A 72,089-nucleotide genomic window follows, 5' to 3' on the forward strand; every position below is an offset into this window, starting at 1 on the left:
ATTTGTGGGGTCCATATCGACATGTTTTGTCGTGCGGAGCTCGATCGTTATTTTTTGACAATTGTTGATGACTATTCTAGAGTAGTGTGGATTTATTTGTTGAATGATAAAACAGAGGTTTTTCGTACGTTCTTGATGTTTGTTGGTATGGTAGAAAGACAATTTTCTCAAACCATTAAAGTTGTGCAAATTAAAGTGACAACAGTACATAGTTTAATTGTTTGCTTGATTTCTTTTGCTACCACTGGGATTATTTTTCTAACCTCTTGTGTGGGTACTCCGGAATAAAACGAAGGGTTGAGAGGAAACATAAACACATTTTGTTAGTTGGGAGAGCCTTGAGGTTTCAAGCCAAATTACCAATTTATTTTTGAGGTGAGTGCGTTCTTACCGTAGCTCACCTAATTAATCTAATTCCCACTCCATTGCTTCAAAATAAAACTCCATTTGAAATTTTGTTTAATAAACCCCCTTTGTTTGATGCCATTCGTACTTTTGGGTGTTTATGTTTTTCCCATAGCAAGAAACAAATAGAGATAAATTTGCTAGTTAGAGTCGGAAGTGTGATTTGTGGGTTCGTTATCCGTTTGGAAAGAAAGGGTGGAGATTATATGATCTTTGTGTCTCGGGATGTTAAATTTGTTGAAGATGTGTTTTCGTGTGGTTATTCGAAAGATGTTAATATCTAGTCACAAGTGTATGCATCGTATTATGATATTCATGATGATTTTATTAAATATGAGGATTTGCATAATGTGGTTGAACAAGATGATAGTGGGGTGCATCACGGTGATGATGGTGCTGTGATTGATGAGAGTAGCTTGGGTGCTCAAGACCTTGCGGGCGCAGGCATAGAAGACCAGCAGCACAGCCATGCTACTGCCTAGCCGTAGGAGGAGGTCGCGGGCGCAGGGGCAGCAGCACAGCAGGCTAGCCAGGCTTTTGCTTCCCCCGCTGGTCAGCCTGCGGGCGCACACATTGAGGCTGCCTTTGTTCGGCAGGACTAGCTCGAAGTAGAGGCAGCTTAGCAGCCCATGGGGCGTGGTATGAGGGATAAATATCCCTCGGTTTTTCTTCAAGATTATGTGACTCACTCTGTCTTTGCTAAAAATTCATCTCCCTCCACTCTGTCTTCCAATACTCCTTCAGGTACGCCTTACCCTTTAGCACATTATATAAATTGTGACAAGTTCTCTGTGGATTATCATAAGTTTCTCGCAGCTATTGTCAGTGGCCATGATCCAAAATCATTTAAAGAAGCCATGAAGCATGAAGGTTGGCGACAATCTATGAAGGAAGAAGTAAAAGCATAGGAGGACAATGGGAATTAGACCTTAGAGCATCTTCCACCAGGTAAACGTGCTCTAGGGAGCCAATGGGTGTACAAGACAAAATATTTGTCTAATGGTGATATTGAACGTCTCAAGTCTCGTTTGGTTGTCTTTGGTAATCATCAGCAGGAAGGCATATATTATGGTGAAACGCTTGCTCTAGTTGCAAAAATGACTACAGTTCGTGCTTTTCTTGCATTTGCAGCCTCCAAAAACTGGGAGCTTCATCAAATGGATGTGCATAATGCCTTTTTGCGTGGTGATCTTGATGAAGAAGTGTACATGAAACCTCCTCCGGATTTGAAAGTTCGGATCCGTCATTGGTATGTCGTTTGAGAAAGTTGTTATATGGGTTGAAACAAGCACCAAGATGTTGGTTTACAAATCTAGTTACGGCTTTGAAAGGGTACGACTTCCTACAATCTTACTCTGATTATTCTCTTTTCACATATACTAAAGGCACTGTTCAAATTAATGTCTTAGTGTATGTTGATGATCTTATTATTTATGGGAATCATTCCACTACACTTGGTGGTTTCAAAGCTAATCTCTGTGATTATTTCAAACTGAAGGACCTTGGTCCTTTGAAGTATTATTTCTTGGGCATAAAAGTTGCTCATAGTTCTTCAGGTCTATTTTTGTGCCAACGAAAGTATACTTAGGATATTATTTCCGAAGCAGGTTTGTTGGGGGCAAAATCGAGCGGTTTTCCCATTGCTACAGGTGAGCTTCTTGCGGATTCGGAGAGGTATCATAGGCTAGTTGGCCGTTTGATCTACCTTGCGGTCACTAGACCTGATTTGGCGTACTCAGTTCATATCTTGTCTCAGTTTATGCAAGAGCCTCGCAGTAAACATTGGGAAGCGGCTCTGCGCGTAGTTCGTTATCTGAAAGGTACCCCAGGTCAGAGTATTTTGTTGAGTGCTGACAGTGATCTAACCTTACAAGTTTGGTGTGATTCAGATTGGGAGGCTTGTCCTCTTACTCGTCGTTCTTTGACAGGTTGGTTGGTGTTTCTTGGAAGACTAAGAAGCAACACACTGTTTCGAAGTCTTTTGCTGAGGCCGAATATCGGTCTATAGTTGCCATCACTTGTGAGTTAAAGTGGCTTAAGGCCTTGTTGTTGAGCTTGGGTGTGTAACACCCAAAGCCTTGTTGTTTTGTGATAGCGAGTCTACTTTGCACATCGCAAAGAATCCGTTTTTCATGAAAGAACTAAACACATTGAGGTTGATTGTCATTTTGTTCGAGATGCGATTAATGAAGGCTTAATTCCTCCATCGTACGTTTCTACTTCTTCCCAATTGGCCGGCATCTTCACGAAGGCTCTTAGGAAGTCTCAGTTTGATTATATTCTCTCCAAGTTGGACATTTTTGACACCCATGCTCCAACTTGAGGGGGAGTATTGAGGATATATTTTTTGAAAGATTTTGTGGGAATATTTGGTAGTAATTTGGGGTTATCATTTATATTGTTTCCTAATCTTTAGTTACCAATGTTATGGTAATTCTAGGGTTAGCATTGTGTATATATTGTTTCCAATTCATTAATGAGAATTAAGCCGTAAGTTCATAGAAATTCTACCGTATGCTCAAAGGGTAAGCTGTGTACGTAGAACGAGTGTAACTTTGTTCGGAGGTAATTATTGTAGGTGTGTAGGTATTATCACTACAAAAATTAGGCCTTTTACTTACGGAAATATAGCGACAATATTGATTCCGTTTCTAATGTAGAGACAAAATAAAAAATCCGTCACTACATAAAGTCAGAGGCGGAAAAATTTTATATGTCGAAAATCTCAGCGACGGATTAAAATATTCATTCTCTAAGCAGCGACAGAATAATTTAATTCGTCGCTTAATTTAATTTTTTTTAAAAAAAATTTGGAAAATTAATAATTTTGGGTATCTTAAAAAAAGTCAGCAACTTTTATTTCCTACTATATTCGCGCTCAAAATTTTACTAACTCACCTAAAATTTTTTGCCTACCCCTCCCTTTTCTCTGTAAACCCCAAAAGGAAGCCCAATTGTTGTCGAAAATTAACAATTTTTGTTTGTCACATGACATTTTTGTAAATAAATCAAGAATTCATCCAATCATCGTCACTGTGAGCCCATTTTCAAGCTAAAAGTTATTGATTTATTTAAGAAAATGTCACGTGATAGATAAAAATTGTTAATCTCTTTGATCAACTTATATTTACCCCTAAAAATTGAGCAATTTCTCACTCCTCTTTCCTCTTGACGGTGACAACGACGGTGAAGGTGACAACGGCGGTGAAGGTAACAACAGTGAAGACGGCGGTGAGAACTTGGTGAAAACTGAGCAAGTTCTGTCTCCTCTTTTCTCGACGGTGACAACGACGGTGAAGGTGACAACGGCGGTGAAGGTAATAATAACGGTGAAGACGGCGGTGAAAACTTCCTTCCTCAACTACAACTCTTAAGGACCTGTTGAAGGTAGATCTATTAATTGATTTTAGGGTTTTAATTAATTTGTAAATTGTGTTTCGGTTTTAACATGTTTGTAATTGGGAATTTGGCATTTTCAATTAAAATTCTTGTCATTGATAAGGTTTATTTGAGTTCTTAGAGATGAAACTTTTCATGGCCTGTGCTTTATTTGAGTTCTTAGAACTTGGGTTTCACTGATTATAGATAGATATGAAGATCTACTACTTAAGCGAGTATATTTATCTAGTTAATTACATTTTAGTTGAATTTCGACTTAAGGAAGTATATTTATCTACTTTAGCTTAAGGAAGTATTATTTATCCACATTTTGGTTGAATTTCGACAACTCTTAAGGACCTGTTGAAGTATATCTATCTACTTAAGGAAGTATATTTATCTACTTAGCTTATCCCCCTTTTTTCAATTTTTTTTTTCCGGAATTTCGAGCTCGTGGTGTTGTTCAGGGGTACTACATTTTGTTTGTAAATATTGGCAGCAGGATAGGTGTTTATTGAGTAACAAATAGCTACCAAAAATCTTGATGCTGCATATTGATAAGAACAACACACTCACCGACTCACCATAGAGTTTCTATGTTTAAGTAGAGTTTGTAATAGCTACTAAGCTGCTTCCTGACTTTTACTACCCTGACTTTTACAAGTAACATGGCCCCTGCAGCAGTGTAAGGATGTATTAGCCTTTTATTCTAAGGATTCTGATTTACATGGTGTAGTATGTCTTTCTTTTTTCATTTAAGTTAAATATAATTATATTTCTGTAGTGAATCAGTGCTATAAATTTATCTTAAGTACTTAATTCAACTAGCTATAGGATTAAAGCTGACATGAGTTGTAAGTCTAGCTAAAATCAAATTTGTTACATGTAAAAATATTCTAATCTTTTTTCCCTTTTTTAATTAAAATATAATAAAATGAAGATGTGTATTATGTGTACTTCGTATGTGGAGTAAGTGATGTTTATCAAGTGTTCACACCATCTTTCTGTTTGTTTTTTTGTTTTTTTTTTTTTATTAGAATTTATTATTATTATTATTGATATTACTATTTAGAATTTGGGTAGTGTTTATTGATGCTAAAATTATATTTAAGGTTCCGAATACAACAATTCTAGTGAGCATATAGGAATGATGCAGAGGGCATTGGTAGATCGTGAATGGATGTATGAAAGGGTTAATGGAAAATTTTTTAGTTCAATTTATGCAAAAAAAGTCGACTAGTTTATTGAATTTGCTTGTAAGCAAGACAATGTCATGATTGATGGACTATTAAAATGTCCATGTGCAAAATGTCGTAATGTTCCATGTATGAATCCTGATGATGTAAAGTTCCATCTTATCAAAATGGGTTCCGACCTAATTACCACAAATGGACTTTACATGGAGATGATGACTGACAATAAAAGTCAAGAAAGTGGTTACACTTCGATCGGAGATACATCAAACCCATATAAGAGCATGGTTTTAGATGCATTCGGGTCTAATTACCATTTGGAATATGCATTAGAAGGATCATCTGATGTGGAAGAACCAAATCCCGAGTTCAAGTTCTTTGACATGCTCAAAGCTGATGAGAAGCCTTTATATGATGGCTGTAAGCTGTCTATGTTATCCGTTGCTGCGAGGATAACTAACTTGAAATGCGAGTACAACATGCCACATAAAGCCATTGATTGTGTTGCTTCATTGATCAAGGGTATTTGTCTAGAAATTAATAACATGACAGATTCCTTTTATAGGACCCAAAAATTACTTGATGGGCTAGACCTACCTCACCATGAGATAGATGTATGTCTTAATGGGTGTATGTTGTTTTGGAAGGAAAATAGTGATATTGAAGTCGTGTTTGTAAAGCAAATCACTACAAGACATCAAGATTAAAAGCAAAACAAAGTCCTAGAAAAGTGCTATAATACCTGCCCATTGCTCCGAGGTTACAAGGTTATATGCAACAAAGTCTACAGCGGAGCATATGAGATGGCATGCGGAAAATCCTTGTGTGGAAGGTGTCATGTCCCATCCTTGTGATGGTGAAGCATGGAAACACTTTGATAATACTTTTCCAACTTTTGCTTCAGAGCCACGAAATGTTCGACTTGGGTTTTGCACTGATAGGTTTTCGCCATTTGGGAAGTCAGGGCGACAACATTCATGTTGGCCGGTTATGTTAACTCCTTATAACTTGCCACCATGGTTATGCATAAAAAATCGAAGCAATGTTCAAAAAACCAAGCGGATGATTCAGATTAGATATCAAGAGGAATTCCAAGAAAAATCGAAGCAATGTTCAAAAATCAAGCAGGCAACGGAAACCAAAAAATTCACCATCAACAAGGGTCTATATCTACTGAAAAAGTGCGACTGAAATTGGTAATGACTTCTTTAAACACCTGAAATTCAATATATTGTTAAAATGTGATTTTAATATAGAACATGGTTAGCTAGCTGGTAATGATATATGATTTCATGGTTTTTTTTTTTTTTTTTTTTTTTTTTTTTTTTTTTGAATGGATATGATTTTATAGGTGTTTAGTATAGTTGATAGTGAGCAATCTGAGTATAGTACTATATAGTAATGGTTTTCATTAGGGGTGAGCAAAAATTCCAGATATCCGGAATTGGAACTGGAACTGGAACCGGTTAGGAACCTGCGGGTCCGAAACCGGAATTGGACCCGGTGGTTCCAATTCCGGGTAATAAAATAAGGAACCGGTTGCAAACGGTTCCAATTCCAATTCTCAATTTTTTGGACCCGGAACCGGTCGGTTATCCAATAGATATTAAATTATATATATTTATAAACAAAAATATGATGAATGAATCTAGTTAGTGAAATAAAAATATATATTTTTAGTATCTACCATATATAAAATAGGTTCATGCATATATAAATATAAGTTTTAAACACTAGAAATGAAAATGGATTAAAATAAGTAGTATAATTTGTATTAAATTTTAACAATTATGTGCATAAGTAGGTACCTGGAACCGGAACCTGAACCTGGCAGTTCCAATACCAATTCCTAAATTTTAGGACCCGGTTGAAGTGGTTCCAATTCCAATTCCGAATTTTAAGACTCTATTCCAACCAATTCCGGGTTCGGTTCCTAAAATTTTGACCGGATACCCAGTTTGCTCACCCCTAGTTTTCATAGTGAACATAATTCTGTAAAAATTCATGTAATATACCTGAGGTTGCTATATTCCTAAAAGTTTACATATTCTGACAATGACCCACTAATATTTTCTCTTACTTTTCTTGTTTTGTAGTTACTTTTTTTTTTTTTTTTTTTGGTATTTATCTTCTTTTAAAGCTTCTTAATGGTATTTATCTTCTTTTACAGCTCCGTCCTTTCGTTTCTTCCTTGCAAGGTGAATTTCATAGGTGTCTTAGTGGATTGATTATAAATTACAGAACATAGTTCTTTCATATGATGTTAAACTTAAGTCTTTCCCCATTATTTGACCAAACCACACAGAATTAACCTTTAGTGTTGATTTATATGTTGATTTATATATATCACTGATTATATGTCTCCGTAGTTGTATATGCAGTTCCAATGTTAGTGTATTTTATGAATGGGAAAAGAAATTGGGACGTAAACCAACAGCTGCTGAACTTTACTACAAGTGCCATGCAGATAGCGGTGGTCGATTTGTTAATTCTAAGGCAGAAATGGTGTGGGTGAGTATTCTTATTTGATATGTTTTAGCTACTGAGAACTAAGCTTTATTTGTTGTTTTGTTTATTTGAGAACCAAGCTTTGCTTGATGGGATGTGTATCCGAGAACCAAGTATGGTGGATATTGTCTTATCCATACATTATCGTTTATACTTTGTATATAATTTACAATAGCTATTGGTTAATGATTGGTCTTTGAATTGCTTGGAATGATGGACATTGAAACTGGTCAAAATTAAAATTTAAAATATATAAATTGTTGTATTACAGGATGTACAAAGAGACATAATTACCTAAATTAAATTTTTTAGGTGGTCCTTAAGTAGGGGAAATGCTGTCAAAATTTTCATTGAATATTTAACTTTATGATCTTATTTTCACCTCACATTTACTGTGTTAGAAGCTAGTGTTGTATATTTGATTTCCTAACCACCTCTTTTATGTACTAATCTAAAACTACATGTGTGACAATCCTATTTACCATGCATTTTACTAGTCTCACGCTGTAAAAACTAAAAAAATGGTAGTTACTAGTTCTGATCATGTTAGACTATTAGTGTGCCTTTTCATTGCTTGTTTACTATTTTTCATTGCTACTTCTTCTAACCACCTTTTTTGGACTTTGTGAATGGTTTCGTACCTCATTCACTTGTAGCGAATTGAAATTTAAAATATGCGCATATTTGCAATCATGTTTAGTCCTTGCTTGTACATAACTGAAATTGAAAATAAAAATATGCTCATGTTTGCAATCATGTCAAGTACTTGTAAGGTTTTTTTTTTTTTTTTTTTCCAAGAATGACTATGTTAGTAAAAAAGCTGCAAATCTTGAATGTGAGACTGAGAATCAAAAAACCAAAGATGAGTTTTTCCTTGAGCCTGTTGGTGGGTGGAATGACAAGGGAAGATTATTTGGTTTGGGTGCTGCTGCTGACTCATATTATGACAGACCAAGAATTGAAGAAAATAGGACAAAGAAATCAAGAAGAGAGTATGCAATGGAGTTGGAGAACAAGTTTATTGATCTCGTTACGGAGAATATGGAACAAAAGAAAGAGCTTGATGCAACAAAAGAGAGCCTCGTCGAAACCCAAAAAAGTCTTGCCGAAACTCAAAACACTTTGAAGGCCCTTGAACAACAAGTGCAAATGCTTCTCCAATCCAACAAAATCTCAATCTCTCCTACAACTACATCCACCCCTACTGATGCATGATCATCATTAAGTGCAAATGACATGACTCCTTTTTGTATATTGCATTATTGCATGTGAAGTCTCTAATTATTACATATGACATGCTGCTTTTGGACCAAGTATTCAGGCATTAGGACTTAGGTATTAATTAACTCTAAAAGGCTGCTTTTGTATATTGTTACTAACTCTTACTAGTTGTTCCCTTGTAAGTTACACTATAAACTTGGCCTTTTTCATGTGAAGTACATGTTTATGACTTTGGTCTTAATTTGTCTTTTTTTTCAATATAAAAATAATAAAAATAAAAAATAAAAAAAAAAACTGATATTTAATAGAAAATACAAACAATATTGGGTATTCGATTTTAAAGTACATACAATATTTGTTGCTAATTATAGAGACGGATAAGTTATATCCGTTCCTAATACCAGCAATAGATTTATTAAATCCGTTGCTAAGATCAGCGACGGATTTATTATATCCGTTACGGATTGAGTTATTTCCGTTTCTAAGTCTTTGCAACGGATACTGCGACAGAAAATAATATGTCGCTACAGCAGCTACGGGTTACTTGTTTTCCGTTTCTAAGTCCATTTAGTGACAACGTTTTTACCAAGAGTGATTCTGTTGCTAAATCCGTTGCTAGCTAAATCTAGCGACGGATTTTTTAAACCTAGCGACGGATTCTACGTGTCGCTAAAAGGCCTAATTTTTGTAGTGTATTGTCCCATAGCTAGGGTTTAATTGTGTGGTTGGAGGCTTCGTTTGAAGTAGGAGGAGAGGTTTGACATGCTCGTCCTTAAATATGGTTGTTCCTTCAATTATTTGTTATCCATCCAAAACCCCTACCTTTCTATCTACAAATATGGTTGTTCCAACTCAACTTTACATAACTAAGAATATATAAGCAGTATATACACAACAAATTAACAAAATGAGTCAAGTGACAAACTGTCTTACTAAGGTGGTGTTCGTAGCCATGGCCATGCTTCTCATGGCCTTTGTCGCGGTCTTACCCACCCGTCCTTTAGTGGCTGACGAATCACCAACACCCGACATTCATAGAAAACTTGATTTATTTTTTTTGCACCTTCATAGAAAACTTGTTGAAACTTTTGGTTATGCCTATGTTAATGGTTATGATTGGGACCCTGCAGAGGGTAATGGTAATTGACTTAAGCCATTCGCAACAGATCTGTTGGAGCCTCTCCTATCATCCTTGTGTTTGATGATATTATGAGACTTAGTGATAGCTTCCTTTCTTTCTTGCAATCATGTTAAACGAGCCGGTAATGTTGTTACCCACCTTGTCGCTAGATGGGATACTAATCTCAATATGGAGCGAATTTCTATGAACCATTTTCCCCAAAGTCTCCAAACTTTGGTGGATATTGATTATTAATTTATGGGTGCTCGTTTATCACAAAAAAAAAAAAAAAAAAAAAAAAAAAAAATGGACACCAATTTCATAAAATTCTTATTATTCTGATGTCGTTAATCAAGGATCATTTGATGTAGCTCTACAACCTTGATAGTATTAATTGCTACCTTAATTTTTTGGTGTTTAGAGAGCCACAAGGGCGGGGGTAAGAATCGATTTCAGGATTTCCTAGAATCGGGAGGAAGCCTAACCACTCGAGCTATTTCTCACTCTCTAATTGCTGCCTTAATTGATTCTCTTTATTTTATGTACCATTACTTGAATCTGGGTCTCAACCATCAGCTTAAACTTTTGATAGGTTGAGTTGTCCTTTTAACAATAAGCATATATTAGTGACGTGGAAAACCCAATAAGGTAAAAATCGCGGGTACATAGGATGAGCATATGCCACTTGAATTGAAAAGAACAAGGATACATATTTTAATTGCAAGTGCAGGCTCAAGGAGTAAGCTGTGCACGTAGAATGTGTGTAACTTTATTTTGAGGTAGTCTTAGGATGAGCATATACCACTTGAATTGAAAAGAACAAGTATACATATTATCCCTTAGCTAGGGTTTAATTGTGTCGTTGGAGGCTTCCCCGGAAGTAGGAGGCGAGGTCTGATATTCTCGGCCTTACTTGGGAACGGTTGGTAGGTGGACTTGGTCTTAGGCATATATGTGTATATATCTTAAAAAATTGCACATAACAAATTTCAGGTCTTAAGTAACACCCCTTAAGCTAAAACTTTAACTAACTGAATTAGTTGATAATCCATAACACCTTAATAACCTCCTAGGTAACTAGTAATATATAGGGTTAGTCTAGGGGTTTCAAAAACATACCCGACCTGAAAGATTTACCTGAAATCGAACTGTTTTCGAACTGGTTGAACCCAAGGATTTCTTATTTGAATCCGATCTGGAATCAACCCGAAGTTAACTCGAAAATGATTTTACCCGGTTGTTTACAATCCAAACCCAACTTGGTATCGACTTGTTGTTTATCCAACAACAATAAAACCCGATAATTCAAGATCTGAATTCAATCTAACCCGAAACGAAATCTACCCGAAACCATTTATACTCAAAAAATACCTCATTTTACCCGACCTTTATTTATATGACCCTAAACTACCCACAACCCGATTAAATTGGAAACTTTTATGGTAAATGGAACATACATAATTGTGATCAATTATCTTAGAGGGTCGTAAAAATAAAATGTAACAATTTTTACGAAATAGTGGGTAAAACTACACCGATAATCTCAATATATAAACAAAACGATTTGAACCAAGATTGAGCTAATAATTAAAATAACCAGACCCAAATTTTCGCCGAACTAAATTGATTTGAATTGGGATTTAACCAAATCCGAAATGACCCGATTAGAAGTATATTAAATCTAATTTGACCCAAATAAACCCGACTAAATCCGAATCCGAGCTCATTGGAACTCGATATGGCTCAACCCGAATTTGACTGACCCAAATTCGTTTTGTACCCGACCATACTCGAACCCGACTTTGACCCGAATCTAATTAAGCGTAACTCGACTTGATTTGGTATGTTAGGATTACTCGACCCAAACATCCCGACCCAATGAGGGTCAACCCAAACTCCATTTGGGTACCCGATTTGACACCTCTAGGTTAGTCAAGGTTGAACTACCAGGGAATGATGAGTTGCTAGGGTTAACACGGTTTCTAAGAGAAAATCAACAATAGGAGAAGTCGATAGGGAGTTAGCTAGGGAGCCACTCCCACTAGCTTAGTAATGTTGTTGCCAATTCATTTTTAGTTTAACTGTGTATAGTTGAGAATTAGATGTTGAAGATAACCCGTGTATATATATATATAACCTTTTGATAATAATAATTATGGAAATAGTTGCTCATTGCCAATGTTACGGAATAAGAATTGTTTGAGTTTAGTTGAAAATAATTTTTTTTTTCCATTGAGAATTCTTGAATGGAGAAATAGACAGTAGGAGTACCATTTTCCATGAAATTGAATTGATATAATAATGATTATACTAATTTGAATTGATGGAAGAATAAAGAAAGTTGTAGAAATTAATAAGGTAGCTTGAATTAAGGGAGGAAAAATAGCGTGGGAATTGGTAAATGTTAATTAATATGCTGGGCGTAGGGCGTTAACAACAAGACTTCTGCTGATTTTTTTAAATAAATTAAAATAGAAAAAAAAAAAAGGGCCCTTTTAAAATTGGGGCCCTGTGCAAGAGGGCTCTTTGCACTCCCTCTTTTACGACCCTGGTGATCAAGTAGCTCGAGCGATGCCACAGATTGCTACTTTGTAATTGTTTAATTTGATAATCTTGCTCTACTTTTTTTTTTTTCAAAGTGATTTGATATTTTTTTTGAAAGTTTCTTATTAAAAAAACTTTAAGTTGATTTATTTGGTGTCTTTTTGAATATTTTTGTTCTATATTATTTTGGGGTGTTTGTATTAGAAGTACTAGGTTCAATATTTTGTATGTTATGATCCAAAGATGTCTAAACAACTATTGAATATTTGAAAGATCGATAAATAAATTTATTTTATTTCATTAAATAAAAAAAGTAAATTAAAAAAATTTCAAACTTTAAAGGAAAACTTTAACAGTAAAGTTGCTATATTGCCTGATGATCATTATGTTGGATATTTATTTTGTAAATATATTTTATATTAATGAAAAATTATGTATCTAATACAGAGTAGTGTCGTATAATAATTTGTATGACTATTTGGATTGTATATTTGGATAATTGTAACTTGTCATTAGTAATTGTTAATGTTAATAGTTGTGTTATTTCATTAACTCTTCATTAGTTATAATAGATTGTTGTGTCATTTCATTACTTGCACCTTTTCATCCATGTTTCTTTTTCTATAAATAGTTGTTGGTTATTCTGATTTATGGGTACTGAATATTAGTTTGAACTACTCTCTCTAAATATATATGCATATAGTTGCGGTTACTTTAATCTAGTTTGTTCGCTGGTTTCTTATAATTACAATACCATTTTCTAAGAAACGAAATCGGTTCTATCCTGGGAGACAATTGCTTAATAACCTTGGGTATCACAAAGGGAGCAAAATTGTCTTAAGGACACAAAGTAATTTGTTGGGCTCGGGTTATACTTATTTCTATCTTGAATTAATTATAAAGGTATGTGTTATATTTTATTTATTTTATATTAATTTTGGTTTTTAAATTTTAGTTTTCGTATAACTAAGATACACATTATATAATTGGAGAAAATAGTATAATATAAATAGGCTGTTTGGTTGAACTTCTTGGAATGGGTTGGAATGGATTTAGAATCCATTCCTTGGTGTTATTTGTTTGGTTGGGCTATTTAAGTATGGAATGTCATATCTGGGGGATTCTAACTCCACCCCATTTCATTAGAATCTCATACCCACCCCCCCCCCTAAGAATTCATAATCCATACTACCATTCAAGTATGAGAATCCATTCCATGATTAAACCAAACAACTTTAAATTGGTATGGGATATAGAATCCATACCTCCTAAGTATGAGAATCCATACCAATCCATTCCATTTTAGTGAACCAAACGACCCCTTATTCAAGTCAACTATATGTTTGTTATGTAGGAAAACACGTTAAATAATTGATCATCATAGCTAAGCTAATAATCTAAATATTGTTGACCTCAAGTTTAAGCCTTAGTATGAGCATTCTTTGTTCTTGTTTGTCATACTTAAAACATGCCACGAAGCAAGCTTTGGAGAATTGAAGACGTGACTTGTTTATATTGTTTAAAAGGGTAATTTGGTACATATTCTGTATTAGAAACGCTTTAATATTTAAAGTGTATATATATATATATATATTTTTGGTGCAAAAGGCTTATTAAGTGTTTAGCTGGGAGACAACAATCCAAGAGGCACAACTATTAATTGGTCCAAAGCCCAACAACCAAGATATTTATTAATGTTACAATTAACTTACAAAATATTATTTATTATTAGGGTGCTCATAAATTTCTGAAAAGGTAAAGATTGAAGGATAAAATCATAAAAACATATTCGGTGGAACGTATTACAGATTCAGAAAAATACATCAAAACACGTACTGATGTACAAATGTATTATTGCACATAGGTTCAAAACTCATCATTATTGAAAAAACAAAAAATAAAGACCATTAGATTAGTCAAGGTTAATGCCCCACTTCAAAAATAAAAAAATGCAGCCCAAACCAACTAATTATGATTTTCGGCCCTTCAAGCTTAGTATTTTAACATTAAAGTGTTGCAAGTATTAAAAACTAGAGAAAGTAGTAATTATATATCTATAAGTTATATTATTTCATTGTGTTTAATTAATTGTAGTAATTGGTTGTAATACGAAGGGTAATGATGAACTAGTTTATTAAGACTCGTTCTCCCAAAGTATAACTATTTTGACGGATTTTGATTTGCAATAGTAAGTCCCGTTTTGTTTGTTTCCAAAAAATCATCAATGATAGATATGCTTTAATTTGTTAAACATAATATTTAGTTATGCTCTTATAAATTTCAGCTACTACCTCCGTTTTTTATTATCTGCAACAACCGTACCGGTTGCGGAGGCCAAGGTAAAAGTTCCTAAGCATGATTATTGAAATACAAGGGCATGTACTTAAGCACTAATCCAATTAAAAAAAAAAAAAAACAAAAATTTATCAAACCACTAAAACCCAGAATCACCACCACCACCGAACCCACCGTAAACCACCACCACCGAGCCCACCGTAAACCACCACCCAGCCACCACCACCACCACGAACCCAGTCACCACCACCACCACGAACCCAGACCCACGCCACCCCACAAACCCAACCCACGCCACCCCTACAAAACAACCCGCGCCATCCAGCCACCACCACGAACCAGACCCACGCTACCCCACGACACCAAACCCACACAGCCACCACCACGAACCAGACCCACGCCACCCCACGAAACCAAACCCACAAACCAAACGAACCCACCCCATGAATCCCGCCCCTAAAAAAACTAACCCAAAGATACAAATGAAAAACCATTACCTTCTCTATCATCAATTAAAGCTTTATTTGGTCAAATTTAACCATTAAAATTCTAGATCTAGAATTTTCATGGTTAAATTTGACCATAAAACCTTCAAATTTGAGCTTTAGTGACAAGAGTGAAACAAAAGGAGAAGGAAGAGAGAGAAAGCGGAGACGGCGACGACGACAAGCATGACACTTATAGGGCGACTTCTGGCGAAGGTGGTGGTTGAATTTGAGGGGAGATGAACAAAGAGAGGGGGAATTTATGGGTAGATGTAGATAGAGTGGAGATCGCTACGGTGGTAGTAGTGGTGGTGGTGGTGGACTAGTGGTGGTGTTTGCCATTGAAGGTGATGGTTGAAGGAGATGGTTGAAGGAGATGGTGAGAAATAAGTGAGAATGAAAATACAAGGGTTGATTGGGGTTTTGGGGTTATTAATCATAGTTAGATTGTAGGTTAGAATATAATCAGTTTTTTTAAGGGTAATATGGTAATTTTACCATTACTAAACTTACTAAAAAAGGAAAAAAAAAACTTGTTGCAAATAATATGAAACACCTATTTTTAGTAATTGTTGCACATAATAAAAAACGGAGGAAGTATAAAAGGAAGAGGTGCTTATTGTTCTTTTAATAAGTTAATAGATTAATTTTATCATATTATATAGCCCAAAAAAATAAAAAAAGCTAATATGATACTCCGTAATAGAATTGTATATATAAACTACATCATCCAATAATTCATGCATAACACAATGATTGAAAATTTCAATTATTGCAATGGTTGAGAAAATTATTGAGACAATCAATTGATTACATGATAATTGTATATACAAATGTTACTACCCCTTCTAAACCCACAAGGCCAAAACAATATGAGTCAAGTGACACACTGTACAGTGGCAGTGTAAGTGTTCATAGCCGTGGCTATGCTTCACCAGCCACCCGTCCTTTGGTGGCTGGTGAATCATCAAAACCCGACATTATTCAAAGAAAACTTTATGTTGTTGCAACATTTTTGATAGTGAGACCAAGAAAAACAACCTAAAAAAGTAATAGTAATTTTTATTCTCTTTTAATTTTATATTGTACATAATGTTAAACTAATGCACTATTCTTTTCCTTCCTTTTTTTGTTTAGGATTAGCAAAAATTGTCAAGAATAATAAGACCTTTCATCGGTATTCTAAAAATAAAAAGACCTTTTAATTATCAATCAACCGGCCACGTTCTACTTTGAGCAAATCGTGCATGTCAAAGGTCGTTTTATTTTGGAATAATAAAAAGATCATTTTATTTTTGAAAGATCAGTTAAAGGTAGTATTATTTTTTATAATTTTTCCTTTTGTTTATACTATTTGCCTTTCATAGAATTACCAATCTACTGATAAGCTTACCAAGTCTTAGACCATTTGAATATTATAAGGTCACTAATTCACTATCAAAGTGAATTATTTTGATCGTCAATTAGAATTTCATCTTAATGCCATTGTCCTTAGCTCCATTGGATCTATGGCATAATCACCAATAATAATCTCCTTCACGACATCTTAGCCGATTGACTGCTACAATATGCTAATTGGGGTGATTGGTGGTGAATTTATTTAAAGAGCTTATTCTACCAAATAAGCTTATTTTTAATAGGTTTCTAGAAGGAGCTTTTTCATTAACTTATTCATGTATTTTGAAGTGAAATGACAATCATACCCTCAATAAATCAAAAATTCTTCACAATAAAATATAACAATGTCCTTGTTAGTCATTTTGCATATTCAAACAACTAACTTTAAAAATCCAATTTTTGTTTCCCAAACACCTCTATACAATTAACTAATACAATCAGATAGTCACATAAATTAATATAATCATTTAACCAGTTGGAGAAAATCAGCTAACTCAGTTTCAACTTTCAATTTTTTACTAAACATGGCCAATACTTTTTGTCTATTTCTTTGATGTAACCATTGGATTTTGCAGTCTCTTATTTCAATTTATTAATCAAATAACCAGCGACATGGATAATGTTTAGAACCGGAATAAAATATACTATTCGTTAGGTGAGCAACAGCATGTGACTATATTTATTGCATCATTAATGCATTATTTTGGGGATTCGCTTACCAATAATTGATTTTTTGTTTGTTTCGTTCATAAGAATCATAAGAGCATGAATTGTATGTAATCCCTCCATTCCTCATAATTCGATTTTACATTTGTGCGGTTTTCAATAAATATATTTGATCATGAATATCTTTAGCTATGTATAAGTGAAAATTATAAAAAGTTAATGTTTGAAAATTTATAATAAGGGAAATCTAATAAGATCTCTCATACTAATTTATTTCTATTGTATAATTCATAATATGTGGTCAAAGTTATTTTATTTTGACCAGATGAATAGTAAGCGAGTCGAACTTTCAGGAACGGAGGTAGTATGTTACTCCTTACTACTCCCTCCGTTTCATAATACAATGTCTCTTTTCCTTTTTGGGGGTAAACCAAAATACTATGATCCTTTCTATTTAAAGGTTGTACTTTTTGACATTATTACCCTCTTTTTGATGAGTTGTCATCTTTTTTTCCTTTTCTTTTTTGTACTTTTGACATCAATTTTCAACACTTTATCTCCCTATCTCTTCAATTATTCCCGACTACTTTTTCTTTCTCTCTATCTCTCTTTAACCCCACATGCACATATATACTTCTAATAATTAGTTTTAAAGACTTAACAACTTTCTTAATTTCCGTGTAAAAATTTAAAGAGACATTGTATTATGAGACGGAGGGGGTATATATACGTATATCATTAATGCTTTAAATATTATGGGATCTACTTACCAATAATTGACTTAAATTTGTTTTAATCATTATTCAATACATTATATAAGCAATAAGTAGTAAGGCCTTGTTGCCATCTAACATAATCACTAGCCAATGGAGCCCTTAGAAACAACCACAAAAAACCCTAAAATGGAGGAATTAGAAGATTATGTACAACATCTTGAAATTTCACTCCCAAAGGAATTATGGATGGGTGCTTTTCCCATAAGTCTATACGAGGGTTTTTGGTGCTCCCCTAAAATTTTTAAATCCACCATCTTATTTCAAACCCAATTTGAGGCACATGACACGGATATCCTTCTAGCTAGCCTTCCAAAAACCGGCTCCACTTGGTTGCGATCCCTGCTTTTCGCTATTGTAAATCGGAATATATTTTCGGATTTTACTAAACACCCACTTCATACTCAAAATTCTCATGAACTCGTTGTTCATATGGAGTTCCCACCTTCCAATAACACTAATGGAACCCAACCTGATTTGACCAAATTATCCTCTCCTCGACTCTTAGCCACCCATATACCTTATTTATCACTACCAAAATCAATTAAAACTTCAAAAACTCGAATCGTTTATGTATGTCGAAATCCTTTTGACACCTTTATTTCATCATGGCATTTTTACCATAAGCTCAGCCTTAACACAAGTTCTGAGCTAGATCATAATACGATAGAGGAATATTTTGGTCAGTTTTGTGAGGGAAAATTTCCATATGGTCCTTATGAAGATCATTTACTTGGGTATTGGAAGGAAAGCATACAAAACCCAAACAAGGTGTTGTTCATGGAATATGAAGGGCTAAAGCAGGATCCGAAAGCCTATGTGAAAAAACTGGCGGAGTTTGTAGGTTACCCGTTTTCGCAACTGGAGCAAGAAAAAGGTATCATAGATGATATAATCAAACTCTGCAGCTTTGAAAATTTGAAGAAAATGAAAGTGAATAATAGTGGTGATGCTTATGGAATCTTTGAGAACAAAGCTTTGTTTAGGAAAGGGGAAGTTGGAGACTGGACTAATTATTTGACTCCTTCAATGACAAAAATGTTTGATCAAAACTTCCATGAAAAATTTAAGGGCACTGGTTTTAATTCTAAATACTATCAACCCTCTTTTTAAGCTCCGAGGTAAGATTGGTCTTATTCGCTTATGTTTTCTGCATTATGATGTTAACTAGTGTCCGACCCAGCCAATACATACCTTTTGTTGGAAGGGAAGTTTAACTAATTATTTTTACGTTTATTATTGTATGTAGTTTGGCTTATAAGCTTGGGTCGAATCATCAGTTTGAAATAATATTATTCTTGTTCTTGTTTGAGTTATTTGTATTTTGATAATTACACAAAACTATGTATGTTACTCCCTATGATATGAAGAATTTCCACAAAATAACTATTGATATACAATATGAATATTTTTTAAAAAATAATTTTCTATAAGTAATTGTTAAAAGACTTACTGATTTTGGGTGGGAAAGATTACATTACATTGATTTTTTTTTGTTTTATCTCTCTCTAAACATAAATACGACGCGGAAGAGAGAAAAAAAAAATAATTGTGTAAAACTGGTTCACTATAATATTAATGTGGACCTGAGGTCCATACACGCGCAACTAACGTCTCACATAATTATGTATTATCAAACCGATATTTGTAAACAATGTCAAAAATTAAAACGTAAAATATCATTATAATAAAACAGAGAAAATAAATACGAAGCATCGAAAGGAGAATCCCTTGTGTCCAAAAAAAAAAAAAAGGAAAGAGAGAGAGAGAGGGGAGTATCCCTAATAGTTTAAGGAAACTGATGTCTAACCTAACAGGCCACTTATTTGATTTAAATCCACAAATACCTCAACTAACTAGACAACAAAACAAATACAATTGTACAAATATACAATCATAACTATATTCGCACGCCTAGCCAAATAAAACAAGATGATTTGCAGAAGTCTTCTTTCCATTCACCGCACTTTGCATGCAATAACGGTACTTCCTTACATATGATGCATTTTTAAAAATATAATTAAAGATTTTGTTGGTGAAATTAGTGTATGGACTTATGTATTAAGTCAAAATGATACAAATGTTATGAAACATCGAATGTATAAATCTCATGAATTAAATTGTGCTGCGAACTCGATAGAATCAGGTCAAATTACTAGTCATACATCTTTTTCAACCTTAAACTTCTTTCGTTTTTTAGATGCATCACTAGAAAATTTGAAACTCAAGACTAGTAAAATAATATACGTGCAATGTAAAATTCGTCGTAATTGAATATTATTGTCAAGTATCAAAACTTGAGATGACACCGATAGAGAGAAAAAGAAAGATTGACGAAAACAAAGTTAATTATTGCTTTAAAAAAGGGAACCAAACTTGCTTGATAATTATGTGTCTACGTGACACATATTTTTCATTGCCACTCTCAGCCTCTCAGTTGATGATCACCCTAGAATAATTTAGCTTCAATTCAACCAATTTTAAAACGGGTGTAATTATTAGCAAAATGATTACTTTGGTACGTAGCATGAGTTAATTATTACAACGAGTGAAACAATGGGAGGCCTGAATCTCAAGGCCAGCATCTTCAATCGTGGAAGCATTGCATACCATTTATTTTCGATTTTTTGCACTTACTATTGTAAGAAGCCAACTACCACAATTAATTAATTTAATTTCATTTTAAAATTTAATGTTTTGAGTCATGAACGAGTAAAATGTACTACCTATATGTCGTAATTAGGACCATTGATGAAAAAGCTGAGTCTGATCTAATTCGAAAACAACTCGTTTTACTTTTATATTGTATATTTGATCTTTAACATCAAAAATAACACAAAATCAGGAAAAAAAAATATAAACTAGAATTTATATCAATAACATTTACATCTCTCTATGATTAAATACATGGGAACGATAAAATCGACTTCGATCACGATTTCTAGAATGTCAAAAATTTTCTCTACAATAATTTTTACAAACCTTAAAATTGCATTCACTATAAGGGAAACCCTCAAAAATAAACGTTACTACTCTCTCCATTTCATAATAATCGCAATAGTTTTATCTTTGCATTATTTATACGTTTAGTTTGATTGTACGTTTTACGGCCAACAATTGACAAGAGTGGTAAATAAAAAAAAGACCCCTTATGACAATTTTGTACAAAATTTACTCCAAGCAATGATAATTTGATAAAAAAAAGTTACTGCAACGATAGTGGTAATAAATTGCTTTCGTGTAGGAGCAAACCCCACAATTCATGGCGAACCAATCATAAAGTTCTCCCCTATGCCCACGAATAACTCCCCCTGCTCCAGCTAGTCCCGGATTACCTTTCGAAGCCCCATCCATGTTGAGACGTACCCCATTTTCATGAGGGAATGCCCATCGAATAGGAATCTCAGATTTCAGATCACTACTAGAAATAGGTCAATTTCCGACGGACAGTTTCCGACGGATGTGTATTTCCGTCGGAAAAATCAGAAATTCCGACGGAATTTTTACTCCTTAGGAAAGTTCCGACGGAATATATTTCCATAGGAAAATATAGACTTTCCGACGGAATATTCCGCCGGAACTTTAAATTTCCAACGGAAATAAAATCCGTCAGAAGTTTTCGACGGATAATTCCGTCAGAAGGTTTCGACGGATAATTCCGTCGGAACATCAAACTTCCTAAGGAAATAAAGTCCGTAGGAATTATCCTACGGAATATAATTAAATTAAAAAAAAAAACCCTAAGACCCTCACCACTTACCAGCCGCCCTTTCTTTCACATTCACATTTTCATTTTTCTCTTTCCTCCTCCTTCTTCCTGACTTCCTCATTTCACCTTTCTCATCCTCCTCTAACGCTCTCCTTCTCCTTCTTCTCTTCCTCTCCTTCTCCATCCTTCTTCTCTTCCTCTACGCTCCCCATTTCGTTCTCCCTCTTGTTCTCCTTCTCGTTCTCCTTCTCCCTCCTCTTCTCCTCTCTCGTTCTTCTTCACTAACCACCAACGCCGAGGTAAACAACACCACCAACGCCACCAACAACGCTATTTCGAGGTTTTCAAGTCAAACTCCGTCATTTTCGCCATTAACATCAAAAACATCAAGAACACAAGGTTTTCAAGTCAAATTATGGTATGGTCGAATTAAGGTATGTATATTCGAGGCTTTGTGTGGTCGAATAAAGGTATGTATATATTTTTTTTAATTAATTTGTTGTTCTTTTCGGTTTTTTTTTTTTTAAAAAAATATGGTGGTGGTAGAGGATGTTGGAGTTCGGATGTTGGAGGTTGCGTGGTGGGTAGATTTGGGTTTTTGTGGGAATTTTTTGATGTTTTTTGGGTGGTACGGTGGTGGTTTGGGTGGCTTGGGTGGTTACGGGGTTGGTGGGTGCATGTGGTGGGTGGTGACTGGGCGGCAAGGGGTATGGGTGCGTAGGGGGGGCAGGGGATGGGTAGGGGGGCAGGGGGTATGGGTGCATAGGGGGGGGGGCAGGGGATAGGTAAGGCTGGTGTGGTGGTGCTTGGGTGGTGGGTGTGGTGGAAACCACATTTTTTTTTTTGTTTTTTATAAAGCACTTTCCGACGGAATTTTCCGTAGGAAGGTGGACCATTTCCAACAGAATAACCTATCCTTTACCGACGGAAAATGGTCCGTCGGAATCTTGCGACGGAATATCCATTTAAGTCAAACTAGACTCCGAGAGAAGCTATTCCGTTGGAATGGACCTTTTCGACGGAATTTCCCTCGGAATATCGCGAAATTCCTACGACATGTAATGCGAGGGTGCCTTTCGACGGAATTCCGTCGGAAATGGGCATTTTCGACAAAATTTCAGGGTTTTCGACGGATTTTTTCCGTCGTTGATAGGCTGTTTTCTAGTAGTGGATCTCTGTTTCCAGAACAGGGCAGACTTCCCATATCATTCAATTCAAATCCCTTTCGAAAAACATTTATATTTTCTACAATTCCGCACCACACATTTGAAGCATCTCCTTTTTGAGAGAACATCTCAACATCGCACTGCCGTTACTGTGTCCCTAGTGGGTTCCACTAACGGATTCCATCCAAAAATCCGTTAGTGGGTGGTGAAATCCAATTTTTGGATTTTTTTGTGGTGTTATAATAAAAGTTTGAGATTTTATGGTGTTATAATCCATTTTTTGTGAAATTTGTGGTGTTATTTTTTAATTTTTCCTAATGGTAAAGTAGGAAGAAAAATATATTATTAGATATTTTTATACATAGGTAGAAAAATATATATACATATATATATATAATGGTAAAGTAGGAAGAAAAATATAGTGGATTAAATATTGGATACTTTTATAAATAACCATCACTGAAAAACCCTTATGTAGAAGTAATCACTTTTTTTTATCAAATATTTTAAATTACCAGCCCTTAAAATAAAATTAAAATTAGATGTCACCACCCGTTGTTTGAGTCCGGCCTCTTTTCCGACCTTAGGGACACATAACGACTAGTTTACATGAAATTTTTTATTATTTAATTATTATTCTTTTAACCTTAATCGTGATGAATTGTTAAAGCTTTAATTTGACATCAAAAAGCATACCATCAAATTATTATAGATTTACATTTTTTAAAAAATTTATTAATGTTGGCTTACGTATCATGCATGGATAATTAAAAGGCTACTGTAGTCTTTAACAAACCATTTCCTCACTATCTATTTTCTAATTCTCAACAAAACCTACCTACACAATATTTTAGTACATTAAACTCACTTCCCAAATTTATATTAGACCATCCGTTTCATAATAATTGTAATACTAGCATTATAAGGAGAATTTTAAAATACTCGTATAAAGTATAATTAGTGGTGATATATTTAATTGTTATGGAGAAAATACAAGTTGATATCCTATATTAACAAAACTTGTTAATATCAAGGCTAATTTTGTAAATTTTAGCAGCCATACTAAGGGTAATTTTGTAAATTTAGCAACCACACCCCCTTTCTCTCCCCTCTATCACCACCGTGCAACCTCTAGTACCACCTGCCGCACCACCTTTAGCTTCACCAATCGACCCCAGCTGACCATCACACAATCCCTAACATCACAGCCGACTGAGCACCACCATTTGACCGCCGCAACACCACCAGTACGAGCGAACCCCTTTCCCTAAGAGGTTTGTATGGGCCAATTTTCATAAATTGCTATTAGGGTGTCCTTTGTTTGGCCAGCCGGCCGGCCAACCGCTTTAGATACGCGAAGGTGGTCGATCTTGGGCATGGCCATGGGAATGGATGAGAGAGAATGAAGTAGTGGCCATGGAATGGAGGAGAGAGATGGAAATATTGGCCATGTTAGGAGAGAGAAAAATTGGTGATATTAACTTGGTTTTCCTCATTGTTATGAGGAGGGAGAAATTATAAAAAGTACTATAAGTGGGGTAAGTAGGAAAGAGAAATAATAAAATATTTGTACAAGTAGGGTTAGTGGGAGAGAGATATATTAAAATAGTAGTGGGTCTAAGTCTTTATCAAAATAGGAAGTGTTGCAATTACTATGAAACGGATGTAAAAGAAGAGTGTTGCGATTATTACGAGTAGGTGCTAGTCAAACCGATGCAATTATTAAAACAAAAAAAAAAATATATATATAAAGTATCAAAAACCCTGTTCTCTAGCAAATTTAATTCCACACGTTTTGAACTGTGAAGTGTTTTGTTTTGTTTTTGAATTTATGGTTCACATAATTACCCGCATGGTCCCTTTTCTTAAGCAAATGGATGAAAGGCTAGTTTTTAACAAACCATTTCCTCACTATCTCTTTTCTAACTCTCAACAAATCCTACCTACACATGCAATATTTAACTCCATCAAACTCACTTCCCAAATATTAGGTCCTAGTGAAACCATTGCAATTAAAAAAAAAAAAAAAGGGAGAAACTATTAAAAACCCTTTCTCTAAGCTAATTCCATACGTTTGAACTGTGATGTTTTTTTTTTTTTTTCCTTTCTTTTTTCTTAAAAAATTATGATAAATCCTTTGTCATCTGAGAGTGGCAATGAAAAATATGGTTCACATAATTACCCCCCTGTCCTGTTTTGTAGAGCACTTTTGATACTGATTACACTTAAAAAAAAACCAGAGAAAGTCTAAAAGACCCTTTCTCATTCCACACGTTTTGAAGTTGTGAACATTTTTATTTTTTATTTTTATTTTTTCTTGTGTAGAAAGCCACATGGATGGGTGATGAGAATCGATCTCAAAATGCTCTAAACTCAGGAAGAAAGCTCATAACAAGGTTCATATGAGGATCACAAACTAGGGTACGTATTAGATTGAAACAAGTGTGATGTTTACCTATTATATTGGTTACAAACAAGTAAAAGATCATTTTTAAAAAATTTCCCTAAATAGTAGGAACATTATAAAAGTTCATAACATTTTGAGTAGAAGAGGTGGGATTGTTCTTGTGAAATTTTCTTTCCATAGGATGTAAATAATTAGGTTATTAATTATATTAAAAAAGTAATTATTAGAAAAGATAGTGGAGGTAATTATTTATTGAAAAGTAAGGGATGTGAGAGAAGATATTAAAAAAATAAAATAACGGAGTACATATTAAAAAAAATGGTAATAGTGGTTATATGTGTAGACCATGAGTGAAAAGAAATATAATATTAAAATGTAGCTGTTTTTAAACAAAAATGAAGCGTAATAGTTTAAAATTACCGTCGCATTAATAAGTGTAACACTTAAAATAAAAAAAGGGAGAGAATACTCGATTCTTAAAATATGTACACAAGTGAATCACATACATTCAATCGTGGCCCATTGTTAAAATTAAACTAGTATTTAGCCCGTGCGATGCACGGGTTAATCTAGTTGGCTAAATAGTAAGTATATGTTTTTCAATTAAAGAATTTTACTATTGTGTGTTTAAATTGCTCTTAGATTTTTTTAAAGTCAAAACATATGCAAATATAAATTATATTGTATTTTGTTAGCAACATAAAATTCTGCGTAAATGTTATGCGATATATTCTAATCCAAAAAAAAACCTACATCATATCATATGTAAGAAATACAAATTGCATCAAACAAAAAAACCATCTACTAATACATATAGGTTTAACCCAAACCAACGTACATGTGATGGAAAACATTAGCTAGCCTACCTACATATGGATGCATTAAATGATAAATTAATGAATACAAAATAATTTATAATAAAATCATTAAACATTAATCAAACACTAATACTTCTGATTAAGATTTTTATTATTTATGTTATTTTTGTTAATATCAAGAAACACTATAATTTCAAAATAGAAACAGTATGAGAGTACAATGAAAATAAAATTATTTGTACAAAACTAATCATATGAAATTATTATTAAATGCTTCCAATTGTCTCTTCACAAAATTGATATATTGTAGTTTCCATCCAAATATATTGTTCCTTTGTTGAATATTGAGTTTTTCACCTAAAAACACATAAAATTACCAAATATATCAAATCAACATTACTTAAAAGAAATATAAACTGAAAATACAAAAGAAAACAAAATCGATTATTAAAGAGAAAATATATAGTGGAGTAGAATGTAAAATTTAGAAAAAGATTTTACAAAAAATAAAAACCTCAATATACAGTCTAGCTTATATGCAACCGAACGTTTTGAACATTAAAAATAGGTACTCGTAATTTTATTATATAATGAAAGTACAATGTAGCATCAAGGAAAGAATACAAATAACTACTCTACCACATAAATAACATCATGTTAGAAATAAGTGGAAATAACAATTTAAAAACGTAATTAATATTAGATCAAATAAAAAAAAATTATTTTGCAAATCTAGTTCAAATTTACAAAAACAGTACTAAAAACACAATAAACAAAAATCATAGACAACAATGAAGTAATAAATAAATAAATTTAAATTGAGATCTTAAAAAATGAAAAGGAAATATATAGCAAAATAAAAAATATTGAAAATAAAATTATAAAAACTCGATCTTTAAACATTGTAAAAGAAAATAAATAATTCAAATCTTTAAAAAATCCAAACAAAATATTGATACACAATTCTTCTTAAAAAACGATTAAACACCAATCACCCAAAAACATAAAAACAAATTTCAGAAAAACAAAATTGAAAAATATTAAAATCCTACATAAACTTAATAAAAATCGAGATCTGAAAAAAAAAGTGACCCATGATAAAATTTTAAAATATTAAAATTCGTAGAAAAAATTATCTTTGAACATTGAAAAAGGAAAAATAATACAAAGTTTTATAAAAACCTATACAAAATTTTAAAGCGCAATTTGTTAAAAAATGATTAAATATCGAAGCAACAAAAAAGTGAAAAGTAATTTGCAAAAAAAAAAAAAAAAAACGAATTATAAATAAATTGAGAAAACATGCGCTTGATTGCTCCCTTAATTTTAATACCGCTATTATTTTTTGAAATTTGTATACATCTTGACAAATTTTTTTTTTAATTACTTTATATAAATTACAGATTTAGGATGAAAGAGAGAAATGGTAGAGTTAGGGTAAATAGAGAAAGTGTATAAAGTTAGAGAGGGAAAAGATAAACTATTATTAATAGTGTGATTGAAAATTTATATATATAATGCAATTCAGTGAAACACAAGAGACACAAATGAAAATTGATATCTTTTTTTGAGGGGATTGAATCGTTTAGGAGTTTTTTTTTTTTTTTAATTATTATTATTTTTTTTTTTTTTTACACTTTAGTTGAAACAAAAGAGGAAAAAAAAATCATAAACGCAGGAAGAGGACAAGTGTCCTTTAAATTTTTTGTTTTAAAATAATAGTATAGATTAGTAAATTCGGTTGGAAGAGGTGTTTTATTAAATTTCTGTTTTAATAAAATACATACATATATATATATATATATATATATATATATATATATATATATATATATATATATATATATATATATATATATATATATATATATATATATATATATATATATATTTTGATCCAATAAATTATTTTTTTGAATAGGCATGATTAGGGGATTAGGATGAAAGAGATATAGATGAGATATTTGATTAAATTTCTATTTTAATATTTTTTTATTTGTAATTGAAAAAATAACTTAAAACAAGAAATATAGGAGGAGGACAAGTGTCCCTCCAGCATCTTGTTTTAAAATAATAGTATTGATATGAAAAATATGACTCCTTATCATTTTTAAACATCCTTCTCAGTTGTTTTACAAAAGGGTTTTAAGTCTTTTGACATATACTGTACTATATATGGTGATACATTGCTAAATTCGATCTTTCCCATCAATGAACAATGAACAAGTGAAAGTATTTTAATCCAATTGCTTTTACTTTTGATATATATATATATATATATATATATATATATATATATATATATATATATATATATATATATATATATATATATATATATATATATATATATATATATATATATATATATATATATATATATATATATATATATATATATATATATATATATATATATATACATACACACACACACACTTACATACACTTAGGATTTGTTTTTTTAAAAATCATTAGAGCCTCATGTAGGATTAGTATTTTAAGAGCGTTACATGTAGCATTATGCCACGTAGGATTATTATTTAAAAACGCCACGTACAGAGCCGTTCCTAGGTTTTTGGTGGCCTATGGGCGAAATGAAAAATTGGGCCCTTATTTCGAGTAAAGTAAAAAAGTGAAAAATAAATTCTGTATTTTTTTTTTTTTTTTGTTGTTTTTTTATATACTTTGAAATGATCTAGTTAAAAAAAAGACCAACTTATAGTAAAGAAAAAAAAATAACAATAAACTTAAAATCAAGTATCCAAATCATCATACAAAATATTGTCTACGAGCATTTCTAGATGCAAAATGACCAATAATAGTGTTGACATCAATATGCTCTAACATATTTTTCTCAACACATAAAATGGCTAGACCGTTTAGTCTTTCTTGTGACATTGACGACCTCAAAAATGTTTTCAACAATTTTAACTTCGAAAAACTTCTTTCGGCAGATGCCACGGCCGCGCCATTGGCATCATCAAAAGGATTCGATAAGCAACAATTGAAATATTTGGATAATAATCTGCAAATTTGACAAACCCGAAAGCTTCAAATGCTGACATGAACACCTTTGGCAAAGTCATTTATAGAAGTAAAATTTATAGGTGAATAATGTGAACCAAATCCCATTGAAAATCAAAGAAGATGAAGAAGACCGTTTGAATAATTGAATTAGAGCTGTTTTAGGAGAATAATGAGGTTGAAAATTGCAAAATTAAATTAACGGGAAGAAGATATCAATTACTTCGGATTGAAAAGAGGTTATTTTGAAAGGGAAGTTGAATAGCCATAAACCATGACAATTAAGATATTTTTTGGGAATTAATTAGGAGAGAATAAAGGAATTGGAAGTTGAAATTTGGGAATATGAACATGACATGAAAAAGGAGGTAGCATATGTATCATTAATTAGGAATTTTTTTTAAAAAAAAAAATAATCTTAAGCTCTATAAAAAACTTGGGCCTCCATCATTTGGGCCTCGGGCGATAGCACCTGATGCCATGCCTTAGGGACGGGTCTGCCCACATACGATTAAAATTAAGGTTTAAATTTATTATAAAAATAAATTATTTTCTATTTAAAATTGAAAATTTTGTCTAAGAGAAAAGAAACAATTTATTTTATTTCATATTAATATAAAAAATTATTATTTAAGTTAAAAATGAAATTCATATTCAATTGATATTTAAAAAAAAAATTGAATTAGATAAAAAAAAATAATGAAATATGAGAAGTGGTTATAATAAAAAAATTTATAAAAAAATACTAACAAAAAAAATGAAATCACGTTCAAATTGAAAAAAATAATAGTTTTGGATTAGATAAAAAAAATAAGAAAAAATGATTGAAACTAAAAATATATCCTTTTTCATTTTCCAGCAAAAAAATGTTCATCCTTTATCATTTATTCGACTAAAAGATTAAGTTCTACGTTAATAAAATTTATCATATCCATAAACTTTATCACAACTTTAAATCTAGTATTTTTTCAATCCTATACAAACGCATCTAATGTTCCACACAAATAAACGTAAAACTTTTGCAGGCAAAGAAGCATATTTTAGAATTTGAACACCATAAAATTTGAATGCGATGAACAGTAGTGATCATAATTAAAAAGTCAGTCATAAGTGTTAATTTTGCAAGGATGTTATTTTGCAATTCAAGGGGGCGGGTTTATTTACGCAACTTATCAACTTGCACGGTACGATTGATTTACAAAGGATGATGGAAGCCAGGAAGATCATATTTTCACCGTGTTCACAATTTGAAAAAAAAAATTTGGTTAAACAAATACATATAGATTCACATATTTTATTTTCTTTCTAAGCTATTTTTCTTCAAGAATTTGTTTGTATTGTTATTTAAACAAAAAAGTTTATAATAAATACTGAGTTTATATATGTGTGAACCTTAATTGTATGTTAAAAAAATAGTAATATTATGTATTAATATTTTATTATTACGATTAAATATTAAATGTTAAGTTTAACTATTAATAAAAACTCGTGCATTGCACGGGCTTAAACCTAGTACATGCCTATAACTGTAAAAAAATAAATAATAATAGATAAATAAATGCTTCTACAAATATAGTGATTATAATCCAACAAAAAGAAGTTGCATAAAATAAAAAATAATTTAATTTAGGAAAAATTTATGGGTATAATCCCACCTTTGGGCCGTTCGTTTTTAATGATCCCACCTTTGGATTATTTTTAAATAATCCCACCTTTGGGCCCTGTTCTTTTTCAGTGGTCCGAACCGGTCATGTAACCTGTTATAACAGGTTGCATGACACGTGGCGGCCTGTGATTGGTAAAAAAAAAAGTTAAAAAAAAAATTAATAAACTTAAAAAAATAAAAACAAAAACCACCTCCATCTCCACCCAACCCGACAGCCCAACCCCCTCCACCCTCACTCAGGCAGCCTCCTCAACCCCAACCTCCACCGGCGCCTCCCCCATCCCTACCGTCGCCCCTCCTTGTCCTCCGTAACCACCATCCCCAGCCCACTTCCGAAACCGTTGCCCCTCCTTGTCTTCTATAACCACCATCCCAACCACCCACCCCGAAATCAACCCCCTCCTCTTCCTTATCCCTGAAACCCCCTTCCCTAGCCTAGAAAACCTATCTCGTCCCCTTCCCAAGCCTCGAAACCCAATCCCGTCCCCTCCCCTTCTCTAGCTTCAACACCAATAACACCAACTCTTTTGGGGTTTTCGGGGCTTGGGAAATGGAGGGGGTAGGGTTTCGGTGCTTGGGAAGATGAGAGGGGCGGTTTTCAGGCCATTCCGGTGGTGGGTTAGGTGGGTAGGGTAGCCAAATTGTAGCAACCAGATCGAAGCTGCGTCGTCGTCGTTTTCGGAAGAGTAGAAGGAGGCAGAGGGGGTGTTCAGAAAAGGGAGGAGTAAGGGAACGAAGTGCGGGGAAGGGTGGTCGGAATGAGGAAAGGGTGCGGTGAAGGGAGCTGGGGATTGGGTGGCCGGAATCGGGCCAGGGGAAGGGGGGGAGGCTGGTGGGGTGGTTTTAGGTTTCGGGTCTGGTGGGGATGGTGGTTCTAGGGTTTGGGTTTGGGTGGTGGTGGGGATGGTGGCTGAATTGGGTTTGGATTTTTTAATTATTTTTTTTTACCAATTATGTAATGAAACGTGTAAATTAATCTTTTCTTAATAAAAATTACCTACTTAACCGGTTTCTGGTAAAATGAGACCATTAAAAAAGATCGGGGGTAAAGGTGGGATTATTAAAAACAAACGGCCCAAAAGTGGGATTATTCCCATGAATTTTTCCTTTAATTTATTTCTTACTAGAAGTACAATTTAATGAGAAACATACAAAACTATCAAAAATAATGTTGTTGATAGTATTTGAAAGACAATCCCGACCTCTTGAGTTTCTCTTGTAAGTCATGAAGAAGTTCCTTAACCATTGAAGGATTTAGATAATTAATCCAATCCCAAACCTCACCTTTCCTAAATAAAGCATTATTATCCACAAAATCATAAAATTTACCACTTTTATTCACCTCCTTTTCCTTTAAGCTATCAAGACTACAAAGCTTGATTATCTCTTGTACAATGTTTGCTTTTAATTCCTCTTCCGAAAACGGGCGACCTATAAACTCCGCTAGCCTCTTTACTTGATCATTTGGATCCGCCTTCAACCCTTCATATTCCAAGAACAACACCTTGTTCGGGTTTCGTGTATGCTCGTTCCAATACCCTAATATGTTATCCTCATATGAACCAAATGGAAAATCCCCCTTACAAAAATTTTCAAAATATTCCTCTATCATATCCGGTGTAATGACTTCGTCCCTCTCGCATTTTAGATTAAAATGCCATAATGATATGAACGTGTCCAAAGGGTTTCGACAAACATAAACAATCTTACATTTAGAGGTCTTGATAGATTCCGGTAGAGACGGATATGGTACGTGGCTAGCCAAGAGTCGAGGCGAGGGTAGTTTGGTTAGATCAGGTTGACATCCCTTGATTTTTGAGTAAAGTTTGTACTCGAATTGGAGAACGAGTTCATGAGGATTTTGAGTATGAAGTGGGTGTTTAGAAAAATTGGGAAACTTTTTCCGATTAATGATGTAAGAGATTTTAGCCAAGTGGTGCCACTTTTGGGAAGGCTGGCTAGGATAATATCCGAATCAAAGGCTTGAAAGTGTGTTTGAAATGAAATTGTGGGTTCAAGAACAGGGCACCAAAATCCTTGGTATAGATAAGTAGGATATGAACCAAGCCATAATTTTTTAGGAAGGGTGAGTTGTAGTTGTTTTAGTTTGTATTCTTCTATTTCCTCTAAAGAGTTTGGTTTAGTGCTAGTTGACATGGGTATAGTTAAGCTAGCTTATAGTGGTATAGGCCTCAGATTTAGAGGTAAAAAAAAAGTAAGATTACAACTCTTGCAAGGAGCTAGTCTTTTATATAGGGAATATATATAAATATAGAGATTTCTCTTTCTAATTTATATACTACCTCCGTTCCTGAAAGTTCGACTCACTTACTATTCAAGTGGTTAAAAAATAATAACTTTGACCATATTTTATGATTTATACAATCAAAATAAATTAAAAGTTTGATCTTATTAGATTCCCCTTATGATAAATATTTCAAATATCAACTTTTTAAAAATTTTACTTATACATAGCCGTAGTTATTAATGGTCAAAATGTTCATTGGAGACCATGCAAATGCAAAGTGAGTCGAACTTTAAGAAACGGAGGGAGTATTTAATATGATAAAAAGAAAGCCCGTACCCTAATGAACTAACATCTTATAGGCAGTCAAGTTCAACTATACAAGTCAATGCTTGAATGTATGGATGAAAGGTAAGAAAATACCACCTCTCCATTATTGTTTGTTTATATTGACATTATTGGATGAGAGTTAAAATAAGGAAATGTGGAGAAAAAATAGATTTAAATGTACCATAATTAACTTCTAAATTAATCCTTTGTCACAAAACTTCTATAGCCTACTAGTCATTTTGGAGTAATTTTTAAATTAATCCGTTGTCACAAATTTTTTTTATATATATGACCCAGATTAATATTCAAGTAAATATGTTCTATTATCGTGAATGTTTTAAAGTACACATGTAAGTCGAAAGAAGAATTTTATATTCAAAATTTTAGTGTTCACTATATTTTTATCGTTTCTTTTAAATTGGTGTTATTTTTTTTATATATCATTACAATTGTCATTGCACAAATTTCACAGTTAATATCTTCAATTATCAATAAGTAAAATTATAAAAAATTGTATTATGAAAACATATACTTGTTTTATTAAGATGATTCAAGTCTCACATAAATATATATTATCAAACCGGTATTTGTAAACAATGTCAAAAATTAAAACGTAAAATATCATTATAATAAAACAGAGAAAATAAATACGAAGCATCGAAAGAAGAATCCTTGTTGTTCAAAAAAAAAAAAAAAAAAAAAAAAAAAAAAAAACAAAGAGAGAGAGAGAGGGGAGTATCCCTAATAGGTTTATGTCTTATGGTATACATACATTTGTTAGATTTTTTTATACAAAATACATACAAAAAAGTCAAGTACCATAAAACGCTGTCTCAAGCAGCGTTTTATGTTTTGGATTTTTTTAAAAAAAACTCCGGGTATAAAACGCTGTCCGAGACAACGTTTTACCCCATAACCCTAGTTTGGGAAATACTTTTGCCACGAGTCTACTTTGCAAATTATTTTGCCAAGTTGGCTTACTTTGATAAAAAAATCCTGTCTAACCTAACAGGCCACTTATTTGATTTAAATCCACAAATACCTCAACTAACTAGACAACAAAACAAATACAATAGTCCAAATATTACAATCATAACTATATTCGAACGCCTAGCCAAACAAAACAATATAATTTGCAGAAGTCTTCTTTCCATTCACCGCCTATGCACGCAATAACGGTACTTACTTACATATGATGCATTTATAAAAACATAATTAAAGATTTTGTTGGTCAAATTAGTGTATGGACTTATGTATTAAGTCAAAATGATACAAATGTTATGAAACATGGGAAGTATAAATCTCATGAATTAAGTTAAATTGTGCTGCCAACTCGATAGGATCAGGTCAAATTACTAGCCGTACATCTTTTTCAACCTTAAACTTCCTTTGTTTTTTAGATGCATCACTAGAAAGTTTGAAACTCAAGACTAGTAAAATAATATACGTGCAGTGTAAAATTCGTCGTAATTGAATATTATTGTCTAAGTATCAAAACTTGAGAAGACACCGACAGAGAGAAAAAGAAAGATTGACGAAAACAAAGTTAATTATTGCTTTAAAAAAGGGAACCAAACTTGCTTGATAATTATGTGTCTATGTGACACATATTTTTCATTGCCACTCTCAGCCACTCAGTTGAAGATCACTCTAGAATAATTTAGCTACAATTCAACCAATTTTAAAACGGGTGGAATTATTAGTAAAATGATTACTTTGGTACGTAGCAAGAGTTAATTATTACAACGATTGAAACAATGGGAGGCCTGAATCTCAAGGCCAGCATCTTGAATTGTGGAAGCATTGCATACCATTTATTTTCGATTTTTTGCACTTACTATTGTAAGAAGCCAACTACCACAATTAATTAATTTAATTTCATTTTAAATTTAATGTTTTGAGTCATGAAAGAGTAAAATGTGCTACCTATATGTCATAATTAGGACCATTGAATTGATGAAAAAGCTGAGTCTAATCTGATTCGAAAACAGCTCGTTTTACTTTTATATTGTATATCTGATCTTTAACATAAAAAATAACACAAAACCAGGAAAAAAAACATATAAACTAGAATTTATATCAATAACATTTACATCTCTCTATGATTAAACACATGGGAACGATAAAATCGACTTGGATCACGATTTCTAGAATGTCAAAAATTTTCTCTACAATAATTTTTGCAAACCTTAAAATTGCATTTTCTATAAGTGAAACCCGCAAAAATAAACGCTACTACTCTCTCCATTTCATAATAATCGCAACAGTTTTACCTTTGTATTATTTATACATTTAGTTTTATTGTACGCTTTACGGCCAACAATTGACAAGAGTGGTAAATAAAAAAGACCCCTTGTGACAATTTAGTACAAAATTTACTCCAATGATAATTTGGTAAAAAAAAGTTACTCCAACTATAGTGGTAATAAGTTGCTTTAGCAGTACATAGCAATACGTGTCATCCACTATAGATTTTTCGCTTAACACACACTGACACAAATAATAATAATAATAATAATAATAATAATAATAATAATAATATAAAACAATTTCATATAGAAATCAGAATTTCTGGTTGATATGAAGCTTATAAATCAAAAATAAATTTGTGATACAGTGATTGAGCATCCATGTTACTAAAAAGGTCGTGACTTGCAAGATATATTCAATCACACTTTATAGTATGATATCGTAGTATTATGTACTCCCTCTGTCCCTATTTTTTTATCCTATTTGACTGTGTGTGGTCTCTAACATGCATTTTAAAACGTCTTTATCTTTATTTCCATACACGTAAAAATTATACAAATATGATATTAATAAAAAATACAATGAGACGAATCTAACGAGACCACTCATGACTATATTATCTTTTATAGATTAACGGTAAATTATGATCAAAGTTTTCAAAGTTTGACCCAAAAAATGACAATGGGGCAAAAATAAAGGGACGGAGGGAGTAACATCTAAAGATTTATTTATACAGTACAACAAAATGAGTTCTACACAATCAAGTTATCTATACAACGTACCAAGCAAAACTTAGTCTAGTGAGAATATCTGTGGGGGTAGGGATTTCCTTACCTTACCCTTCCCCCCATTCACAAAGAGTTTAGTCAGCTAACTCAAATTAAGAGGACCCGTGTGAGGTTCCAGCCTGGTAGGGCCCTTCTTCTTACCAACCAACCAAACGTTATCTACAATTCTATAAGACGTAACCTCGGACTCTAGAAGTGCATACTACTGGAACACCTTCTTCTTACCAATCACCCAAACGTTATCTATACTTCTATAAAACATAAGCTAGGACTCCAGAAGTGTGTACTACTACTAGAACATTTTCTCTATAGCTAGCTAGCTCTTACATACTTCTTTTTTTCTCCATAGTTTATAATAACTCCATAGGTCTATTACAAGTACATTTTAATGGCAGCCTCAAAACCCACAAATACAAAATCTCAAGTGACATTGGAAGATGAGTTGATCAAACAAGATGAAATTACCCTTCAAAAAGATCAATTGTGGTTTGGTTATCCATTACACTTTTATCAAGGTTTTTGGTGCTTAAATATGATTTCAGAGATCGCAATCTCTTTTCAAAACAACTTTCAAGCTCAAGATACTGATGTCATTTTAGCTAGTCTACCCAAAACAGGTACAACATGGTTAAAATCTCTCCTTTTTAGCGTTGTTAATCGAAAAAAATATTGTGATGTTTCTCAACATCCTTTGCATTCTATAACTCCTCATGAGCTTATCGACCATCTTGAGTTTGAAGTTTACAAAAATTGCCATGGAAATGATCTACCAGACTTAACTAAAATTCCCTTACCTCGACTCTTTGGTACCCACATGCCGTATTCAACATTGCCTGAATCAATTAAAACATCAAAATGTCGAATTATTTATGTTTCTCGAAACCCTTTAGACAATTTTGTTTCTTTATGTCATTTTTGGTCTAAATTTGATCTAAATAAAGGCATGAAATTAGATGTGAATATAATGGAGGAACATTTAGATAAGTATTGCAAGGGGATATTCCCATTTGGGCCTTATGAAGATCACTTGTTAGGGTATTGGAAGGAGAGCATGCAAAACTCAAACAAGGTGTTGTTCTTGGAATACGAAGGGTTAAAGAAAGAACCAAAAGATCATTTGAAAAGGTTGGCTGAGTTCGTGGGTTGTCCGTTTTCGAGGGAGGAGGAGAAAGGAAATGTCATAGACGAGATAATAGAGTTATGTAGTATTAAAAGTTTGAAAGAGATGGAGGTTAACAAAAGTGGCAAGTATTATCCTTGGTTTGAGAACAAGGCTTTATTTAGGAAAGGCGAGGTTGGAGACTGGACCAATTACTTGACTCCTTTGATGGCTAAGCGAATTAACGAAATGCAAGAGAGGCTTAAGGAGGCTGGTTTTTGTTTTACATACTATCATAATTTGAGAGCGATGGATAGCTCAGTTGCCTGACAGTTGGTCAAAATTTTCCTCTCAGTTCCAACTTCTAAAGAATCCTGATATCAGGGTCGAAATACATGGTAAATAATTATGAATTTGGAAACGTAAAATAAAACTTGTGTAGTACAAGGATTATTTGAGCCAAATAAAGAGATGTCTAAATAGAATTCTCCATTCATTGTTTCTCATTTTTATTGTGTTTGTATTGTTGTTCTTTGATTTGTAAATATATTAGCGTCTGGCCTTCTAGGCTTTGGATTTCGGCGGCATTGAAGTTTATTGTACTCTCGTTGTTTTTTAAAGTTGCTTTTGTTTGTAATTTTGCATTATTTTCAATGTACTATCTTAATTATCAAAATATATTGTTATGTACTATTATGCGTTTTCCATAAGAAGATTAATTTTTGGCAACAAGTTTTTCGCAACAAAGAATTTTGTATTCACTCAATATAATTTAGCAACAAATTATTTTGATCGTTACCAATTTACCAAAGCCTATAACATCTATCATTTACGTATCGACGGTTTGGCTAGGCCGGGCGATGGTAACAAACAATCGATAAATATTTTTGCCATTGTACATCGTAGGAAATTTTATGACGATTTTACTCAACACCCTTTTCATACCAAAAATCCTCATGAGCTCATCAAACCAGACTTATCTGAAATAAGAGTTTACAAAAAAGTCAATGGTGATCAACCAGACTTATCTGAAATACCATTACCTCGACTCTTTGCTACCCATGTATCGTATTTACTCAACACCCTTTTCATACCAAAAATGTCGAATTGTTTATGTTTGTCGAAATCCTTGGGACACCTTCGTTTCAATCTGGCATTATTACCTACAATATGAAGCATGTAAGGGCATTAAACCCGATATGGAAATGATGGAGAAATACGTAGATGAATTTTGCTCGGGTGTCTGGAAGGAGAGCAAGCGAAACCCGTAAAAGGTGTTATTCTTGGAATATGAAGGGCTAAAGAAGGAGCCAGAAGTTCACTTGAAAAGGTTGGCTGAGTTTGTGGGTTACCCGTTTTCGGAGAAAATTGATAGAATTTAGAAAATGCGTCGCGCAGGTTAGTAGTTTTACGGTATTTATTTTTATCATAACTTTTGATCCAGAACTCGGAATAAGATAAATAATATATCTTTGGAAAGTTATGGGAGTCTACTTTCCAACCCTATTAGAATTGTATTATTGTCTTTCATAGATTTTAAGATATAATTGAAATAGTGCAATGGCATCAGTTTTGGATAGAGTTTAGTACTTTGATAATATCTTTTTCATTTCAAATTGGAATTGGGATTATCATTGGAAAGCTTATTTTAAGGGATATCCAGCCATGTAGGATTTGGATAAAAATTATGAGGCACAAAAATCAGATTTCCTCAGTTTTGGGCTGCAATTATAAAAAGAGAAAATTGGGTGAAAATTTATGGATTTTGGGCTTAGAAAAAGGTTTGAGATATTGAATCGGATAAAATGGCTTAGAAAATAATAGTGGGCTAGAACAAAAGGACTATTCGAGTATTCTTAGAATTATTATGCAAAACGGACCAAATTATTAGGCAACGAAAGTTGTTTCTTCCTCGGGCTTTATGTGGGGAGACATTTTAGTTGTCTATAAACATATATGAATCGCCATAAGAAATTGTATAGTATAAAGAAAGGAACATCGCAAAATAATCATTTGAAATAGTTTGAACAAAGGGGTGAGTAAAATAAGCAAAAGAAAGAACATCCAAGAAAAATCAAGGGAGTTTTAAAAGGGGTAGGGAACCAAGAATAAAATTCAAGAAAGTTTATAGGAGTGGTTAAAATGTTAAAGTAAAAAAAAAAAAAAAAAGGTTTAAAAAAACTTTAGCAAAGGAAATCAACATGGTATATAAAACATTAGTTGGATAAAAATAATAAAATCAAATACTAAAATAAATTTGAAAATTAAAGTATATATATAATCACAATACGTCGTTGACATGAATTTTCTCCCTCCACATCACCTTATTTAACACCATATTTTGCTCAATTCCCAAAGCACTCATGTCTCTCTCAATCACCTTCTTCCAAGTTTTCTTAGGTCTTCCCCAACCTCTCAAGATCTCAACACTTTGCAATTATTCAAGCCTTCTTACCGGAGCGTTACCTTATTATAAATTTCAAATCAACCATTCATTCATACTTTTTCATTAATTATCCATCCGATCCTCATGTATTTATAAGGTAAATAACTAGCCTAAAAATCGTGTATAATAAATCTTAATATAAATAGAAAACTAATCTCGTCTTATAAAGATAAAGTTTTGTATATATATGATCATAAACGCTAATCTATCTTTGACTAATCGAATCATACTACTCTTACTGTATTTTATTACTTGCTCCATTTTTCTTTTACGGCCGTATTTTATTAATTGTTCCATTTCCTTTTTTGAAAACTTTCAACAACCTTTTACTATTTTCAGTTACTAGTGATCCCTTCATATCATTTCTTAATATTTTTCATATTCTCTTTCTCTCCCACTTATACTCACTTTTGCTTTTTAGATTTATTTTATTATTAAGCTAACCCCATTTCCATCATAAAATAATACTTTATACTATTCCTCCAAAAACTAAATGGAGTAAGCAATAAAATACGAAGGGAGTAACAATTATATCCTAATTAATATTGGCCACCAAATAACGTACATAACTAAAAAGTGAATCAAAATAATAACATAAAATTATTAACAAAAGAATAACAGATGTAAGATTTTCCATCATCAATATGCTTCTTTTGCACCCAAATGTATAAAACGAGGAAAATTAGCTTAAAATAATCCCAACAATTAACACGGTGTGCAAATGATACAGCCTTATCAATTTGATATCTGCAATATAGTACCACTTTTATTTTGTACTATATGTGAAAAATGGTAAGTCGACCACCGGAGAAGGTATTTCGAGAAATATTTCGTCCTTATTCCTTATTACATTATTTTTATTTTTGTATATTATATTAATATTACTTCTTTTTTTTCAAAATGCATACTATGTTAATAATATCCTTACTACCAAAACTAATGATGCCCAACCCCTTTGTTAGTCTAATTAGTTAAGTTATGTAAAGAAAAAACTATTCTACTATAACACAAAAGTAAATAAGGTATTTAAATGTATTATTATATTGATATAATTGGTTTAAAAAATTGTCCTAAAAACCAAAATCAACAAGCCTAATAAAGGGGTGCAACATTATTTATTTGGGTAGCAAGAAATTTTATTATTTTTTTATGGGTAGAAAATTATTAACATAATTATGTATCTTGAAAAAAAAAGTAATATATAATATAAAAAATAATGATAAAATAAAATAATTTAATAATGAGTATGGACAAAATATTTCTCAAGATACATTCTCTAGCGGTCGGCGTACCAATTTGCACATATAGTACAAAAGGTGGTACTATTGACACCAAATAATTGAAATCGTGTTATTTTGTACACATCGCTAATAATTGAGATTATTTTAAGCCAATTTTCCATACAACAATCAATGATAATATCTATTATATAAGACAAGGGGAGAAGCTATGGTATCCCCATGAAAAGACCTTACTACCCCTCCTCATTTAAATATATAAACTTTGATGTCAAACAAACTCAAGTACCAATTAAATTGATGTTTATAATATAAGGATCTTGCTAACGAACATCCCGGGACGTTAGATAAGAATTTAAAATATTATCAAAAGTGGTATTAATTTGAAAATGCATGACAAAATCACGCGTCGATCAGTGTAATTAATGTTCATTTCAATTTAATCTTTCTACTTTTAGCCGGTTTATCCAACGTCTCCGGAGCGTTCGTTAGCTTTTACCATAATATAAATAATGTGTAGTTGGTGCACCCGGAAAGAACATTAGGTATATTTAAAAGAACATGGGCGAAAAAAAGAACATTATAGACATTTATAAAGAACACGAGCATAATATGTTCTTTGACTTTGTTATTATGTTTTTTGAGTTTGAATAAAATAAAAATCATTCAAGAAAAGGTGAAAGTCTGTTCAATCAATCAGCAAATAAAAGAATCAAGTCTAAAAAAAATATGAAAATCAAACCAGTACGAGCGAACCCCTTTCTCTAAGAGATTTGTATGGGCCAATTTTCATAAATTGCTTTTAGGGTGTCTTTTGTTTGGCTGGCCGGCCGGCCGACCGACCGCTTTATATCCGCGATGGTGGTTGATCTTGGGCATAGCCATGGGAATGGATGAGAGAGAATGAAGTAGTGGCCATGGGAATGGAGGAGAGAGATGGAAAAATTGGCCATGAGAGGAGAGAGAAAAATTGGTGATATTAACATATTTTTGTTAATATAGGATATCAACTTGGTTTTCCTCATTGATATGAGGAGAGAGAAATAATAAAAAATCTATAAGTGGGTTAAGTAGGAAAGAGAAATAATAAAATATTTGTACAAGTGGGGTTAGAAGGAGAGAGATATAATAAAATAGTAGTGGGTCTAACTCTTGATCAAAATAGGAAGTGTTGCAATTATTATGAGACGTATGTAAATTAAAAGGGGAGTGTTGCGATTATTTCGAAACGGAAGGAGTAGCTGCTAGTCAAACCGATGCCATTATTATTATTATTATTATATATATATATATATATATATATATATATATATATATATATATATATATATATATATATATATATATATATATATCAAAAACCCTTTTCTCGAGCAATAAAGGATGAAAGGCTAGTTTTTAACAAACCATTTCCTCACTATCTCTTTTCTAACTCTCGACAAATCCTACCAACACATGCAATATCTAACTCCATCAAACTCACTTCCCAAATATTAGGTACTAGTGAAACCATTGCAATTAAAACAAAAACAAAAAGGGAGAAACTATTAAAAACTCTTTCTCTAAGTTAATTCCATACGTTTTGAACTGTGATATTTTTTTTTTTTTCTTTTTACAAAAATTATGATAAATCCTTTGTCATCTGAGAGTTGCAATAAAAAATATGGTTCACATAATTACCCCCCTTTCCTGTTTTGTAGAGCACCTTTGATATTGATTACACTTAAAAAAAAAAAAAAAAGAAAGAAAGCCTAAAAGACCCTTTCTCTTTTTCATTCCACATGTTTCGAACTTGTGACCATATTTATTTATTTAATTTTTTATTATTATTTTTTTTTTGTGTAGAAAGCCACATGAATGGGTGATGAGAATTGATCTCAGGTTCCTCTAAATTCGGGAGGAAAGCTCATAACAAGGTTCATATGAGGATCACAAACTAGGGTATGTATTAGATTGAAACAAGTATGATGTTTACCTATTATATTGGTTACACACAAGTAAAAGATCATTTAAAAAAATTGCCCTAAGTGGTAGGAACATTATAAAAGTTCATACCATTTTGAGTAGAAGCGGGTGGGTTTGTACTTGTGAATTTTTCTTTTCATAGGATGTAAATAATTAGGTTATTAATTATATTAAAAAGTAATTATTAGAAAAGATAGTGGAGGTAATTATTTATTATAAAGTAAGGGATGTGTGAGAAGATATTAAAAAAAAAATAACGGAGTACATATTTAAAAAAAATGGTAATAGTAGTTATATGTGTAGACGATGAGAGAAAAGAGATATAATATTAAAATGTAGCTGTTTTTAAACAAAAATGAAGCTTAATAGTTTAAAATTATAGTCGCATTAATAAGTGTAACACTTAAAAAAAAAAAAAAAGGGAGAGAATACTCGATTCTTAAAATATGTATAGAAGTGAATCACATACATTCAATCGTGGCCCATTGTTAAAATTAAACTAGTATTTAGCCCGTGCGATGCACGGGTTAATCTAGTTGGCTAAATAGTAAGTATATGTTTTTCAATTAAAGAATTTTACTATTGTGTGTTTAAATTGCTCTTAGATTTTTTTAAAGTCAAAACATATGCAAATATAAATTATATTGTATTTTGTTAGCAACATAAAATTCTGCGTAAATGTTATGCGATATATTCTAATCCAAAAAAAAACCTACATCATATCATATGTAAGAAATACAAATTGCATCAAACAAAAAAACCATCTACTAATACATATAGGTTTAACCCAAACCAACGTACATGTGATGGAAAACATTAGCTAGCCTACCTACATATGGATGCATTAAATGATAAATTAATGAATACAAAATAATTTATAATAAAATCATTAAACATTAATCAAACACTAATACTTCTTATTAAGATTTTTATTATTTATGTTATTTTAGTTAATATCAAAAAACACTATTAACACTATTCTTTCAAAAAAGAAACAATATGAGAGTACAATGAAAATAAAATTATCTGTACAAAACTAATCATATGAAATTATTATTAAATGCTTCCAATTGTCTCTTCATAAAATGATATATTGTAGTTTCCATCCAAATATATTGTTCCTTTGTTGAATAGAATTTTTCACCTAAAAACACATAAAATTACCAAATATATCAAATCAAAATTATTTAAGAAAAAGAAAACTGAAAATAGAAAAGAAAATCAAAATCGATTATTAATGAGAAAATATATAGTGGAGTAGAATGTAAAATTTAGAAAAATATTTTACAAAAAAAATAAACCCTACAATATAGAGTCTAGCTTATATGCAACAGAACATTTTGAACATTAAAAATAGGTACTCGTAGTTTTATTGCACATGAAGAACATCATGTTAGCCATAAGTGGAAATAATAATTTAAAAATGTAATTAAAATTAGATCATATAAAAAAATTGTTTTGCAAATCTAGTTCAAATTTCCAAAAACAGTACTAAAAACACAATAAACGAAAATCATAGACAACAATGAAGTAAAAATTAAATAAATTTAAATTAAGACCTTAAAAAATGAAAAGGAAATATATAACAAAATAAAAAATATTGAAACTAGAATTATAAAAACTCGAACTTTAAACATTGTAACAGAAAGTAGATAATTTAAATCTTTTAAAAAAATCCAAACAAAATATTGATACACAATTCTTCTTAAAAAAACGATTAAACACCAATCACTCAAAAATTCAAAAACAAAATTTAGAAAAACAAAAAAAGAAAAATATTAAAATCTTACATAAACTTAATAAAAATCGAGTTCTGAAAAAAAAAAGTGACACATGATAAAATTTAAAAATATTAAAATTCGTAGAAAAAATTATCTTTAAACATTGAAAAAGTAAAAAAAAAATACAAAGTTTTATAAAAACGTAGACAAAATTTTAAAGCGCAATTTGTTAAAAAATGATTAAATATTGAAGCAACAAAAAAGTGAATAGATATTTGATAAAAAAAAAATGAATTATAGATAAAGTTGAGAAAACATACGTTTGATTTCTCCCTTAAATTCAATACCGCTATTATTTATTGAAGTTTGTATACATCTTGACAATATTTTTTTTTTATTACTTAATGTAAATTATAGATTTAGGATGAAAAAGAGAAATGGTAGAGTTAGGGTAAATAGAGTAAGCGTAAAAAGTTAGAGAAGGGGAAGATAAACTATTATAATAGTGTGATTGAAAATTTATATATAAATGCAATTTAGTGAAACCCAAAAGACACAAATGAAAATTGTTATCTTCTTTTGAGGGGATTGAATCGTTTTCGAGTTTTTATTTTTTTTTTTTTTATTTTTATTATTATTATTATTATTATTATTATTATTATTATTATTATTATTATTATTATTTTTACTATTTTTACACTTAGTTGAAACAAAAGAGAAAAAAAAAAAAACATAAACGCAGGAAGAGGACAAGTGTCCTTCAAATTTCTTGTTTTAAGTATTAGTATAAATTAGTAAATTCTGTCGGAAGAGATGTTTTATTGTAATTATGTATATGTGTGTGTTTGTTAAATATATATATATATATATATATATATATATATATATATATATATATATATTTGATCCAATATATTAATTTGAAAGAAATGTAGAAGAGATATTTGATTGAATTTCTATTTTTATACTTTTTTTTTTGATGAAAACAATTATTTTCTTGAATAGGTATGATTAATTAGGGGATTGGATAGAAGAGGTTATTTTTTATTTTTTTAATTAAAAAAATATATTTTAAAACAAGAAAATTAGGAGGACAAGTGTCCCCCCAACATCCTAATTTATATTAATAGTATTGATATGAAAAATATGACTACTCATCATTTTTAAACATCCTTCTCAATTGTTTTACAAAAGGGTTTTAAGTCTTTTGACATATACTGTACTATATATGGTGATACATTGCTAAATTCGATCTTTCCCATCAATGAACAATGAATTAGTGAAAGTATTTTAATCCAATTGCTTTTACTTTATATATATATATATATATATATATATATATATATATATATATATATATATATATATATATATATATATATATATATATGTAAAGGGAAGTTTTTCCCGAGTTTTTAGAAAGTCACTTAGGATTTTGATTTTTAAAAAATCATTAGAGCCTCATGTAAGATTAGTATTTTAAGAGCGTTACGTGTAGGATTATGCCACGTAGGATTATTATTTTAAAACGCCACGTACAGGATCGTTCCTAGGTTTTTGGTGGCCGATGGGCGGAATGAAAAATTGGGCCCTTATTACCGAGTAAAGTAAAAAAGTGAAAAATAAATTCTGTTTTTATTTTTTATTTTTTTTATGGTTTGAAATAATCGAGTTAAGTAAAGAAAAAAAATAAAGACCAACTTACAGTAAAGGAAAAAAATAACAATAACCTTAAAATTAATTATCCAAATCATCATACAAAACATTGTCTACGAGCATTTCTAGAAGCAAAATCACCAATAATAGTGTCGACATTAATATGCTCTAACAAATTTTTCTCAACATATAAAATGGCTAGACCGTTTAGTCTTTCTTGTGACATTGACGACCTCAAAAACGTTTTCAAAAATTTTAACTTCGAAAAACTTCTTTCGGCAGATGCCACGGTCACCGGCATCATCAAAAGGATTCAATAAGCAATTGTAATATTTGGATAACAATCTGCAAACTTGACAAACCCAAAAGCTTCAAATGCTGACATCAACACCTTTGGCAAAGTCATTTATAGAAGTATTATTTATAGGTGAATATGTGAACCAAATCCCATTGAAAATCAAAGAAGATGAAGAAGACCGTTTGAATAATTGAATTAGAGCTGTTTAGGAGATTAATGAGGTTGAAATTTACAAAAATAAATTAACGGGAAGAAGATATCAATTAGTTCTGATTGAGAAGATATTATTTTGGAAGGGAAGTTGAATAACCATAAACCATGACAATTAAGATATTTTGGGGGAATTAATTAGAAGAGAATAAAGGAATTGGAAGTTGAAATTTGGGAATATGAACATGATATGAAAAAGGAGGAAGCATATTGTATCATTAATTAGGAATTTTTTTTTTTTAAAAAAAAAAAAAAAAACTGAAGCTCTATTAAAGACTTGGGCCTCCATCATTTGGGCCTCGGGCGACGACACCTGATGCCATGCCTTAGGGACGAGTATGCCCACGTACCATTAAAATTAAAGGTTTAAATTTATTATAAAAATAAAATATTATCTTTTTAAAATTGGAAATTTTATCTAAGAGAAAAGAAACAATATATTTATTTCATATAAATATAAAAAATACTATTTTAGTTAAATGAAATTCACATTCAATTGATATTTTTTTATAAAAAATTGGATTAGATAAAAAGAATAATGAAATATGAGAAGTGGTTATAATAAAATATTTTATAAAAAAAAGTACTAACAAAAAAATTAAATCACGTTCAACTAAAAAAATATCAGTTGTGGATTAGATAAAAAAAATAAGAAAAAATGATTGAAATTAAAAATATATCCTTTCTCATTTTCCTACAAAAAAATGTTCATCATTTATCATTTATTCGGCTAAAAGATTAAGTTCTACGTTAATAAAAATTTTCATATCCATAAACTTTATCACAACTTTAAATCCAGTATTTTTTCAATCCTTTATAAACGCATCTAGTGTTCCACACAAATAAACGTACAACTTTTGTAGGCGAGAAACATATTTTAGAATTTGAACACCATAAAATTCCTGAATGCAATGAACAGTAGTGATCCTAATTAAAAAGTCAGTCATAAGTGTTAATTTTGCAATTCAAGGCGGCAGGTTTAATTACGCAACTTATCATCTCGCACGATCACAATTGATTTACAAAGGATGATGGAAGCCTGAAAAATCCTCATATGTGATCCTCATATGAACCAAATGGAAAATCCCCCTTACAAAAAATTTTAATATATTCCTCTATCATATCCGATGTAATGATTTCGTCCCTATCGCATTTTAGATTGAAATTCCATAATGATATGAACGTGTCCAAAGGATTTCGACAAACATGAACAATCTTACATTTAGAGGTCTTGATAGAATCCGGTAGAGACGGATATGGTACGTGGCTAGCCAAGAGTCGAGGCGAGGGTAGTTTGGTTAGATCAGGTTGACATCCCTTGATTTTTGAGTAAAATTTGTACTCGAATTGAAGAACGAGTTCATGAGGATTTTGAGTATGAAGTGGGTGTTTAGAAAAATCGGGAAACTTTTTCCGATTAATGATGGAAAAAATAAGAGATTTTAGCCAACTGGTGCCACTTTTGGGAAGGCTGGCTAGGATAATATCCGAATCAAAGGCTTGAAAGTGTATTTGAAATGAAATTGTGGGTTCAAGAACAGGGCACCAAAATCCTTGGTATAGATAAGTAGGATATGAACCAAGCCATAATTTTTTAGGCAGGGTGAGTTGTAGTTGTTTTAGTTTGTATTCTTCTATTTCCTATAAAGAGTTTGGTTTAGTGCTAGTTGACATGGGTATAATAAAGCTAGCTTATAGTGGTATAGGCCTTAGATTGAGAGGTAAAAATTTACCCTAGACACATGGCCCAATAAGCACTTGACACGTGTCAAGGCCTCATTGGTCAGCCAAGGCTCAATCCCTTGGTGACACGTGTCCTTTGAACCCTAATTGGGGAATTGGTCTTCCCCACTATAAATAGTGGGACATATCTCATTTATTACGGATCCACAAATCAAAACACAAATCCTGAGCAATATTTAATTGCAGAATTCTCCCAATCAGCGAGAAGTATTTACTATTCCGTTCTTTTACCTTAGACATATTCTAACTTGATCCTCGGAGGTGGAACTCCACCCTCCAGCCGGAGTCTCCGTGATTTTGCAGGTCCAGAAGTCGGATCGCGCATACTAGGAATTATAACTCTCCCGCAGGACACATAAAAAACCCCGAAACATCTGGCGCCGTCTGTGGGGAGAGTACTTTCTAGATGACTTCTGAGCCTATACTGCCCGGTGGGAGTAAGTAGCCGCCTGGTGAAGCCGAGGTCCATTCGGACCAGGAAACTGGTGATAATTATGAGGTTAATACTTACACTGCCGCAGACGGATCTTTTAGAACTAAGCGCACTCGTTCCAAGGAAAGGAAGAAACGAGGAGAGGCCGACGCTGCTCCTAGCAGCCCGACCAGAAGGCCGCCTGGGTTCACCCAGACGGCAGAGGGAGCTGCCCCTGTCTCAAGAGACGAATTCATGAACCTCATGATGAGTTTCAAAGGGGAGATGAAGAGCCTCCTTGACAAGTTAGCCAACCCCCCTAAGGGTCAGGCGGAGGAAAGGCTTCGTCATGGAAAGAAAACGCCCAAGGAGTTGAAAAATCGTGTGCCTACGCCTCACCCAAAGTCACAGGCGGCGGAAAAGCTCATCGATATTTCAAAACTTCGGTTCCCTGCAGGGGGACGAAAGAAGCCCATCCGGCATGTACAGCCGGATGGATAAAAAAAGACCTGCTCTGATGCTCGGACTCTGATCTAAGATAAGAGAAGTCACCACAAGTCCGAGTCGGCCTCAACGTCGACTTACCCGGACAATATCCGAATTGCATCTATGAAGCATTCGGAGACAAACAGAGAGAGTCAGGCGCACGAGGTTTCTGTGCGGTCCGGCCCTAACGTTATCCAACCGTTACCGTATAGGTCACCATACATGCAGTATGGATCTCCTTACATGCAGCCGGCCCTCTTTGGGGGTCAGCCGCCACACGTCCAACCCATGGACAGCTCCGGCTGCTTAACCTTGGGGAACAGCCTACGACATTCTCTAAGGACATAACCGAGGCGGCACAGCCGGCCAAGGTTAAGAATGTACTGGTAGGTGCCTATGAAGGTACCACCAATCCGGAAGATCACCTAATGGCTTACACCAACCTAATGTATTTGCAGGGTTTAGATGATGCCGCCTGGTGCAGATGCTTCCCAGCAACGCTGAAGGGAATAGCCCAACGGTGGTTTGGCAACTTACCAATCGGATGCGTCAATAATTTTTGAACGTTGGCATATTGATTTACTTCGAACTTTTCCATGAATATCCCGGCTAAAAAGACTACCCTTGATCTAGGGGCAATACAGCAGGGAGAAAAAGAGGGGCTAAGGTCCTATGTCAGGCGGTTCAATCTGATGAGAATTCAGATTCAAGGGCTGTCTGATGATGTCGCCTACACAGACTTCTTAAAAGGTCTGAAAGACGGGTCTACTTTTAAGTTTGACCTGGTCCGAAAAAGGGTTTCCACTCTCCATGCGGCATTAATGTAAGTAGAGGCTTATATACAGTTGATGGAACTTTGTGCAGTTAAAATCCCATCTAACTACAAGAAGCCTGATAAAAGAGAAAGTTGGCCCGTACAGCCGGCAAAGAAGGAAGAAAGGAAAAGAAAAGAAGTATAGGCGGCGGAACCTGCTGGCCAGCCGTTCCAAAAGAAGGGAAAGAGATCAGACCCTTATGTTCCAAAGTACGAATTTACGAAAGACTGCACCTCTATACTAAAGGAGGTAAAATACGGGTTAAGACTTGAGAAGCCGACAACAATGAAAAGCCCTGTTAGCAGCCTGGATAAAAGCAAATATTGCCACTTCCATGAGGATGTTGGTCATGATACTGAAGGTTGTTTCAGCCTCAAGCGGCTGTTTGACAGGTTAGCTGATGAAAGGGCACTGAAATCTTATATGCCCAAGTCCAAAGAGACTCCCAGGCAAAACAAGGGACAACCGTCCAAAGCGCCGGCTGGTCACTCTGACATAGAGGAAGAAACCATCTTCACCATTGCAGGCGGTTTTGCTGGAGGGGGTCCTTCCATCCGGGGTACAAAGGATAACATCAGGAGACTGGTTAATGTTGATAATTTAGAGTGTCGTAGTGGAGCGCTCGCTCTACGGAATCGCGCTCGCGCTAGCATGGCACGACCCGCGATAAAACCGCGCATAAATCGCGATGAGTTTCTAGAAAGTCTGGAAAGTTTGGAGGCGCGCCCGCGCGATGGTATGACGCGACCCGCGCCTAAACCGCGTCAAAATCGCGTCAACTCTCTGGAAAATCGAAGTTTTTAGGCAAAGAATTAGGCGCGCCCGTGCTAGCTGGTGGCGCGCCCGCGCGGGCAGGTAGTGCGCCCGCGCTGTTGTGGTGGCGCGCCGGCGCCTCTTCGCTCGCGCCCGCGCTTCTTGCCTTTTTGCGGTTTTATGCAACGGTTGCTTCTATTTTAAATAGGATGTTGTTCTACGAAAGGTATATACAGAAAAAACTCTCTAATTCTTCCCCCAAGAATTCTCCTTTGTTTTCTCTCAAAAATCTTGCAGACTTTTGTGAGAAATCTTCTTGATTTTAACCTTCTTCGAGAATCATTCATCTTTGTTTTCGATTCTTTGTGCTAAGAACGGAAAGGGCTGTCATTTGTATCTCAAAGGGAATTTCTGGATTAACCCAAGCACCGTGTGGGGGAAATTAATCCCTTGAAAGTATTCATACGCCTTTGACAGTGTACCAAGATCATAGTCTCAAGGGACATTGCAATTCTCATGTTCATGTTCGGTTGATCGGCTTGGAGTTAAGGCAAGTGTAATTAAACTTCACATTAGTGTTGTCATTAGAAATTTCTGTACTTTCTTAGTGATATTAATACTTGATTGTAACACCTTGGTTGTGTTTGTTTGTATTACTTTACTTTGTTATAGTAATCATATAAATTAGGTTTTGTTCCCACACGTTTTATTAAGTGTTTTCTTGATTGAAATCGCTTTAAAACCTAACAATCTAAAGGGATTAAATTTAGAATAGTCAAGTATGTCTAGTGTGAAGGAATTAACAACTAACTTTGTCAAACTCAAGAAGTTTGACGGTGTTGAATCTAGGAGATGGAAGAAGAAAATGTACTTTCTTCTTACATCTCTTAATGTTGCCTATGTTATAAGTACTCCAAGGCCGAATGAACATGAGAATGCACTACTAGAAAACAGGCCATTTCCGACGGCAAAATTCCGTCGGAAACACCCTGAATTCCGTCGGAAAAGGCAGTTTCCGATAGAATTTCCGTCGGAACGGGTTTTCGGAAAAATATTTGTAGGAAAAACGGCCTTTTCCGTCGGAATTCCGTCGAAAAACACTGTTCCGACGGAATTTCCGACGAACTTTTGTCGTCGGAAGAGGAATTCCGGTCACCGGAAAGTCCGTCGGAAATTTCCGACGGAATATGAATCCGCCGGAAACTTCCGACGGAAATTCCGTCGAAAATAACATTAAAAAAAACCTAGCCCACCCCAGCCACCACCCCCTGCCCCCCTACCACCAGCCCCCACCCCCTTGCCCCTTTACCCACCTGCCTACCCCTGTTCCCCTACCACCAGCCCCCACCCCCTTGCCCCCTTACCCACCTGCACACCCCTGTCCCCCCTACGGCCCTACCCACCCATACCCACCACAATCCCAGCCCACCCCTGCCTAGCTACGGACCTACCCACCCAGACCCACCACAATCCCAGCCCATCCCCTGCCCCCTTACGGCCCTACCCACTCAGACCCACCACAATCCCAGCCAACCGACACCACCCCACCACAATCCCAGCCCACCGACACCACCCCACACAACAGCCCACCCTACCCCACCACCACTGAAACCACCACACACCACCACCATTCCAAAAATACGGTGAAAAACCGAAATTAACCCCAAAAAACCGAAAATTAACCCCAAAAATACAAAAATACGAAAATTAATACAACATAATAAAATTTTACCACACAAAAAACAAAAACAAAAAAACCAGATCTACATATTAATCAGAATTTCAGTAAAAAAAAATTAACAAAAACGATAATTAACAAACGAAAATTTAAAGAAATAAATTAATATACAATTTTATTTATAATTTTATAAACTAATATTACAATTACATACCTAAATTACAAGATCTAAAAAAAAAAAACCTTGAAAATGGGCGGCTCGCGACGGTGGTTGCTCGGTGTTGCTATGCTCGGTGGGATGCGGGGAGAGAAGAGAAAAGGAGGAAAAGAAAAAGGAGGAGGAGGAGGAAAAGAAAAAGAAATGAGGAGGAAGGAGGAAGGAGAAGAGAAATGAGGAGAGAGAGAGAGAGGAGAGAGAAATGGGAAATAGAAGGGGGGAGGGGAGAAACCGCTTTTTTTAAGTTTTAGGGTTAGGTTTGTTTTTTTTTTTTTTTTATTATATTCCGACGGAATATTCCGTCGGAACTTTCCGACGGATTTATTTTCCGCCGGAAATTAATAGTTTCGACGGAATATTCCGTCAGAAATCTCCGACAGATTTTATTTCCGTCGAAACATTACGGTTCCGACGAAATAGTCCGTCGGAAGGCCCATAAATTTCAACGGATTTTTATTTCATAGGAAATCCGTCGTAAATTTCCGACGGAATAAAAATCCGTCGTAAATTTGCGACGGAAACCTGTCCGTCGGAAATGGTCCGTCGAAAATCGCCCTGTTTCTAGTAGTGATGAGACCTTGGAATCCGTTCGGGAAAGATCGAAATGGGACAACGACGATTTCATTTGTCGTGGTCATATTTTAGATGGGATGGAGGATGATCTCTTTGATGTCTACCAAAATGTGGAGTCGGCTAAGGAGCTTTGGGAGTCCTTAGAGAGCAAATACATGGCGGAGGACGCTTCTAGTAAGAAATTCTTGGTTAGTAATTTTAATAATTATAAGTTTGTTGATGGTCGTTCCATAATGGATCAATTTCATGAGTTGCAACGCATCTATGGTAGCTTAGAACAACATGATCTCTTTGTTGTTTCTTAATTGAAATCGCTTTAAAACCTAACAATCTAAAGGGATTAAATTTAGAATAGTCAATTATGTCTAGTGTTGAGGAATTAACAACTAACTTTGTCAAACTCAAGAAGTTTGACGGTGTTGAATTTAGGAGATGGAAGAAGAAAATTTACTTTCTTCTTACATCTCTTAATATTGCCTATGTTATAAGTACTCCAAGGCCGAATGAACATGAGAATGAGACCTTGGAATCTGTTCGGGAAAGATCGAAATGGGACAACGACGATTTCATTTGTCGTGGTCATATTTTGAATGGGATGGAGGATGATCTCTTTGATGTCTACCAAAATGTGGAGTCGTCTAAGGAGCTTTGGGAGTCCTTAGAGAGCAAATACATGGCGGAGGACGCTTCTAGTAAGAAATTCTTGGTTAGTAATTTTAATAATTATAAGTTTGTTGATGGTCGATCCATAATGGATCAATTTCATGAGTTGCAACGCATCTATGGTAGCTTAGAACAACATGGTATTGCTATGAATGAGCTGCTTGTTGTTTCTAGCATAATTAATAAATTGCCCCCTAGTTGGAAGAATGTTAAGCATGATCTTAAGCATAAGAAAGAGGACATGACATTGTCCAGTTTGGCCACCCACCTTCAAATTGAAGAGGGGATACGTGCCATGGAAGGAGCTAAGGATGGAAATCCTAGCTCATCTACCGTGAATATGGTAGATGGTGGGAGAGCTAGTGCATCTACTAGTGGAAAGAGGAAGAATAATAATTCTTCCAAAGGAAAGTCCAAAAAGCAAGCAAACAATAACAAGTTTGCTTGTTGGGAATGCGGTAAGGTAGGACACCGCAAGAAGGACTGTTCAGAAAAGGATTGAGAAAGCCAAGGAGGGCCATGCTAGCACTAGCAAAGACCAACCCACTAAAGGTAATCCAATTCATGAGGTTGAATTTAATCCCGGTTTGGATTTAAATTCAACGGATCCTAACATATTTGTTGTGCAGAATGATGACTCATGGTGGATTGATTCGGGGGCTTCAAGGCACGTGTTCAACAGTAAGCATTGGTTCAAAACCTTTCAAAAGGTTGTTGATGGAGAAGACCTCTACATGGGGAACAAATCTACCATCAAGGTCCTTGGAAGAGGGCAAATTGAGCTTATGTGTAGTTCGGGGACTGCAATAGTTCTTAGGAATGTGTTGTATGCTCCGGAAATTAGTAGAAATCTTGTATCCGGGCCTTTCCTGAATAGTCTTGGCTATAAGCTTGTATTTGAAGCTAATAGATGCATGATTACTAGGGGTGTGATGTTTATAGATCGTTGCTACTTGGATAATGGTTTGTTTAAGCTTTCATTAAAAGACAAGAATGATTGTAATGATGGCTTATGTTTGAATGTTGATGCAAGTATTAATCATGTTGATTTAAGTTTGTTTGATTTGTGGCATTCGAGATTAGGACGTGTGAATTATAATAAAATGCTTTTTATGTCCAAACAAGAATTGATTCCTTGTTGTGATATTTCTCCTAATAAGTCTTCTACTTGCATGTTGAACAAGATCACTAGAACTCCATTTAAGAGAGTTGAGAGAAGTTCTAACATTTTAGAACTAATCCATAGTGACTTGTGTGATTTTCATAGCACTCCTTCTTTGGGGAACAAAAGATACATGGTCACGTTTATAGATGATTATTCTAGGTTTTGTTACGTGTATCTTTTGCATTCCAAAGATCAAGATTTAACAAAGTTTGATGTTTATAAAAGAGAAGTGGAATTGCAAGTAGATTCATTTATTAAGAGAATTAGAACTGATAAGGGAGGAGAATATTATGATCCTGCTTATTTCCAATCTTTGGGTATAATTCATGAGACTATAGCTGGTTATGCACCACAATCAAATGGTGTAGCTGAAAGGAAAAACAAAACCCTTGAGGAAATGGTTAATTCCATGTTATCTTACTCAGGTTTGAGTGAAGGATTCTGGGGTGAAGCAATGTTGACAGCATGTCACATTCTTAACCGGGTTCCCACTAAGGGAAAAGAATCTACTCCTTATGAACTTTGGTACAAAAGAAAACCAAACTTGAAGTATCTCAAGGTTTGGGGTTGTAGGGCAATCGTAAGAGTGCCCGGCAACAAGAAAAGAAAGCTCGGTGAAAGGGGCTTGGATTGCATATTTATAGGTTATGCTGAGCATAGCAAAACCTATAGGTTTTATGTAATAGAATAAAATGACTATATATCGATTCATTCGGTTATTGAGTCAAGAGATGCAATATTTGATGAAAAACGTTTTTCATCAATGAGTAGACCGAAAGATCTACAAATTAGTGCCAATGATAGGGAGTTAGTAGAGTTGAATGATCAACTTGAAACTCATGAAAGTACATCCGATAATGAGAATGTTGTAACTCCTCAAGTGAGGAGAAGTACTAGGGAAAGAAAAATTAGGAATCCTCTAGATGACTTCATAATTTATTTGGTTGAAGGATCTAGGGATGTCCTTAGTTCCACTACCCCATATTGTTTCAATGTGGATAGTGACCCAAAGACTTATAGTGAAGCAATATCTTCCCAAGATAGTGCATTTTGGAAAGAGGCTATAAATGATGAGATGGATTCCATCATGGGAAATAATACTTGGGTCATAGAGGATTTACCTCCCGGTTGCAAACCTCTTGGTTGCAAGTGGATTTTCACTAGGAAAAGGAGGCCTGATGGCTCCATAGTGAAATTTAAAGCCAGATTGGTAATCCAAGGCTTTAGGCAAAGACATGGTGTTGATTATTTTGAAACCTATGCACCAGTTGCAAGAATAACCTCAATAAGGTTGTTAATTGCAATGGCTTCGGTATATAATCTAGTGATTCATCAAATTGATGTCAAAACGACATTCCTTTATGGAGATCTAGAGGAAGAAGTGTACATGAAACAACCCAAAGGGTTTGTTTTGGAAGGACAAGAAGATAAAGTGTGTAAATTGGTTAAGTCATTGTATGGACTTAAACAAGCACCAAAGTAGTGGCATCGAAAATTTGATGACACAATTTTGTCCTTTGGATTCAAAGTGAATCAAGCTGATAAGTGTATATATAGCAAATTTGATGACAAAGGTAATGGTGTCATAATTTGTCTATATGTTGATGATATTCTTATCTTTGGTACATGTCTACAACAAGTAGAATTGACCAAGGAATTCTTATCCTCATCTTTCCAGATGAAGGATTTGGGGGAGGAGGATGTCATTTTAGGCATCAAGATTATTCGGGACAATGGAAGACTTATTTTAAGTCAATCTCATTATATTGAGAAAATGATCAAACCGTTCAATATGTTTGATAAGTGTCCCGTGAACACCCCCATGGAACCTAATGTTAAATTGGTTAAGAATTCGGGGAAAACGGTTTCCCAATTGGAATATTCAAGGATAATTGGATCCTTGATGTATGCCATGACTAGTACAAGACCGGATATTGCATTGGCTGTGGGAAAACTTAGTAGATTTACTAGTAACCCGGGTGCACAACATTGGTTTTCAATAAGGAGGGTCTTGAGGTACCTTAAGGGTACATTAGACTATGGTCTATCTTATAGTGGATTTCCTTCAGTTTTAGAAGGATTTTCTAATGCTAGTTGGATCACTTACAAAGAGGTTGACTCTTCTGTAAGTGGTTGGGTATTCATGTTTGGAGGAGGTGCCATTTCATGGTCTTCCAAGAAACAAACTTGCATCGCTGATTCCACTATGGCAGCAGAGTTCATTGCTCTTGCTTCAGCTAGTAAGGAAGCTGAGTGGTTGAGGAATCTCATGATAGAGTTGCCTTTATTGTCAAAGCCAATGCCACCGGTGGCAATCCATTGTGATTCCAATTCGGCGTTGATAAAGGCTTATAGTCAAGTGTATAATGGTAAGTCTCAGCATATTTCACTAAGGCATAGCCTAGTGAAAAAGCTTATCCATGATGGGGTCATAAGTCTTGACTATGTTCCAACAAAGTTGAATTTGGCGGATTGCTTTACAAAGGCAATACCAAAACATTCCATCATATTTGCTATGAATGGAATGGGTTTATGTCCAAAAACACAAATTTGTGAAACCCAATCTAACGCTTGAAGAAACATCAAGTCTTAGATTCAATGTGGTTGAATCGCATTTTTGATGTTTGTTAGCAATATTTGATGACTCATATTGCTATGGTACTTGTGATGTATTAGGTAGCGTCAATTAAAAGTTCTCAAAGGTTTAGAGTTGAGAAGCTCTAAATGTAAGTGTCTTGTCACAAGGGCATATTTACGTATATGAGAACCTACCTATATAAGTTCGAAGTTTAGTCGCTTCAAGAAGTCTGGATGGACATATAGACTTTAATGAACTAATGAAAGATACGGAAACATGGCTGTTTAAAAGTGTCAAGTGATGAATGATTCGATTTATCTTATGCGTACTTTACCTTCTAATGGTTGGATATATCCGTGTGATTCAATCCATATGGAAATCATGGAATATGATCATCGTTAATTTTGTACTATGTTAATTCATCTGAAGACATTAACAGATGCAAAAGATGTGGCTAAATGATAGAATTGGAGAATGTTTTAATGGACACTCTAAATGGGGGAGGATTTTTGATAATTTAGAGTGTCGTAGTGGAGCGCTCGCTCTACGGAATCGCGCTCGCGCCAGCATGGCGCGACCCGCGATAAAACCGCGCATAAACCGCGATGAGTTTCTGGAAAGTTTGGAGGCGCGCCCGCGCCATGGTATGACGCGACCTGCGCCTAAACCGCGTCAAAATCGCGTCAACTCTCTAGAAAATCGAAGTTTTTAGGCATAGAAGGAGGCGCGCTCGCGCTGGTGTGGTGGCGCGCTCGCGCCTCTTTGCTTGCACCGCGCTTCTTGCCGTTTTGCGGTTTTATGCAACGGTTGATTCTATTTTAAATAGGATGTTGTTCTACGAAAGGGATATACAGAAAAAACTCTCTAATTCTTCCCCCAAGAATTCTCCTTTGTTTTCTCTCAAAAATCTTGCAAACTTTTGTGAGAAATCTTCTTGATTTTAACCTTCTTCGAGAATCATTCATCTTTTTTTTTTTGATTCTTTGTGCTAAGAACGGAAAGGGTTGTCAATTGTATCTCAAAGGGAATTTCTAGATTAACCCAAGCACCGTGTGGGGGAAATTAATCCCTTTAGGAAAGTATTCATACGCCTTTGACAGTATATCAAGATCATCGTCTCAAGGGACGTTGCAATTCTCATGTTCATGTTCGGTTGATCGGCTTGGAGTTAAGGCAAGTGTAATTAAACTTCACATTAGTGTTGTCATTAGAAATTTTTGTAATTTCTTAGTGATATTAATACTTGATTATAACACCTTGGTTGTGTTTGTTGGTATTACTTTACTTTGTTATAGTAATCATATAAATTAGGTTTTGCTCCCACACGTTTTATCAAGTGTTTTCTTGATTGAAATCGCTTTAAAACCTAACAGTTAACCCAGTGGATGAGGGTCAGTCGTCTCAAAACACTTTTCCGGAGGTCCTTATCTCTGAAAAGGATCGAGGCCAGGTCAGGCGGCCTCATGATGACCCCTTGGTCATCGAATGCAAAGTAGCCAATCAGCGAGTTGGCCGGATCCTCATAGATACCGGGAGCTCGTCTGATATTATAAGCTATCAGTGCTTGGCAAAGCTCAAGTACAAACCTAGCAGCATGCATCAAGTTCCCCACCCTTTAGTTAGTTTTGGGGGTGGAGTGGTGCATCCGGTGGGTGGGATTGACCTACTCATCCGGCTAGGGGAAAAGGGCAAAAGGCGTCATATGGTCATTAAATTCCTTGTTGTTGAGGAGCTGACAACCTACAATCTGATCTTGGGTTGTCCAACCCCTAATGTTTCCAAAGCTGTCATCATCCTGTCCCTCATGCTGATTAAATTTGAGAGGGATGATGGCACAGTCGATTCCTTGAGTGGGGACCAGAAGATGGCGAGGGAGTGTTACCTCTCAGACATCAAACCAACTACGTTCACAGCCGGTCAAAATGAGGATCTTGAACTCGGCGACTGTGATCAAGCGGCACCGGCTCCAATGAAAACCGGTAAAAAGAGGAAGGCGGACCAAATGGCACCCGTCAGAAAAGAAAAGCAATAGAAATCACTGTCTGGGGAGAGGTCAGACGACCTCCGACCCCAGCCGACTGGCAAACGTATTGATATCATTCTAGATGAAAGCCGACCTGACAGAACCGTAAAAGTTGGGATGGTTTCTTTTGAAAAGTTGGGAGCCGATTTGCTCCAATTACTAAAAGAGTTCAAGGATCTTTTTGCATTTGAAGTGGAAGAGATGCCAGGCGTTAGCCCGGATCTAGCTGTCCACAAACTAGCCGTGGATCCTAAAAAGAAGCCGGTTAGGCAAAAGAAGAGGAACCACGGTGACGAAAGATCTCAAGCGGTAGCCGCCGAGGTCAAGAAACTTCTAGATGCAGGGTTCATTCGGAAATGTTACTACTCGGATTGGGTAGCAAATGTCGTCCTTGTGAAAAAGCCGAATGGCACCTGGCGGATGTGTGTAGATTACACAGATCTGAACAGAGCATGTCCAAAGGACAGTTACCCGCTTCCAAAGATCGACAGCCTGGTCGATTCTACAGCCGGCCATGCTCTGATGAGTTTCATGGATGCTTACTCGGGCTTCCATCAGATTCCCCTTTGGAAGAAGGATCAGGAAAAGACAGCATTCGTCATTGATCAAGGGTTATACTGTTACACGGTTATGTCGTTTGGGTTGAAAAATGCGCCTGCTACCTTTCAACGAATGATAAACACGGTCTTTTTCAATTTGATTGGGAGGAACGTAGAGGCGTATATTGATGACATGATAGTCAAATCCAAATAACAGGCGGATCATCTAACTAACCTCCGAGAAACCTTCACCACCCTCAGGCGGCATAGAGTCATGCTTAATCCCAAAAAGTGTGTCTTCGGTGTTGAGTCTGGGAAGTTTCTCGGATTTTTGATTGATCAAAGGGGCATAGAGGCCAATCCTGATAAGGTACAGCCGATGATTGACATGCAGTTGCCTCGTACCGTCAGAGAGGCCCAAAAGCTTACCGGTTGTTTGGCGGCATTGGGAAGATTCCTCAGCAAGTCAGGTGATAAGTGCCTCTACTTCTTCCAAGCAATCAAAAAGAGGTCTAGATTTGAATGGGGAGAAGAGGCTGAGGCGGCATTTCAAAGGCTAAAGCAGCACTTGCATTCTTTACCAAGATCAGTGAGTCCCCTACCACAGGAGGCTCTCTTTATGTACTTAGCCGTCTCAGATCATTCCCTAAGTGCTGTTCTCCTTGCTGAGAGAGACGGCAAACAGCTCCCGGTGTATTTCATCAGTCATGTGCTTAGGAATGCTGAGATCCAGTATCCAATGATTGAAAATTTTGGCTTGGCTTTGTATAAAGCGGTCAAACGGCTGAAGCCTTATTTCTTGGCTCATCCGGTTACCATTTACACAAATCAGCCACTCAAGCGACCAATGACCACAATGGAGTCATCCGGTAGGATGATCAAATGGGTCGTTGAAATTCAGAGTCTGGAAATAACTTTTGAACCAAGGCGGGCAGTGAAAGGTCACGCGTTTGCCGATTTCATTGTCGAAATGACTAGGCTGGTACAACCGGAAAATACTGATCAGATCTGGAAGTTGTTTGTAGACGGTAGCTCTACTATTAATGGCTCTGGTGCAGGCTTAATTTGTCATTCTCCTGAAGGGGATAAATATGAATACGCACTATGGTTTAAATTTCAGGCTTCAAACAATGAAGCTGAGTATGAGGCCCTGCTAGCCGGTATCCGCATGTGTAAGGCGGCAGGGGCAAGGAAAGTTGACGCCTGTTCTGATTCTCAACTGATTGTCATCCAATACCATGGTGACTATGAAGCCACCCATCCGGCAATGATCAAATACCTTCAGGCGGTCAAAAATGAAGCCGGGACATTTGACGAATTCAATTTAAGTCAAGTACCACGGTCCGAAAATAATCAGGCGGATGCACTTTCAAAGTTAGCTTCATCCGCCACATGTGATGCGCCTAGGTCAGTCTTCTGGGAGGTCATGGAATAAAGGGGTATCGACCATGATCCCATTGGAGCTCTTGACAGAAGTTCCACTTGGATGGATCCCATCCGGTCTTACCTTATAGATGGAATCTTGCCGGATGTATCGTCAGAGGCGGCAACTCTTAAGAAAAGGGCATTAAGCTTCGTCATGTACAAAGGGGAACTCTTTTGCAAGGGTATCCTACAGCCGCTACTAAAATGTGTTACCCCTGAAAAGGGAAAAGAAGTGCTAGAGGATTTGCACGCGGGCTTTTGTGCATCGCACATAGGCGGCAGAACTTTGGCAAAAAGAACCAGGCGGCAGGGTTATTTTTAGCCTACCCTTGAGGCAGACGCCTTAGACCTGGTGAAGAAGTGTGACAAGTGTCAGAAGTTTGGCCGGCTTATACACCAACCGGCCACTGACCTCACGGCTATCTACAGTCCAGTTCCATTTGCAAAATGGGGCATGGATATCTTGGGTCCTTATACGCCTGCTACAGGCGGACGAAGATACATCTTGGTTGCTGTAGATTACTTCACCAAATGGGTTGAGGCAGAGGCGGTTAAAGGCATAAAAATGAAGGATGTCATCTCCTTTATTTGGAGGAACATCATTACCCGGTTTGGGGTACCCATGTCAATGGTCTTTGACAATGGCCCTCAATTCGAAACGCCTGTACTCAAGAGTTGGTTGGGGGATCAAGGAATCTCACATTATTTTGCATCCGTAAGCCGCCCTCAAGCAAACGGACAAGTTGAAGCTTTCAACAAGCTCATCTCAGGCGGCATTAAGAAAAAAGTGGAGAAAGCTGGCGGTCTTTGGGCAAAGGAATTACCTCACGTTCTATAGCCCATCAGAAAAACTGAAAAAGGTGCAACCGGCAAGACCCCATTCCTCATGGCATACGGCACAGGAGCTGTCCTTCCTATTGAGCTATATGAACCAACGCTTCGAATCATGCTTTATGATGAGGAAGCAAATTGGGAAGCCATGCGCCTAGCATTGGACACCCTCCCGGAGATAAGGGGAAATGCTGCCTTACGTCATGAAATTTACCGTCTGAGAATGACGAGAACCTACGACAAGAGGGTACACAAACGGCCCCTCAAGCTTGGGGACTTTGTGCTACGAAAACTCGAGGCAACCGGTAGGGCCAATGAACAAGGAAAATTAACTCCCTATTGAGAAGGACCCCACCAGATTTTTGAAGAAGTTAGAAATGGTACCTACCGTCTGGAAACCCCAGACGGCAGGAAACTACCTCGAACTTGGAATGTAGACAACTTGAAAAAGTACTACTTCTGAGGAATATTGTATTTTGTATTTTACATTTTTGCATTTTTGTAAATTTGTATATTGAATGAGAAATTTAAGCATTTCTTTTGTATTTGTACTCATCCGGTGCAGAAACACCGGAAGAACTAATATTATTAAAAAAACCGTCTGCTCCAAAAAGAACAGATATCCGGCGACACCTATTTGGGTGAAATCGTCGAAGAGAACAGCTCCCTTCCGGGTGGTACATTGTTCTAGCGATCATAACTCAAATGGCATTAACCGGCTAAGGTTATAGAAAATAAATGGCCATTCGAATGATCCTTCGAACCCAAGATACAACCGGTATTTACTCCTAAGTTTTACCATTGGTGTGTTTTAAATCTTGGTGACAACATAACCGGCCTTTGTGCAAAAGCACCATAGACGGTTAAAGTCCTTGGGGCCTAAAAACCGGCTAACATAAAACTGGCTCACCCCTTTGTATAAGTAAAATTAGCCCTGTGCAAAACAAAACAAACGCAGGCGGCACTAACCGGTTAAGGTTATATATATAGCTGTTTTACTAATCACTACACCCAATATGCAGCCGGGCTTTACTACAAAGCATTACAAACGGCAAATTAGGTGCGGCCCTTTCTCAAAAGTAGTACAAACGGTTTATGCTGCTTGAACGGCACAAACGGTCTTTTCGTAAAACTTGAAAGATAATACTTGCGAAATGTCTAGATCTAATGGTGGACCTACATCCGTTCACTTAGATGGACCAATGGTGGACCCTCAACCGGAAATTCTTATGAACGGCTGCTGATTTTAAGTTAGCCATAAATCAACAACCGTTCAGGGGCATCTACAATAGTAGTATTCGGAAATATTGCAAATTAGCATATATAGTACTTGTAAAAAAAAAATGCAAATTAAAGATTGTAAAAAATAGAATGAAAGCAAACCGACTGTGTCGGTAAATATATATATTAAAAATTAAGAAATGTCATCCGGACCCTTGTCCGGGGAAAGTACACTAATACACACGGCTCGCAGGCCGGTAAAAGAAGATGATAAAAAAAAATCTCTATTGCTGCTCCTGCTCCTGCTCCTGCGGCTGCTCATGAGCCGACTCTTGAGTCTCCGCCTGCTGCTCACCCTTTTAGGCTCTTCTTCGGCCAGTCCGGCCCACTCTTCGAAGGGAGCAGGCGGGTCCAGGCCAAGCACCTTGGCATCGTATACCTCTGAGGCATACTTGTACCTAAGGTCGAAGAACTCATAGTCATAGTCCGGGTGTATGAGCCCCCAGGAGAGCTTCATGCGCTCCTCGCAGTCGGTCTCGTTCTCAGCTATCAGGCGGCGTTGTTCTTTTTCAAGCTCTTCTTTGTGAGCCGCCTGACTTAGAGCCAGTTCATTTTTGAGCCGGCTGTTCTCGGTGCGAAGGTCGGTGTTTTCCTTGTCAGCCCTCTCCAAAGCCTTGTGATCGGCTTGGAGGTTTTTGACTTGCAGATCAAGTTCATCCGCCCTAGCTTTGGCCGTCTCAGCAGCAGGAATAGTTTCTTTCAAAAGCTCCTCCTATTTCAACTCCCTCCTTTTAGTTTCCAATTCATATCTAATTGCATTATATTGGGAAACATCAATGAGCTCAGATGCCCGTCTCTGGGCATCCCTTACCTCCTCTTGCTTCTTGCGCAAGGGGACTTGAAGCCCATCAACTCTCAGCATCACCTGTGATACCAGCCGGTGAAGGAATGTTAGAATTATTTCTTAAAAATAACATACTAAAGCGGCAATCAAAGAAATTACAAGATGATGATGCAACCGGTAAAAATTACCTCAGCTAGGAGAGAAGTGATCCGGTCAATGTTGACTGAATGCATAGCCGGCACAGCCTCTTTCTCGGTCCCGGTAAGGGTCCGGATCATCCTCTTGGCATATTTTTGGTAGTTTGGCCGGCTGGAGGAGGCATCTGCAATGAGAGATTTATCTGTCAAGTGTTGGGCATACGCTGCGCCAATATTCTAACGGCTGCCAGAAGAATCCCCGGATTGGCAAGCTTGGGTCTTGACTCGCATAGACCCAAGCGGCCAGGGAGGATCAAAGGCAAAAGTCATACCTTTATCGGACTGTGGGGTAAGATCACCCCCAACCGCATTTGAGCTAGTACCCGTCTGGGTCTGGCCAGCCGGAGTCTCTGGCTCCTTAATATCCTCCACTACCACATCAATGGTGGGAACTATTCCACGAAGGCTTTTGCCTGCCGTGGTAGGCCTGCCTCCTGCAGGCGATTTTGAAGCAGCTGCAGCCGGCGCAGGAACTGGCATTTTTGGAACTTTTGCTGCAGGCTGAGGCAGCTCCCTAGCCGGTCTCTTGACCATTTTTGACAAGGAGCGAGGAAGAGTCTTGTTCCCGGCCTGAAAATATACAAAACACAACCGGTTAAGTGATAAACTTGCATACAAAACCTACAGCCGACAAAAAAGATAGAAATAAAAGCAAATGATACCCCGCTTTCTTTAGCCGCCAGCTGCGACTTTTTCTTTTCGATTTGCTCCTTCCGAAGCTGGGCGGCTGAGGTTGACGGTGTTTTCTCCTTAGGCAGCTGTTCTTGGCTGCTTTTGCAAGAACGAAAGAGAAGTTAAGATTCAAGTTTGCCATCACAGGCGGCAGATGCCGATTGTTTTAGAAAAACCTACTATGTTTGAACATAGTGCTAACTTTACAAGCGGAGAGGAAAGCCTCGTCCTTGAACCAGTGCGGGTGGGGCACCCAGAACTTTGGGACTATTATCTCACTTTCATCATCCAGGCGGAGGGTTGTCTTTTCAAAAAGACCCCTCTCCATGATTTGGTCCCAGGCCTCACCCGACACTCTAGGAAGAGCACATTTCTTTCCAAGCAAAGCCGGATGCTTGTTGTATCTACGCAACCGGCAATTTAGTTGGGGAGTTGGAGAAGAAACAGCGTAAAACTTGCTTTTCCAACTGCTCCACTTAGACGGCTTGTCCAAGGCCATCATATATTCCGGGTGCGTGGTAAGAGTGTACCAAGCATTCCACCCACCCCGCACACGGCTAAGGTAGTGCATGTATGCGAAAGCTTCCCAGCTGGGCTTTACCTCCTGCATCTCGCAGGCGGCAATATATCCAAGAATGTTGACCCATGAGTTGGGGGTCAACTGCTAAACACCCAGGTCATACCCCCTTAGTATGACCTTTATGCAATGGTGGAGGGGGAACCGGAGACCGGCTTATAATGCCGCCTCATAGCAGCCGAAATAGTCGTCTGCATGTTCAATGGTGTCTTCCCAGACATCGGTTGCGTTAACCGGGGGGACTACTACTTCCCAGCAGGGAATGTGGCGTTTAGAGTGATCACATCTCTAGCGGTCATGCTTGCATTCAAGGGATTGCCCACAGGCGGCCACTTATAGGCCTCCTCATCAACCGGGGCAGCTTCCTCCGAAGATTCTTCAGAGCACGACTCTCCGCCAGATTCTTCATTGGCAGAGCCGGATTCGTTTAATATGCTGTCATCCGAGGTGCTAGGAGCACCCGGCGCATCATGAGGCACTTGGTCAGGCGACTCTTCGGCCTGATTTTCATTTATGGGTTCAGCCGGATCGACGGCTGCGTCGTCAGACTTGTAATCGGGATCTGTGGCCGTCCATCTGGTCCAAACCATTCTGTCCTACACAAGTACAGAGACGGTCGGATTCGAGGTAGATGAAGGGTGGTCCAAACACCCCCAGACGGCATCCCCAGTCCTAGACTCAGCCGTCTCAGGTGACCGGCTGACCACTGTCGTAGGCTGTACTGTGTGTGTTTTGAAAGACCCCATTTACTGTATAACAAACTACACAATCGAAAATTGAGATGCTAAAAGAAGAACAGCAAAGAATGCAAGATGTACCTTAAATTTGAGATGTTAAGGAGTGCAACTGTAACTTTGAAGAGTGGCTTGGAGATACCTCAAACGGTAAAATCCGGATGTATTTTAAGCTGAGAAAACAAGAAAAATGATCAGCCGTTGTTCTGAAAAGTCACTCCAAAATACCACAGACGGAAGTAAGCGCCTGTGGCTTTTTAGAAAGAAGCAAAGCAATTTTGCTTAAATCACTCAAACATACCACAGACGGAAGTGTCCGCTTGTGGCTGCTTAGAAAGTTGCAAAGCGATTTTTTGAATTGCTCCAAGATACCACAGACGGAAGTATCCGCCTGTGACCTTTTAAGGAAGTTTAAAAGAAATTTGCAAAGTCATCCAAAGATACCCAAGGCGGCATCTATGGAAAGCGTTCAAAAGCACCCCATCCGGTGCTACACCGGATGAGGGTCTCATGAAAGCAGTATAGGTTTGAATGATCCCCAGGCGGTGTACTACCGACTGTGTATATATGAACAATCAGTTGAAAAATCAATAATACCCCAGGCGGGGCATCACCGGCTGGGGGTAAGTTGGAGATTTTGTGAAGAATTTGAAGACCCTACAGGCGGAATTCAACCGTCTGTGGGTCTATGAGAGAAGTCCAAAAAATTGTCCAAAAGCAACTCAGGCGGTGAATCACCGGATGGGGGTATAGTAAAGAGCAAGAAAAATTGAAAGATTACTCAGGCGGATCTTCTCCGGCTGAGGGTATATAAAGCTATTTTGGAAAAATCATTTGAAGAGGCCTCAACCGGTTTATTACCGGTTGGGTTTACATTTGAATAACATGTCCTAAAAGTGTCCCAAGCGGTGTGTGGTCCGTAAAGCATAAAGAAAATAAGAGATCAACCGGTACCTTTGGAAAATGTTGAAGAAGGTACTCAACCGGTAGCCGGATTCTAGTGAATTTCTGAAGCCGGATGCAGAGAAATTTTGGGAAGTAAGAGGCAGCCGGTGTCAGAGCTCTCAAGAAATTTTTTGAAAATTTATGTAAAGTATGGAGGGGAGGGGGCTCATTCCTTATTTATAGGAAGCTAGCAGAAGGTGAATCGACACCTTCTGCCTTCAAATTCAAATTCAAAAAAAAAAAAGAGGCGGGAAATAGACGAACCGTCACTTCCCAGCCGTCTGACGCCTATCACAAGTGACACGTGGCAAAGCCACATCACACCTGTGAGGGACAAATGTTTAGGGTAAAAATTTACCCTAGACACGTGGCCCAATAAGCACTTGACACGTGTCAAGGCCTCATTGGTCAGCCAAGGCCCAATCCCTTGGTGACACGTGTCCTTTGAACCCTAATTGGGGAATTGGTCTTCCCCACTATAAATAGTGGGGCAGATCTCATTTATTACGGATCCACAAATCAAAACACAAATCCCGAGCAATATTTAATTTCAGAATCCTCTCAATCAGCGAGAAGTATTTACTATTCCGTTCTTTTACCTTAGACATATTCTAACTTGATCGTTAGAGGCGGAACTCCACCCCCCGCCGGAGTCTCCGTGATTTTGCAGGTATAGACGTCGGATCGCGCATACTAAGCTAGGAATTGTAACTCTCCCGCAGGACACATAAAAAGCCCCGAAACAATAGTCGTAGTTATTAATGGTCAAAGATGTTCATTGGAGACCGTGCAAATGCAAAGTGAGTCGAAATTTCACGAACGGAGGGAGTATTTAATACGATAAAATGAAAGCCCGTACCTTAATGAACTAACATCTTATAGGCAGCCGAGTTCAACTATACAAGTCAATGCTTGAATGTATGGATAAAAGGTAAGAAAATACCGCCTCTCCATCATTGTTTGTTTATATTGACATTATTGGATGAGAGTTAAACAAGGAAATGTTGAGAAAAAATAGATTTGAATGTACCATATTTAACTTTTAAATTAATCCTTTGTCACAAAACTTCTTATCCTACTAGTCATTTTGGAGTAATTTTTTAATTAATCCGTTGTCACAATTTTTTTTTTTATATATATGACCCACATTAATATTCAAGTAAATATGTTCTGTTATCGTGAATGTTTTTAAGTACACATGTAAGTCGAAAGAAGAATTTTATATTCAAAATCTTAGTGTTATTATATTTTTATCGTATCTTTTAAATTTTTGTTATTTTTATAGATTATTACATTTGTCATTGCACAAATTTCACAATTAATATCTTCAATTATCAATAAGTAAAGTTATAAAAAATTGATTTGTGAAAACGTATACTTGTTTTATTAAGATGATTCAAGTCTCACATAAATATGTATTATCAAACCGATATTTGTAAACAATGTCAAAAATTAAAACGTAAATTATCATTATAATAAAACAGAGAAAATAAATACGAAGCATTGAAAGAAGAATCCCTTGTTGTCCAAAAAAAAAAAAAAAGGAAAGAGAGAGAGGAGCATCCCTAATTGGTTAAGGAAAGTGATGTCTAACCTAACAGCCACTTATTTGATTTGAATCCACAACTACCTCAATTAACTAGACAACAAAATAAATACAATTGTCCAAATATACAATCATACCTATATTCGAACGCACTAGATAATTTGCAGAAGTCTTCTTTCCATTCACCGCACTTTGCACGCAATAACGGTACTTCCTTACATATGATGCATTTTTAAAAACATAATTAAAGATTTTGTTGGTTAAATTAGTGTATGGACTTATGTATTAAGTCAAAATGATACAAATGTTATAAAACATGGGAAGTATAAATCTCATGAATTAAGCTAAATTGTGCTGTTGACTCAATAGAATCAGGTCAAATTACTAGTCGTATATCTTTTTCAACCTTAAACTTCCTTTGTTTTTTAGATGCATCTCTAGAAAGTTTGTAACTCAAGACTAGTAACATAATATACATGCAGTGTAAAATTCGTTGTAAGATTGACATGACACTGATAGAGATGACACTGATAGAGAAAAACAGAAAGATTGACACTGATAGAGAGAATAAGAAAGATTGACATGACACTGATAGAGAGAAAAAGAAAGATTGACGAAAACAAAGTTAATTATTGCTTTATAATTGCTTGCTTGATAATTACGTGTCTATGTTACACATATTTTTCATTGCCACTCTCAGCCTCTCAGTTAATGATCACCCTAGAATAATTTAGCTTCAATTCAACCAATTTTAAAACGGGTGGAATTATTAGCAAAATGATTACTTTGGTACGTAGCAAGAGTTATTTATTACAACCAAGAAATAATGGGAGGCCTGAATCTTAAGGCCAGCATCTTCAATCGTGGAAGCATTGCATACCATTTATTTTCGATTTTTTGCACTTACTATTGTAAGAAGCCAACTACCACAATTAATTAATTTAATTTCATTTTAAATTTAATGTTTTGAGTCATGAACGAGTAAAATGTGCTACCTATATGTCGTAATTAGGATCATTGATGAAAAAGCTGAGTCTAATCTGGTTCGAAAACAACTCGTTTTACTTTTATGTTGTATATCTGATCTTTAATATCAAAAATAACACAAAACCAAGAAAAAAAAATATAAAAACTAGAATTTATATCAATAACATTTACATCTCTCTATGATTAAACACATGGGAACGATAAAATCGACTTCGATCACGATTTCTAGAATGTCAAAAGTTTTCTCTACAATAATTTTTGCAAACCTTAAAATTGCATTTTTTATAAGTGAAACCCGCAAAAATAAACGCTACTACTCTCTCCATTTCGTAGTAATCGCAACAGTTTTACCTTTGCATTATTTATACATTTAGTTTAATGGTATGTTTTATCGCCAACAATTGACAAGAGTGGCAAATAAAAAAGACCCCTTATGACAATTTAGTACAAATTTACTCCAATAATGGTAAAAAAAAGTTACTCCAACGATAGTGACAATAAGTTGCTTTAGCAGTAATAGCAGTACGTGTCATCCACTATAGATTTTTCGCTTAACACATAGTCACACACCGACAACATTTTCTAGAAGTACGTTATCTAGAATTCTATAAAACAGAAGCTAGGACTCTAGAAGTGTGTACTACTATCTACTACGGAGTAGAACATTTTCTCTATAGCTAGCTAGCTCTTACATACTTCTTTTTTCCTCCATAGTTTATAATAACTCCAAAGGTCTATTACAAGTACATTTTAATGGCAGCCTCAAAACCCACAAATACAAAATCTCAAGTGCCATTGGAAGATGAGTTGATCAAACAAGATGAAATTACCCTTCAAAAAGATCAATTGTGGTTTGGTTATCCATTACACTTTTATCAAGGTTTTTGGTGCTTAAATATGATTTCAGAGACCGCAATCTCTTTTCAAAACAACTTTCAAGCTCAAGATACTGATGTCATTTTAGCTAGTCTACCCAAAACAGGTACAACATGGTTAAAATCTCTCCTTTTTAGCGTTGTTAATCGAAAAAAATATTGTGATGTTTCTCAACATCCTTTGCATTCTATAAATCCTCATGAGCTTATCGACCATCTTGAGCTTGAAGTTAACAAAAATTGCCATGGAAATGATCTACCTCGACTCTTTGGTACCCACATGCCGTATTCAACATTGCCTGAATCAATTAAAACATCAAAATGTCGAATTATTTATGTTTCTCGAAACCCTTTAGACAATTTTGTTTCTTTATGTCATTTTTGGTCTAAATTTGAACTAAATAAAGGCATGAAATTAGATGAGAAAATAATGGAGGAACATTTAGATAAGTATTGCAAGGGGATATTCCCACTTGGGCCTTATGAAGATCACTTGTTAGGGTATTGGAAGGAGAGCATGCAAAACTCAAACAAGGTGTTGTTCTTGGAATACGAAGGGTTAAAG

General features: G+C 35.2%; 3 protein-coding genes and 1 pseudogene across 3 annotated transcripts in view; 3 read left to right on the forward strand and 1 right to left on the reverse strand.

The window, feature by feature from the left end:
* The first annotated feature begins 18,039 nt into the window (after positions 1-18,039).
* On the forward strand, positions 18,040-19,302 carry LOC110727114 (cytosolic sulfotransferase 13-like). Its single transcript, XM_021906657.1, has one exon. The coding sequence runs from the start codon at positions 18,080-18,082 to the stop codon at positions 19,097-19,099; it is 1,020 nt and encodes a 339-aa protein (XP_021762349.1). The 5' UTR covers positions 18,040-18,079; the 3' UTR covers positions 19,100-19,302.
* Positions 19,303-29,874: 10,572 nt separating this feature from the next.
* On the reverse strand, positions 29,875-33,097 carry LOC110727116 (annotated as a pseudogene).
* Positions 33,098-36,533: 3,436 nt separating this feature from the next.
* LOC110727117 (cytosolic sulfotransferase 5-like) lies at positions 36,534-38,167 on the forward strand. The gene has a single exon (XM_021906658.1). It carries the CDS (start codon positions 36,781-36,783, stop codon positions 37,819-37,821), a length of 1,041 nt encoding a protein of 346 aa, XP_021762350.1. The 5' UTR covers positions 36,534-36,780; the 3' UTR covers positions 37,822-38,167.
* Positions 38,168-71,273: 33,106 nt separating this feature from the next.
* Positions 71,274-72,089, forward strand: part of LOC110727118 (cytosolic sulfotransferase 5-like) — a 1,513-nt gene continuing 697 nt past the window's right edge. The window contains exon 1 of the mRNA XM_021906659.1: positions 71,274-72,089. This exon is cut by the window's right edge and continues 697 nt beyond it. Coding sequence (XP_021762351.1) covers positions 71,403-72,089 — 687 coding nt within the window. The 5' untranslated portion in view covers positions 71,274-71,402.

This window comes from Chenopodium quinoa, unplaced genomic scaffold, assembly GCF_001683475.1.
Source record: "Chenopodium quinoa cultivar QQ74 unplaced genomic scaffold, ASM168347v1, whole genome shotgun sequence".
NCBI classification, from domain to species: domain Eukaryota; kingdom Viridiplantae; phylum Streptophyta; class Magnoliopsida; order Caryophyllales; family Amaranthaceae; genus Chenopodium; species Chenopodium quinoa.

What these genes read in the sequence shown, in the direction of transcription:
- LOC110727117 (XM_021906658.1), top strand. Translation starts at nt 36,781, where the DNA reads ATGGCAGCCTCAAAACCCACAAATACAAAATCTCAAGTGACATTGGAA.
- LOC110727114 (XM_021906657.1), top strand. Translation starts at nt 18,080, where the DNA reads ATGGAGCCCTTAGAAACAACCACAAAAAACCCTAAAATGGAGGAATTA.